A 72089-nucleotide genomic window follows, 5' to 3' on the forward strand; every position below is an offset into this window, starting at 1 on the left:
AATATGTATTAAAATTAATATACAAAATGCACGTACAATAAGGTAATTTGTATTGAAAAAATATGCAAAATGCACATAAAACAATGTATATTTGTTTCAAAATATATATACGAATACACATAAAATAACGTATATTTCTATAGAAATATATATACAAAATACACATGAAATGACGTAAATACGTATAAAAATATATATATATACACAATACACATTAAATAATGTAAATTCGCATCAAAATAAATAAACAAAATATCAATAAAAGAATGTGTATTTGTATGAAAATAGATATACAAAATACACATAAAATATTGTAAATTTGTATAAAACTCTATACAAAAATACACAAAAAATAATTTAAATTTGTATAAAATATATATACAAAATACACATGAAATTAGGTAAATTTCTATTGAAATACATATACAAAATACACATAAAATAATATAAATTTGAATAAAAATTTATAAACAAATACACTTTAAATAACGAAAATTTGTATGAAATATATATAGAAAATACACATTAAATAAAGTAAATATGTATAAAAAAATATATACAAAACACAAATAGAATAATGTAAAATAGTATCAAAATAAATACACAGAATATTAACAAAATAATGTAAATTAATAAAATAATGTAAATTTGTATGAAAATAAAGATGCAAAATACCCATAAAACAACGAATTTTTTATGAAAATATATATACCAAAATGCACATAAAATATTTAAATTTGTATTACAATAAATATACAAAATGCACATACAATAAGGTAAATTTGTATTGAAATAGATATGCAAAATACATATAAAACAATATAAATTTGTTTCAAAATATACATACGAATACACATAAAATAACGTAGATTTCTATAAAATACATATACAAAATACACATAAAATAAAGTAAATACGTATAGGAAAATGTATACAAAATACACATAAAATAATGTAAATTCGTATCAAAATAAATAAACTAAATGCCAATAAAAGAATGCTTACTTGTATAAATATAAATATACAAAATACACATAAAATAACGTAAAATTGTATAAAACTTAATACAAAAATAAACAAAAATAATTAAATTTGTATGAAAATAGATATACTAAAGAAACATAAAATAAGCTAAATTTGAATTGAAATAAATATAGAAAATACGTAAAATAATGTAAATTTGTATCAAAATATATATTCAAATACACATATAATAACGTAAATTTGTATAAAAATATATAAACAAAATACACATTAAATAATGTAAATACGTATAAAAGATATGTACGTAATGTAAAAATTTATAAAATTAAAGATGCAAAATACCCATAAAATATCTCATATTTAAAAAAAAATATATACAAAAATACACATAAAATAATTAAATTTGGATTAAAATAAATATACAAAATACACATACAATAAGGTAGATTTTTATTGAAATAGATATGCAAAACACACATAAAATAATAAAAAAAATTATGAAAATATATACGAATATAACAATAAAATATATATACAAAATACACATAAAATAATGTAAATACATAGAAAAATATATATACAAAATACACATAAAATAATGTAAATTCGTATCAAAATAAATCAAAAAAATTTCCTCTAAAAGAATGTATATGTGTAGGAAAATATATATACAAAATACAAATAAAATAAAAAAAATTTGTATAAAAATAATACAAAAATACACAAAAATAATTTAAATTTGTTTGAAAATAGATATGCAAAATACAAATGAAATTAGGCAAATTTTTATTGAAATACATATACAAAATACACATAAAATAATGTAAATTTGTATGAAAATATATAAACAAATACACATAAGATAACGTAAATTTCCATAAAATACAAAATATACATAAAATAGTGTAAATATGTCTAAAAATATATATACAAAATACACAGAATAACGTAAAGTCGTATCAAAATAAATAAACAGACAATCAATAAAATAATGTAAATTTGTATGAAAATAAAGATGCAAAATACCCATATAATAACGCATATTTGTTTAAAAATATATATACAAAAATACACATAAAATAATTAAATTTGCATCAAAATAAATATACAAAAGGCACATACAATAAAGAAAATTTGTATTGAAATAGATATGCGAAATACACATAAATAATGTAAATTTGTATCAAAATATATATACGAATATACATAAAATAGAATAAATTTCTATGAAAATATATATTCAAAATACATATAAAATTATGTAAATAAGTATAAAAATATATATATCAAATACACCTAAAATAATGAAAATTCGTATCAAAATAAATAAACAAAATTCCGATAAAAGAACGTATATTTGTAGGAAAATAAATATACAAAATTCACATAAAATTACGAAAATTTGAATAAAAATATATAATAAAATACACAAAATTAATTTCAATTTGTATGAAAATAGATATACATAATACACATATAATTAGTTAAATTTGTATTTAAATACATGTACAAAATACACATAAAATAATGTAAATTTGTATGAAATGAAAACAAATTCACATAAAATAACGTTCATTTGTATGAAATATATTTACAAAATATACATAGAATAATGTAAAATCGTATCAAAATAAATACACAGAATATCAATAAAATAAGGTAAATTTGCATGAAAATAAAGATGCAAAATACCCATAAAATAAAGCATTTTTTATGAAAATACATACAAAAATACACATAGAATAATTAAATTTGTATTAAAATTAATATACAAAATGCACGTACAATAAGGTAAATTTATATTGAAAAAATATACAAAATGCACATAAAACAATGTATATTTGTTTCAAAATACATATACGAATACACATAAAATAACATATATTTCTATAGAAATATATATACAAAATACACATGAAATGACGTAAATGCGTATAAAAATATATATAAACAATACACATTAAATAATGTGAATTCGCGTCTAAATAAATAAACAAAATATCAATAAAAAATGTGTATTTGTATGAAAATAGATATACAAAATACACATAAAATATTTTAAATTTATATAAAACTCTTTTTATTAAAATATATATACCAAAATAATAAAATATTTAAATTTGTATTACAATAAAAATACAAAATGCACATACAATAAGGTAAATTTATATTGAAATAGATATGCTAAATACATATAAAACAATGTAAATTTGCTTCAAAATATATATACCAATACACATAAAATAACGTAGATTACTATAAAAATATATATACAAAATACACATTAAATGAAGTAATAAACGTATAAGAAAATGTATACAAAGTACACATAAAATAATTAAATTTGTGTTAAAATAAATATACAAAATACACATACAATAAGGTAAATCTATATTGAAATAGATATGCAAAATTAACATAAAATAATGTACATTTGTATCAAAACATATACGAATACACACAATAAAATAACGTAAATTTTTATGAAAATATATATAAAAAATACACATAAAATAATTAAATTTGTATTAAAATAAATATACAAAATACACATAAAATAAATAAATTTATTTGAAAATAGATATGCAAAATACACATAAAATTAGGCAAATCTGTAGTGAAATACATATACAAATTACACATAAAATATTGTAAATTTGTATGAAAATATATAAACAAATACACATAAAATAGCGTAAATTTATATAAAATATATATTCAAAATATACATTAAATAATGTAAATGTGTATTAAAATATATATACAAAATACACATAGAATAATGTAAAATCGTATCAAAATAAATAAACAGAATATCAATAAAATAATGTAAATTTATATGAAAATAAAGATGCAAAATACCCAAATAATAACGCATATTTTTACAAAAATACACATAAAATAATTAAATTTGTATTAAAATGAATATACAAAATACACATACAATATGGTAAATTTGTATTGAAATAGATATGCAAAATAAACATAAATAATGTAAATTTGTATCAAAATATATATACGAATACCCATAAAATAGAGTAAATTTCTATGAAAATATATATTCAAAACACAAATAAAATGATATAAATAAGTATAAAAATATACATATCAAATACATCTAAAATAATGTAAATTCCTATAAAAAAAAACTACGATAAAAGAACGTATATATGTAGAAAAAAGAAATATACAAAATATATTTGTAAAAAAATATATACAAAAATACACAAAATTAATTTCAATTTGTATGAAAATAGATATACAAAATACTCATATAATTAAATAAATTTGTATTTACATACATGTAAAAAATATACATAAAATTAGGTAGATTTGTATTGAAATACATATACAAAATACACATAAAATAATATTTAAATTTGAATGAAAATATATAAAAAATACACCTAAAATTACGTAAATTTGTATAAAATATATATAAAAAATACACATTAAATTATGTAAATATGTATAAAAAATATATATATATACAAAACACAAATACAATAATGTAAAATAGTATCAAAATAAATACACAGAATCTTAATAAAATAATGTAAATTTGTATGTAAATTAAGATGCAAAATACCCATAAAGAAACGCATTTTTTTATAAAAATATATATACCAAAATACACATAAAATATTTGAATTTGAATTAAAATAAATATACAAAATGCACATACAATAAGGTAAATTTGTATTGAAATAGATATGCAAAATACATATAAAACAATGTAAATTTGTTTCAAAATATATATACGAATACACAAAAATAACGTAGATTTCTATAAAAATATATACAAAATACACATAAAAAGAAGTAAATACGTTTAAACAAATGTATACAAAATACACATAAAATAATGTAAATTCGTATCAAAATAAATAAACAAAATACCAATAAAAGAATGTGTATTTGTATAAATATAAATATACAAAATACACATAAAATAACGTAAATTTGTATTAAACTATATACAAAAATACACAGAAGTAATTAAATTTGTATGAAAATATATATACAAAATAAGGTAAATTCGTTTCAAATTCAATAAACAAAATTCAGATTTTATAAAAATAATATAAAATCAGATTATCAGATTTTGTATATCTATTTTCATACAAACTCAAATTATTTCTATGTATTTTTGTATATATTTTAATACAAATTTTAGTTATGTTATGTGTATTTTGCAAATTTATTTTCATTCAAATATATTATTTTATTGGTGTTTTGTTGATTTATATTGATACGAATTTATATTATTTTATACGTACTTTGTATATATATTTTTATACGCTTGTACATTATTTAATATTTATTTTGAATATATATTTTTATACAAATTCATGGTATTTTATGTGTATTTGTATATATATTTCATATAAATTTACATTATTTTATGTGTATTTTGTACATATATTTTATTACAAATCTACCTTATTTTATGTTTATTTTGTATATGTATTTTGTATATTTATATTTATCCAAATACACATTCTTTTATTGGTATTTTGTTTATTTATTTTAAATCGAATTTACATTATTTTATGTGTATTTTGTATACATTTTTTTATACGTATTTACTTAATTTTATGTGTATTTTGTATATATTTTTATAGAAATCTACGTTTTTTTATTTGTATTCGTATATATATTTTGAAACAAATTTACATTGTTTTATATGTATTTTTGCATATCTCTTTCAATACAAATTTACCTTACTGTATGTGCATTTTGTATATTTATTTCAATGCAAATTTAAATATTTTATGTGTTTTTTGGTATATATATTTTTATAAGAAATACGCTATTTTATGGGAATTTTGCATCTTTATTTTCATACAAATTTACATTATTTTATTAATATTCGGTGTATTTATTTTGATACGATGTTACATTAGTCTATTTGTTTTTTGTATATACTTTTTTATACATATTTACATTATTTAATGTGTATCTTGCATATATATTTTATACAAATTTATTATCTATTATCTATTTTCATACAAATACACATTCTTTTCATGATATTTTGTTTATTTATTTTGACACGAATTTACATTATTTGATATGTATTTTGTATATATATTTTTATACGTATTTACATAATTTCATATGTATTTTGTATATATATTTCTATAGAAATCTACTTTATTTTATGTGTATTCGTATATATATTTTGAAACAAATTTACATTGTTTTATATGTATTTTTGAATATCTCTTTCAATACAAATTTACCTTACTGTATATGCATTTGTATATTTATTTCAATACAAATTTAAATATTTTATGTGTATTTTGGTAAATATATTTTTATAAAAAATGCGATAATTTTTGGGAATTTTGTATCTTTATTTTCATACAAATTTACATTATTTTATTGATATTCTGTGTATTTATTTTGATTCGATTTTACTTTATTCTATTTGTTTTTTGTATATATATTTTTTATACACATTTACATTATTTAATGTGTATCTTGCATATATATTTTATACAAATTTACGTTATTTTAAGTGTATTTGTTTATATATTTTCATTCAAATTTACATTATTTGATGTGTATTTTGTATATGTATTTCAATACAAATTTACCTAATTTTATATGTATTTTGTATATTTCTTTTCAAACAAATTTAAATAATTTTTGTGTATTGTATATAGTTTTATACAAATTTAGGTTATTTTATGTACGCATTTACATTATTTAGTGTGTGTTTTGTATATATTTTTTTTTGCAAATTTACTTTATTTTATGTGCATTTTTGTACATATATATTTATAGAAATTTGCGTTATTTGTATATGTTTTCTCATACAAATGTACATTATTCTACTGCTATTTTGTTCATTTATTTTGATACGAATTACATGATTATATGTGTATTTTGTATATATTTTTTATACGTATTTACGTTACTTAATGTGTATTTTGTTTATATATTTTTAAACAAATCTACGTTATTATATGTATTTGTATAAATATTTTGATACAGATTTACATTATTTTATGTATTGTGTATGTACATTTCAATTCAAATTTAGCTTATTTTAGCTGTATTTTGTATATATATTTTCATACAAATTTAATTACTTCTGTGTATTTTTGTATACAGTTTTATACAAATTTACGATATTTTATGTGTTTTTTTGTATATTTATATTTTTACAAATACACATTTTTTTATACGTATTTACTTAATTTTATGTGTATTTTGTATATATATTTTTATAGAAATCTACGTTTTTTTTTTGTATTCGTATATATATTTTGAAACAAATTTACATTGTTTTATATGTATTTTTGCATATCTCTTTCAATACAAATTTACCTTATTGTATGTGCATTTTGTATATTTATTTCAATACAAATTTAAATATTTTATGTGTATTTTGGTATATATATTTTTATAAGAAATGCGCTATTTTATGGGAATTGTGCATCTTTATTTTCATACAAATTTACATTATTTTATTAATATTCGGTGTATTTATTTTGATACGAATTTACATTATTCTATTTGTTTTTTGTATATACTTTTTTATACATATTTACATTATTTAATGAGTATCTTGCATATATATTTTATAGAAATTTATTATCTATTATCTATTTTTATACAAATACACATTCTTTTCATGATATTTTTTTTATTTATTTTGACACGAATTTACATTATTTGATATGTATTTTGTATATATATTTTTATACGTATTTACATAACTTCATATGTATTTTGTATATATATTTCTATAGAAATCTACTTTACTTTATGTGTATTCGTATATATATTTTGAAACAAATTTACATTGTTTTATATGTATTTTTGAATATCTCTTTTAATACAAATTTACCTTACTGTATATGTATTTTGTATATTAATTTCAATACAAATTTAAATATTTGATGTGTATTTTGGTATATATATTTTTATAAAAAATGCGATAATTTTTGGGAATTTTACATCTTTATTTTCATACAAATTTACATTATTTTATTGATATTCTGTGTATTTACTTTGATACGATTTTACATTTTTCTATTTGTTTTTTGTATATATTTTTTTATACACATTTACATTATTTAATGTGTATCTTGCTTATATATTTTATACAAATTTACGTTATTTTAAGTGCATTTGTTTTTATATTTTCATTCAAATTTACATTTATTTTAATTCGAAAATACATTATTTTATGTGTATTTTGTATACATTTTTTTATACGTATTTACTTAATTTTATGTGTATTTTGTATATATATTTTTATAGAAATCTACGTTTTTTTATTTGTATTCGTATATATATTTTGAAACAAATTTACATTGTTTTATATGTATTTTTGCATATGTCTTTCAATACAAATTTACCTTATTGTATGTGCATTTTGTATATTTATTTCAATGCAAATTTAAATATTTTATATGTATTTTGGTATATATATTTTTATAAGAAATGCGCTATTTTATGGGAATTTTGCATCTTTATTTTCATACAAATTTACATTATTTTATTAATATTCGGTGTATTTATTTTGATACGATGTTACATTATTCTCTTTGTGTTTTGTATATACTTTTTTATACATATTTACATTATTTAATGTGTATCTTGCATATATATTTTATACAAATTTATTATCTATTATCTATTTTCATACAAATACACATTCTTTTCATGATATTTTGTTTATTTATTTTGACACGAATTTACATTATTTGATATGTATTTTGTATATATATTTTTATACGTATTTACATAATTTCATATGTATTTTGTATATATATTTCTAGAAATCTACTTTATTTTATGTGTATTCGTATATATATTTTGAAACAAATTTACATTGTTTTATATGTATTTTTGAATATCTCTTTCAATACAAATTTACCTTACTGTATATGCATTTTGTATATTTATTTCAATACAAACTTAAATATTTTATGTGTATTTTGGTAAATATATTTTTATAAAAAATGCGATAATTTTTGGGAATTTTGTATCTTTATTTTCATACAAATTTACATTATTTTATTGATATTCTGTGTATTTATTTTGATACGATTTTACATTATTCTATTTGTTTTTTGTATATATATTTTTTATACACATTTACATTATTTAATGTGTATCTTGCATATATATTTTATACAAATTTACGTTATTTTAAGTGTATTTGTTTATTTATTTTCATTCAAATTTACATTATTTGATGTGTATTTTGTATATGTATTTCAATACAAATTTACCTAATTTTATGCGTATTTTGTATATTTCTTTTCAAACAAATAAAAAAAAATTGTGTATTTTTGTATATAGGTTTATACAAATTTAGGTTATTTTATGTACGCATTTACATTATTTAGTGTGTGTTTTGTATATATATCTTTTTGCAAATTTTCTTTATTTTATGTGCATTTTTGTATATATGTTTTTATAGAAATTTGCGTTATTTGTATATGTTTTCTCATACAAATTTACATTATTTGATTGCTATTTTGTTTATTTATTTTGATACGAATTACATGATTATATGTGTATTTTGTACATATTTTTCATATGTATTTACATTACTTAATGTGTATTTTGTTTATATATTTTCAAACAAATCTACGTTATTATTTGTATTTGTATAAATATTTTGATACAGATTTACATTATTTTATGTATTTTGTATGTACATTTCAATTCAAATTTAGCTTAATTTAGCTGTATTTTGTATATATATTTTCATACAAATTTAATTACTTCTGTGTATTTTTGTATATAGTTTTATACAAATTTACGATATTTTATGTGTATTTTGTATATTTATGTTTTTACAAATACACATTCTTTTACTGGTATTTTGTTTATTTATTTTGATACGATTTTTATGTATTTTTTGTATTCATTTTTTTATACGTATTTAATTCATTTTATGTGTATTTTGTACATATTTTTATAGAAATCTACGTTATTTTATGTGTATTCGTATATATATTTTGAAACAAATTTACATTGTTTTATATGTATTTTGCATATCTATTTCAATACAAATTTGCAAATTTACTTTATTTTATCTGCATTTGTATATGTTTTCTCATACAAATTTACATTATTTTATTGCTATTTTGTTTATTTATTTTGATACAAATGAAAATAGATATACAAAATATACATAAAATAAACTAAATTTGTATTGAAATATATACAAAATACATAAAATGATGTAAATTTGTATCAAAATATTTTAACAGATGCGCACAAAATAACGTAAATTTGTTTTAAAATATACAAAATACACATTAAATAATGTAAATATGTATAAAAAAATATATACAAAACACAAATAGAATAATGTAAAATCGTATCAAAATAAATACACAGAATATTAATAAAACAATGTAAATTTGTATGAAAATAAAGATGCAAAATACCCATTAAATAACGCATTTTTTTTATAAATATATATACCAAAATACACATGTAAAAATTTATTTGTATTAAAATAAATATACAAAATACCCATACAATAAGGTAAATCTGTATTGAAATAGATATGCAAAATACATATAAAACAATGTAAATTTGTTTCAAAATATATATACGAATACACATAAAATAACGTAGATTTGTATAAAAATATATATACAAAACACACATAAAATGAAGTAAATACGTATAAGAAAATGTATACAAAATACACATTAAATAATGTAATTTCGTATCAAAAAAAAAAAAAAAATACGAATAAAAGAATGTGTTTTTGTATAAATATAAATATACAACATACACATAAAATAACGTAAATTTGTATAAAACTATATACAAAATACACAGAAGTAAATAAATTCGTATTAAAATAGATATACAAAATACAGATAAAATAAGCTAAATTTGAATTGAAATGTATATACAAAATACATAAAATAATGTAAATTTGTATCAAAATATTTATAAAAATACCCATAAAATAACGCATTTTTTTTATTTATAAAATATATATACCAAAATACATATCAAAAAATTAAATTTGTATTAAAATAAATATACAAAAAACACATTCAATAAGGTAAATTTGTATTGAAATAGATATGCAAAATACATATAAAACAATGTAAATTTGTTTCAAAATATATATACGAATAAACATAAAATAACGTAGATTTCTATAAAAATATATATATACAAAATACAATTAAAATGAAGTAAATACGTATAAAAAAATTTATACAAAATACACATAAAATAATGTAAATTCGTATCAAAATAAATATACAAAATACCAATAAAAGAATGTGTATTTGTATAAATATAAATATACAAAATACACATAAAATAACGTAAATTTATATAAAACTATATACAAAAATACACAGAAGTATTTTAATTTGTATGAAAATAGATATACAAAATAAGGTAAATTCGTTACAAATTCAATAAACAAAATTCAGATAAAAGAACGTATATTTGTAGAAAAAATAAATATACAAAATACACATTAAATAACGAAAATTTGTATGAAAATATATAAAAAAATAAACAAAAATAATTTCAATTTGTATGAAAATAAATATACAAAATACAAATGTATTTTGTATATCTATTTTCACACAAATTTAATTACTTTTGTGTATTTATGCATATAGTTTTATATAAATTTACGTTATTTTATTTGTATTTTGTAAATTTATATATATACAATACACTTTCTTTTATTAGTATTTTGTTTATTTATTTTGATACAAGTTTACATTATTTTATGTGTATTTTGTATACCTTTTTTATACGTATTTACTTCATTTTATGTGTATTTTGTATATTTATTTTCATAGAAATCTACGTTATTTTATGTGTATTCGTATATATATTTTTAAAAAAATTTACATGGTTTTATATGTATTTTGCATATCTATTTCAATACAAATTTACCTTATTGTATGTGCATTTTGTATATTTATTTTAATACAAATTCAAATATTTTATGTGTGTCTTGGTATAAATATTTTTAGAAAAAATGCGTTATTTTATGGGTATTTTGCATCTTAATTTTCATACAAATTTACATTATTTTATTAATATTCTGTGTATTTATTTTGATACGATTTTATATTATTCTATTTGTGTTTTGTATATATTCTTTTATACATATTTACATTATTTAATGTGTATTTTTTTATATATTTTATACAAATTTACGTTATTTTAAGTGTATTTGTTTATATATTTTCATTCAAATTTACATTATTTTATGTGTATTTTGTAAATGTATTTCAATACAAATTTACCTAATTTTATGTGTATTTTGTATATTTATTTTCATACAAATTAAAATTATTTTGTGTATTTTTGTATATAGTTATATACAAATTTAGGTGATTTTACGTGTATATATATATATATATATATATATATATATATATATATATATATATATATATATATATATATATATATATATATATATATATATATATATATTATATATATATATATATATATATATATATATATATATATATATATATATATATATATATATATATATATATATATATATATATATTTTTTTTTTTATTCGTGTTTACATCATTTGATGTGTATTTTGTATATATATTTCTATAGAAATCTACGTTGATTTATGAGTATTCGTATATAGATTTTGAAATAAATTTACACTGTTTTATGTGTATTTTGCATATTTTTTCAATACAAATTTACCTTATTGTATATGCATTTTGTATATTAATTTTAATACAAATTTAATTATGCTATGTGTATTTTTGTATATGTATTTTTATAAAAATATGCTTTATTTTATGGGTATTTTGCATTTTTATTTTCATACAAATTTACATTATTTTATTTATATTCTGTTTTTTTTTAAACAATTTTACATTATTCTATGTGTATTTTGTATATCTATTTTTATACGTATTTACTTAATTTTATGTGTATTTTGTATATATATTTTTATAGAAATCTACGTTATTTTATGTGTATTCGTATATATATTTTGAAACAAATTTACATTGTTTTATATGTATTTTTGCATATCTCTTTCAATACAAATTTACCTTATTGTATGTGCATTTTGTATATTTATTTCAATACAAATTTAAATATTTTATGTGTATTTTGGTATATATATTTTTATAAGAAATGCGCTATTTGATGGGAATTTTGCATCTTTATTTTCATACAAATTTACATTATTTTATTAATATTCGGTGTATTTATTTTGATACGATTTCACATTATTCTATTTTTTTTTGTATATATATTTTTTATAAATATTTACATTATTTAATGTGTATCTTGCATCTTTTATCGTAATTTTGTTTATTTATTTTTATACGAATTTACATTATTTTAGGTGTATTTGATATGTATATTTTTATACTTATTTATATCATTTTATTTGTGTTTTGAATATATATTTTCATAGAAATTTACTCTATTTTATGGGTATTCGTATATATATTTTGATACAAATTTACATTATTTATGTTTATTTTGCATATCTATTTCAATACAAATTTACCATATTGTATGTGTATTTTGTATATTTATTTTAATACAAATTTAATTATTTTATGTGTATTTTGTAAAAATATGCGTTATTATTTGGGTATTTTGCATCTTTATTTTCATACAAATTTACATTATTTTATTGATATTCTGTTTATTTATTTTGATACGATTTTACATTATTCTATGTGTATTTTGTATATATATTTTATACACATTTACATTATTTAATGTATATTTTGTATATATATTTTATATAAATTTACGCTATTTTATGTGTATTTGTTTATATATTTTCATACAAATTTACAATATTTTATGTGTAATTTGTATATGTATTTCAATACAGATTTGCCTAATTTTATGTGTATTTTGCATATCTATTTTCAAACAAATTTAAATTATTTTTATGTATTTTTTATATATTTTTATACAAATTTTAGTTATTTTATTTGTATTTTGTATTTATATTTTCCTACAAATATACATTCTTTTAGTGGAATTTTGTTCATTTATTTTCATAAGAATTTACATAATTTTATGTGTATTTTGTATATATATTTTTCTACGTATTTACATTATTTTATGTGTATTTTTTATATACATTTTCATAAAAATTTACGTTATTTTATTGTGTGTATTCGTATATGATTTGATACAAATTTACATTATTTTATGTTTATTTTGCATATCTATTTCAATATAGATTTACCTTATTGTATGTGTATTTTGTATATTTATTTTAATACAAATTTAATTATTTTATGTGTACTTTGTATACATTTTCTTATACGTATTTACTTCATTTAATGTGTATTTTGTATATATATTTTATAGTAATCTACGTTATTTTATGTGTATTGGTATATATATTTTGAAGCAAATTTACATTGTTTTATATGTATTTAGCATATCTATTTCAATATAAATCTACCTTATTATTGTATGTGCATTTTGTATATTTATTTTAATAAAATTTTTAAAATTTTATTATTTTGGTATATATATTTTTTATAAGAAGAGTTTTATATAAATTTAAAATATTTTATGTGTATTTTGTATATCTATTTTCATACAAATACACTTTTTTTTATTGATATTTTGTTTATTTATTTTGACGCGAATTCACATTATTTAATGTGTTGTGTATATATATTTTTATACGTATTTACGTCATTTCATGTGTATTTTGTATATATATTTCTATAGAAATATATGTTATTTTATGTGTATTCGTATATATATTTTGAAACAAATATACATTGTTTTATGTGCATTTTGCATATTTTTTCAATATAAATTTACCTTATTGTACGTGCATTTTGTATATTAATTTTAATACAAATTTAATTATTCTATGTGTATTTTTTATATGTATTTTCATAAAAAATGCTTTATTTTATGGGTATTTTGCATCTTTATTTTCATACAAATTTACATTATTTTATTGATATTCTGTGTATTTATTTTGATACGATTTTACATTATTCTATGTATATTTTGTATATATATTTCATACAAATGAACGTTATTTTATGTGAATTTGTTTTCATTTCATACAAATTTACATTATTTTATGTGTATTTTGTACATGTATTTAAATACAAATTTAACTAATTATATGTGTATTATGTATATCTATTTTCATACAAATTGAAATTAATTTTGTGTATTTTAGTATATATTTTATTCAAATTTTCGTAATTTTATGTGAATTTTGTATATTTATTTTCCTACAAATATACGTTCTTTTATCGGAATTTTGTTTATTTATTTTGATACGAGTTTTCATTATTTTAGGTGTATTTGATATATATATTTTTATACTTATTTACATAATTTTATATGTATTTTGAATATATATTTTCATAGAAATTTACTCTATTTTATGTGTATTCGTATATATATTTTGATACAAATTTACATTATTTATGTGTATTTCGCATATCTATTTCAATACAAATTTTCTTTATTGTATGTGCCTTTTGTATATTTATTTTGATGCAAATTTAATTATTTTATGTGTATTTTTGTATATATATTTTAAACAAATATGCGTTATTATATGGGTATTTTGCATCTTTATTTTCATACAAATTTACATTATTTTATTGATTGTCTGTTTATTTATTTTGATACGATTTTACGTTATTCTGTGTATTTTATATATATATTTTAGACATATTTACATTATTTAATGTATATTTTGTACATATATTTTATGGAAATTTACGTTATCTTATGTGTATTTGTTTATATATTTTCATACAAATTTACATTATTTTATGTGTATTTTGTATATGTATTTCAATAAAAATTTGCCTAATTTCATTTGTATTTTGCATATCTATTTTCAAACAAATTTAAATTATTTTTGTGTATTTTTGTATTATTTTTATACAATTTTTTTTTTTTTTTTGTATTTTGTATATATATTTTCCTACACATATACATTCTTTTAGAGGAAATTTTGTTTATTTATTTTGATACGAATTTATATTATTTTATGTGTATTTTGTATATATATTTTTCTATGTATTTACATTATTTTATGTGTATTTTGTATATATATTTTCATAAAAATTTACGTAATTTTATTGTGTGTATTCGTATATATTTTGATAAAAATTTTCATTATTTTATGTTTTTTGCATATCTATTTCAATAAAAATCTACCTTATTGTATGTGTATTTTGTATATTTATTTTAATACAAATTTAATTATTTTATGTGTATTTTTGTATATATATTTTTTTAAATATAAGATATTTTATGGGTAATTTGCATCTTTAATTATATAAATTTTTACATTACGTACATATCTTTTATACGTATTTACATTATTTAATGTGTATTTTGTTTATATTTTTTATACAAATTTACGTTATTATGTGTATTTGAATATATATTTTGATACAAATTTACATTATTTTATGTATTTTCTATATTTATTTCAATTCAAATTTAGCTTATTTTATGTGTCTTTTGTATATCTATTTTCATACAAATTTAATTATTTTGTTTATTTTTGTATATAGTTTTATACAATTTTACGTTATTTTATGTGTATTTTGTATATTTATATTTATACAAGTAAACATTCTTTTATTGGCATTTAGTTTATTTATTTTGATACGAATTTACATTATTTTATGTGTATTTTGTATACATTTTCTTATACGTATTTACTTCATTTTATGTGTATTTTGTATATGTTTTATAGAAATCTACGTTATTTTATGAGTATTCGTATGTATATTTTGAAACAAATTTACATTGTTTTATATGTATTTTGCATATCTATTTCAATACAAATTTACCTTATTGTATGTGCATTTTGTATATTTATTGTAATACAAATTTAAATATTTTATGTGCATTTTGGTATATATATTTTCAATAAAAATGCGTTGTTTTATGGGTATTTTGCATCTTTATTTTCATACAAATTTACATTATTTTATTAATATTCTGTGTATTTATTTTGATACTATTTTACATTATTCTATTTGTGTTTTGTATATATTTTTTATACATATTTACATTATTTAATGTGTATTTTCTATATATATTTCATACAAATTTTCGTTATTTTAAGTGTATTTGTTTATATATTTTTATTCAAATTTACATTATTTTATGTGTATTTTGTATATGTATTTCAATAGAAATTTCCCTAATTTCATGTGTATTTTGTATATATATTTTATACAAATTTAAATTATTTTTTGTGTATTTTGTGTTTTATTCAAATTTACAATATTTTATGTGTATTTTGTATATCTATTTTCATACAAATACACATTCTTTTATTGATATTTTGTTTATTTATTTTGATGCGAATTTACATTATTTAATGTGTATTGTGTATATATATTTTTATACGTATTTACGTCATTTCATGTGTATTTTGTATATATATTTCTATAGAAATATACGTTATTTTATGTGTATTCGTATATATATTTTGAAACAAATATACATTGTTTTATGTGCATTTTGCATATTTTTTCAATACAAATTTACTTTATTGTACGTGCATTTTGTATATTAATTTTAATACAAATTTAGCTATTCTATGTGTATTTTTGTATATGTATTTTTATAAAAATATGCTTTATTTTATGGGTATTTTGCATCTTTATTTTCATACAAAATTACATTATTTTATTGATATTCTGTGTATTTATTTTGATACGATTTTACATTATTCTATGTATATTTTGTATATCTATTTTATACCAATGTACGTTATTTTATGTGAATTTGTTTTCATTTCATACAAATTTACATTATTTTATGTGAATTTTGTACATGTATTTAAATACAAATTTAACTAATTATATGTGTATTTTGTATATCTATTTTCATACAAATTGAAATTAATTTTGTGTATTTTTGTATATATTTTTATTCAAATTTTCGTAATTTTATGTGTATTTTGTATATTTATTTTCCTACAAATATACGTTCTTTTATCGGAATTTTATTTATTTATTTTGATACGAATTTTCATTTTTTTTAGGTGTATTTGATATATATATTTTATACTTATTTACATAATTTTATATGTATTTTGAATATATATTTTCATAGAAATCTACTCTATATGTATATGTATAGAAAATACACATGAAATAATCTAAATTCGTATCGAAATAAATGAACAAAATACCGATAAAATAATGTAATTTTGAATGAAAATATATATAGAAAATACACATAAAATAACGTAAATACAAATAAATATATACACATAAAATGATTTGAATTTGAATGAAAATAGATATAAAAATAAACTTAAAATAAGGCAAATTTATAATGAAATATATATACAAAATACACATAAAATAATGTAGATTTGTTTCAAAATATATATACGAATACACATAAAATAACGTAGATTTCTATAGAAATATATATACAAAATATACATGAAATGTTGTAAATACGTATAAAAATATATATACTAAATACACATTAAATAATGTAAATTCGTGTCAAAATAAATAATTAAAATATCAATAAAAGAATGTGTATTTGTATGAAAATACATATACAAAATACACATAAAATAACGTAAATTTGTATAAAACTATATATAAAAATACACAAAAATAAGTTAAATTTGTATGAAAATAAATATACAAAATACACATAAAATAATGTAAATTTGAATGAAAATATATAAACAAATACACTTAAATTAACATAAATTTGTATAAAATATATATAAAAAATACTCATTAAATAATGTAAATATGTATAAAAAATATATATACAAAACACAAATAGAATAATGTAAAATCGTATTAAAATAAATACACAGAATGTAAATAAAATAATGTAAATTTGTATGAAAATAAAGATGCAAAATACCCATAAAATAACGCATTTTTTATAAATATACAAAATACACATGAAAGGATGTAAATACGTATAAAAATATATATACAAAATACACATTAAATAATGTAAATTCGCGTCAAAATAAATAAACAAAATGTCAATAAAAGAATGTGTATTTGTATGAAAATAAATATACAAAATACACATAAGATAACATAAATTTGTATAAAACTATATACAAAAATACACAAAAATAATTTAAATTTGTATGAAAATAAATATACAAAATACACATAAAATTAGGTAAATTTGTATTGAAATACATATACAAAATACACAAAATACTGTAAATTTGAATGAAAATACATAAACAAATACACTTAAAATAACGTAAATTTGTATAAAAAATATATACAAAACACAAATAGAATAATGTAAAATCGTATCAAAATAAATACACAGAATATTAATAAAATAATGTAAATTTGTATGAAAATAAAGAAGCAAAATACCCATAAAATAACGCTTTTTTTTAAATATATATACAAAAATACACATAAAAAATTTATTTGTATTAAAATAAATATACAAAATACACATACAATAAGGTAAATCTGTATTGAAATAGATATGCAAAATACATATAAAACAATGTAAATTTGTTTCAAAATATATATACGAATACACATAAAATAACGTAGATTTGTATAAAAATATATATACAAAATACACGTAAAATGAAGTAAATACGTATAAAAAAAATGTATACAAAATACACATAAAATAACGTAAATTCGTATCAAAATAAATAAACAAAATACCAATAAAAGAATGTGTATTTGTATAAATATAAATATACAAAATACACATAAAATAACGTAAATTTGTATAAAACTATATACAAAAATACACAGAAGTAATTAAATTCGTATGAAAATAGATATACAAAATACAGATAAAATAAGCTAAATTTGAATTGAAATGTATATACAAAATACATAAAATAATGTAAATTTGTATCAAAATATTTATAAAAATACATATAATAACGTAAATTTGTTTAAAATATATAAACAAAATACACATTAAGTAATGTAAATACGTATAAAAATATGTACAAAATACACATATAATCATGTAATTCGTATCAAACTAAATAAACAAAATAGCAATAAAATAATGTAAATTTGTATGAGAAAACATATACAAATACATATAAAATAACGCTAATTTCTATAAAAATATATGTCCAAAAATGAACGTAAAATAAATTAACTTTGGATAAAAATATATATACAAAACACACATTAAATAATGTAAATGCGTACATAAAATAACCTAAATTTGTATAAAACTATATACAAAAATACACAAAAATAATTTAAATTTGTATGAAAAGAAATATACAAAATACACATAAAATTAGGTTAATTTCTATTGAAATACATATACAAAATACACATAAAATAATGTAAATTTGAAAGAAAATATATAAACAAATACACATATAATAACGTAAATTTGTATGAAATATATATACAAAATAACCATTAAATAATGTAAATATGTATAAAAAATATATACAAAACACAAATAGAATAATGTAAAATCGTATCAAAATATATACACAGAATATTAATAAAATAATGTAAATTTGTATGAAAATTAAGATGCAAAATACCTATAAAATAACGCATTTTTTTATAAAATTATTGATACCAAAATACACATAAAATATTTGAATTTGTATCAAAATAAATATACAAAATGCACATACAATAAGGTAAATTTGTATTGAAATAGATATGCAAAATACATATAAAATAATGTAAATTTGTTTCAAAATATATATGCGAATACACATAAAATAACGTAGATTTCTATAAAAATACATATACAAAATACACATAAAATTAAGTAAATACGTATAAAAAATGTATACAAAATACACATAAAATAATGTAAATTAGTATAAATATAAATAAACAATATAGCAATAAAAGAATGTGTATTTGTATAAATATAAATATACAAAATGCACATAAAATAACGTAAATTTATATAAAACTATATACATAAAATAACGCAAATTTCTATAAAAATATGTACAAAATGAACATAAAATAAATTTGCATAAAAATATATATACAAAACACACATTAGATAATGTAAATGAGTACAAAAAATATGTATACAAAATACCTATGAAATAATCTAAATTCGTATCGAATTAAATTAAGAAAATACCAATATAATAATGTAATTTTGGATGAAAATATATATACAAAATACACATAAAATAACCTAAATACAAATACAAATATACACATAAAATAATTTAAAATTGAATGAAATAAATATACAAAATAAACATAAAATAAGGTAAATTTGTAATGAAATATATGAAAAAATACACATAAAATAATATAAATTTGTATGAAAATATATATACAAATACACATTAAATAACATGAATTTGTATAAAATTTGTATCAAAATATATACGAATACACACAATAAAATAACGTAATTTTTTTATGAAAATGTATATACAAAATACACATAAAATAATGTAAATTTGTATAAAAATATATAAACAAATACACATAAAATAATGTAAATTTGGATAAAATATATATACAAAATAAACCTTAAATAATGTAAATATGTATAAAAAATATATACAAAATACACATAGAATAATGTTAAATCGTATCAAAATAAATAAAGAGAATATCAATAAAATAATGTAAATTTGTATGAAAATAAAGCTGCAAAATATCCATATAATAACGCATATTTGCATAGAATATATATACAAAAATACATATAAAATAATTAAATTTGTATTAAAATAAATATACAAAATGCACGTACAATAAAGAAAATTTGTATTGAAATAGATATGCAAAATACACATCAATAATGTAAATTTGTATCAAAATATATATACGAATACTCATAAAATAGAGTAAATTTCTATGAAAATATACATACAAAATAGATATACAAAATACACATATAACTAGTTAAATTTGTATTTAAATACATGTACAAAAACACATAAAATAATGTAGATTTGTATGAAATGAAAACAAATACATTTTATATAAAATATATATACAAAATACACATAGAATAATGTAAAATCATACCAAATAAATACACAGAATATCAATAAAATAATGTAAATTTGTATGAAAATAAAGATGCAAAATACCTTTAAATAAAGCATATTTTATATAAAATACATTCAAAAAATACACATAGATTAATCAAATTTGTATTAAAATTAATATACAAAATGCACATACAATAATGTAAATTTGTATTGAAAAAATATGCAAAATACACATAAAACAATGTAAATTTGTTTCAAAATATATATACGAATACTCATAAAATAACGTAGATTTCTATAGAAATATATATACAAAATACACTTGAAATAATGTAAATACGTATAAAAATATATACAAAATGCACATTAAATAATGTTAATTCGTGTCAAAATAAATAAAAAAAATATCATGAAAAGAATGTGTATTTGTATGAAAATAGATATACAAAATACACATAAAATAACCTAAATTTGTATAAAACTATATACAAAAATAAACAAAAATAATTTAAACTTGTATGAAAATAAATATACAAAAAACATAAAATTAGGTAAATTTGTATTGAAATACATATACAAAATACACATAAAATAATGTAAATTTGAATGAAAATATATAAACATATAGACTTAAAATAACGTAAATTTGTATCAAATATATATACAAAAAACACATTAAATAATGTAAATATGTATAAAAAAATATATACAAAACACAAATAAAATAATGTAAAATCGTATCAAAATAAATACAGAGAATATTAATAAAATAATGTAAATTTGTATGAAAATTAAGATGCAAAATACCCATAAAATAACGCATTTTTTATAAAAATATATATACGAAAAAACATAAAATATTTGATTTTGTATTAAAATAAATAGATATACAAATAAAATAAGCTAAATTTGAATTGAAATATATATACAAAATACATAAAATAATGTAAATTTGTATCAAAATACCTATACAAATACACATATAATAACGTAAATTTGTATAAAAATATATAAACAAAATACACATTAAATAATGTAAATACGTATAAAAAAAATGTAAAAAATACACAAATAATCATGTAATACGTATCAAAATAAATAGACAAAATACCAATAAAATAATGTAAATTTCTATGAGAAAACATATACAAAATACACATAAATAACGCAAATATCAATAAAAATATATATAATATAATATATTTTATACATATTTAAAATATTTAATGTATATTTTGTATATATATATTTTATCCAAATTTACGTGATTTTATATGTATTTGTTTATATATTTTCATACAAATTTACATTATTTTATGTGAGTTTTGTATATGTATTTCAATACAAATTTGCCTAACTTTATGTGTATTTTGCATATCTATTTTCAAACAAATTTAAATTATTTTTGTGTATTTTTGTATATATTTTTTTTACAAATTTTAGTTATTTTATTTGTTTTTTGTATATATATTTTCCTACAAATATACATTCTTTTATTGGAATTTCGTGTATTTAATTTTTTACGAATTTACATTATTTTATGTGTATTTTGTATATATATTTTTCTACGTATTTAAACTATTTTATGTGTATTTTATATATACATTTTCATAAAAATTTACGTTATTTTATTGTGTGTATTCGTATATTTTTTGAAACATTTTATACAAATTCATGTTATTTTATGTGTATTTGTATATATATTTTCATACAAATTTATATTATTTTATGTGTATTCTTACATATATTTTATTACAAATTTACCTTATTTTATGTTTATTTTGTATATTTATTTCATTCAATTTTAAATTATTTAATGTGTATATTTGTATTTGTATTTAGGTTATTTTATGTGTTTTCTATATATATTTTCATCCAAAATTACATTATTTTATTGTTATTTTCTTAATTTAACTCGATACGAATTTAGATTATTTCATAGGTATTTTGTATACATATTTTTATACTCATTTACATTATCTAATGTGTGTTTTGTATATATTTTTATGCAAACTAATTTTATGTGCATTTTTGTACATATATTTTTATAGAAACTTAAAACGTTATTTTATGTGTATTTTGTATATGTTTTCTCATACAAATTTACATTATTTAATTAGTTTTTTGTTTATTTATTTTGATACGAATGACTTGATTATTGGTGTATTTTGTAAATATTTTTTATACGTATTTACATTACTTAATGTGTATTTTGTTTATAAATTTTTTTTAGAAATTTACGTTATTATATGTGTATTTGTTAAAAATATTTTGAAACGAATTTACTTTATTTTATGTATTTTGTATATATATTTCAATTCAAATTTAGCTTATTTTGTGTGTATTTTGTATATCTATTTTCATGCAAATTTAATTACTTCTGTGTATTTTTGTATATAGTTTTATACAAATTTACGTTATTTTATGTGCATTTTGTATATTTATATTTATACAAATACACATTCTCTTATTGGTATTTTGTTTATTTATATTTATACGAATTTACATTATTTTATGTGTATTTTGTATACATTTTTGATTCGTATTTACTTAATTTTATTTGTATTTTGTATATATATATTTATAGAAATCTACGTTATTTTATGTGTATTCGTATATATATTTTGAAACAAATTTACATTGTTTTATATGTTTTTGCATATCTATTTCAATACAAATTTACCTTATTGTATGTGCATTTTGTATATTTATTTTAATACAAATTCAAATATTTTATATGTATTTTGGTATATATAATTTTATAAAAACTGCGTTATTTTAGGTATTTTGCATCTTAGTTTTCAAACAAATGTACATTATTTTATTAATATTCTGTGTATATATTTTGATACGATTTTATATTATAATATTTGTCTTTTGTATATATTTTTTATACATATTTTCATTATTTAATGTGTATTTTTATATATATTTTATACAAATTAACGTCATTTTAAGTGTATTTGTTTATATAATTTCATTCAAATTTACATTATTTTAAGTGTATTTTGTATATGTATTTCAATACAAATTTACCTAATTTTATGTGTATTTTGTATATTTATTTTCATACAAATTTAAATTATTTTTGTGTTTTTTTTGTATATACATATAGAGTAAATTTCTATGAAAATATATATTTAAAATACATATAAAATTATGTAAATAAGTATAAGAATATATATATCAAATACACAAAAAAAATGAAAATTCGTATCAAAATAAATAAACAAAATTCCGATAAAAGAACGTATATTTGAAGGAAAATAAATATACAAAATACACATAAAATTACGAAAATTTGAATAAAAGTATATACAAAAAACAAAAAAATAAATTTAAATTTGTATGAAAATAGATATACAAAATACACATATAATTAGTTAAATTTGTATTTAAATACATGTACAAAATACACATAAAATAATGTAAATTTGTATGAAATGAAAACAAATTCACATAAAATAACGTACATTTGTATAAAATAGATATACAAAATATACATAGAATAATGTAAAATCGTATCAAAATAAATAAACAGAATATCAATAAAATAATGTAATTTTGTATGAAAATAAAGATGCAAAATACCCATAAAATAGAGCCTATTTTTTTTAAAATACATATACAAGAATACACATAGAATAATTAGATTTGTATTAAAATTAATATAGAAAATGCACGTACAATAAGGGAAATTTGTATAGAAAAATATACAAAATGCACATAAAACAATGTATATTTGTTTCAAAATATATATACGAATACACATAAAATAACGTATATTTCTATAGAAATATATATACAAAATACACATGAAATGACGTAAATACGTATAAAAATATATATACACAATACACATTAAATAATGTAAATTCGCATCAAAATAAATAAACAAAATATCAATAAAAGAATGTGTATTTGAATGAAAATAGATATACAAAATACACATAAAATATTGTAAATTTGTATAAAACTCTATTAAAAAAAACACAAAAAAAATTAAATTTGTATAAAAATATATATACAAAATACACATAAAACTAGTTAAATTTCTATTGAAATACATATACAAAATACACATAAAATAATGTAAATTTGAATGAAAATATATAAACAAATACACTTAAAATAACGTAAATTTGTATGAAATATATATAGAAAATACACATTAAATAATGTAAATATGTATAAAAAAATATATACAAAACACAAATAGAATAATGTAAAATAGTATCAAAATAAATACACAGAATATTAATAAAATAATGTAAATTTGTATGAAAATAAAGATGCAAAATACCCATAAAACAACGCATTTTTTTGAAAATATATATAAAAATACACATAAAATATTTAAATTTGTATTACAATAAATATACAAAATGCACATACAATAAGGTAAATTTGTATTGAAATAGATATGCAAAATACACATAAAACAATGTAAATTTGTTTCAAAATATATATACGAATACACATAAAATAACGTAGATTTCTATAAAAATATATATACAAAATACACATAAAATGAAGTAAATACGTATAAATTATTGTATACAAAATACACATAAAATAATGTAAATTCGTATCAAAATAAATAAACTAAATGCCAATAAAAGAATGTTTACTTGTATAAATATAAATATACAAAATACATATAAAATAACGTAAAATTGTATAAAACTATATACAAAAATAAACAAAAATAATCAAATTTGTATGAAAATAGATATACAAAAGACACAAAAAATAAGCTAAATTTGAATTGAAATAAATATAGAAAATACATAAAATAATGTAAATTTGTATCAAAATATATATTCAAATACACATATTAAAATTAATATACAAAATGCGTATATAATAAGGTAAATTTGTATTGAAAAAATATGCAACATACACGTTTACTCATACAAATTTATATTATTTTATTGGTATTTTGTTTATTTATGTTGATACGAATTACATGATTATATGTGTATTTTGTACATATTTTTTATACGTATTTACATTATTTAATGTGTATTTTGTTTATATATTTTCATACAAATTTACGTTATTATATGTGTATTTGTATAAATATTTTGATACAAATTTACTTTATTTCATGTATTTTGTATATATATTTCAATTCAAATTTAGCTTATTTTGTGTGTATTTTGTATATATTTTCATACAAATTTAATTACTTCTGTGTATTTTTGTATATAGTTTTATATAAATTTACGTTATTTTATGTGTATTTTGTATATTTATATTTATACAAATACACATTCTTTTATTGGTATTTTGTTTATTTATTTTGATACGAATTTACATTATTTTATGTGTTTTTCGTATACATTTTTTTATACGTATTTACTTCATTTTATGTGTATTTTGTATATATATTTTTATAGAAATCTACGTTATTTTATGTGTATTCGTATATATATTTTGAAACAAATTTACATTGTTTTATATGTATTTTGCATATCTATTTCAATACAAATTTACCTTATTGTATGTGTTTTTTGTATATTTATTTTAATACAAATTTAATTTTTTGATGTGTATTTTGGTATATATATTTTTATAAATAAAAAAATGCGTTATTTTATGGTTATTTTGCTTCTTTATTTTCATACAAATTTACATTATTTTATTAATATTCTGTGTATTTATTTTGATACGATTTTACATTATTCTATTTGTGATTTGTACATATTTTTTTATACAAATTTACGTTATTTTAAGTGTATTTGTTTATGTATTTTCATTCAAATCTACATTATTTTATGTTTATTTTGTGTTTGTATTTCAATACAAATTTACCTAATTTTATGTGTATTTTGTATATTTATTTTCATACAAATTTAAAATATTTTTGTGTATTTTTGTATATAGTTTGATACAAATTTAGGTTATTTTATGTGTATTTTGTATATCTATTTTCATACAAATACACATTCTTTTATTGATATTTTGTTTATTTATTTTGACGCGAATTTTATGTGAATTTTTCATTTCATACAAATTTACATTATTTTATGTGTATTTTGTGCATGTATTTAAATACAAATTTAACTAATTATATGTGTATTTTGTATATCTATTTTCATACAAAATTGAAATTTATTTTTTTGTTTTTTTGTATATATTTTTATTCAAATTTTCGTAATCTTATAAAAATATATATACCAAAATACACATAAAATATTTAAATTTGCATTGAAATAAATATACAAAATGCACATACAATAAGGTAAATTTGTATTGAAAGAGATATGCAAAAATACATATAAAACAATGTAAATTTGTTTCAAAATATATATACGAATACAAATAAAAAAAACGTAGATTTCTATGAAAATATAATACAAAATACACTTAAAATTAAGTAAATACGTATAAAAAAATGTAAACAAAATACACATAAAATAATGTAAATTCGAATTAAAATAAATAAACAAAATACCAATAAAAGAATGTGTATTTGGATAAATATAAATATACAAAATACACATACAAAAAAACATAAAATAAGGTAGATTTATAAAAAAAATATATGTACAAAATACACATAAAATAATGTAAATTTATATAAAAATATATATACAAATACACATAAATATATGAATTTGTATAAAATATATATTCAAAATAAATATTAAATAATGTAAAAGCGTATAAAAATATATATACAAAGTACATATAAAATAATGTAAATTCGTATCAATATAAATCAACAAAACACCAATAAAATAATATATATTTGAATGAAAATAAATTTACAAAATACACATAACATAACTAAAATTTGTATTAACATATATACAAAAATACATAGAAATAATTTGAGTTAGTATGAAAAAAGATATACAAAATACGCATAAAACTAGGTAAATTTCTTTTGAAATGTATATACAAAATACCCATAAAATATTGTAAATTTGTGTCAAAATATATAAACAAATACACATAAAATAACGTAAATTTGTATGAAAAATATATACAAAATACACATAGAATTATGTCAATTCGTATCAAAATGAATGAGCAGAATATCAATAAAATAATGTAAATTTGTATGAAAATAAAGATGCAAAATACCCCCAAAATAAGGCATATGTTTATAAGAATACAGATACAAAAATACACATCGCATAATTAAATTTGTATTAAAATTAATATACAAAATGCGTATATAATAAGGTAAATTTGTATTGAAAAAATATGCAATATACACGTTTACTCATACAAATTTATATTATTTTATTGGTATTTTGTTTATTTATTTTGATACGAATTACATGATCATATGTGTATTTTGTACATATTTTTAAACATTAAACAACGTAAATTTGTATGAAAAATATATACAAAATACACATAGAATAATGTCAATTCGTATCAAAATGAATGAGCAGAATATCAATAAAATAATGTAAATTTGTATGAAAATAAAGATGCAAAATACCCAAAAAATAAAGCATATATTCATAAAAATACAGATACAAAAATACACATCGAATAATTAGATTTGTATTAAAATTAATATACAAAATGCGTATATAATAAGAGAAATTTGTATTGAAAAAATATGCAACATACACGTTTACTCATACAAATTTATATTATTTTATTGGTATTTTGTTTATTTATTTTGATACGAATTACATGATTATATGTGTATTTTGTACATATTTTTTTATACGTATTTACATTATTTAATGTGTATTTTGTTTATATATTTTCATACAAATTTACGTTATTATATGTGTATTTGTATAAATATTTTAATACAAATTTACATTATTTTATGTATTTTGTATATATATTTCAATTCAAATTTAGCTTATTTTATGAGTATTTTGTATATCTATTTATTTTAATAGAAAAAATCAAATATTTTATGTTTTTTCGTATATATATTTTTATAAAAAATGCGTTATTTTATGGGTATTTTGCATCTTAATTTTCATACAAATTTACATTATTTTATTAATATTTTCTGTATTTATTTTGATACGATTTTACATTATTTTATTTGTGTTTTGTATATATTTTTTTATACATATTTACATTATTTAATGTTTTTTTGTATATATATTTGATACAAATTTACGTTATTTTAAGTCTATATGTTTATATATTTTCATTCAAATTTACATTATTTTATGTGTATTTTGTATATGTATTTCAATACAAATTTACCTATTTTTATATGTTTTTGTATATTTATTTTCATACAAGTTTAAATTATTTTTGTGTATTTTTGTATATAGTTTTATACAAATTTAGGTTATTTTATGTGTATTTTGTATATCTATTTTCATACAAATACACATTCTTTTCATGATATTTTGTTTATTTATTTTGACACGAATTAACATTATTTAATGTGTATTTTGTATATATATTTTTATACGTATTTACATTATTTCAAGTGTATTTTGTATATATATTTCTATAGAAATCTGCGTTATTTTATGTGTATTCATAAATATATTTTGAAACAAATTTACATTGTTTTATGTGTATTTTGCATATTTTTTCAATACAAATTTACCTTATTGTATGTGCATTTTGTATATTAATTTTAATACAAATTTGATTAATCTATGTGTATTTTTGTATATGTATTTTTATAAAAATATGCTTTATTTTATGGGTATTTTGCATTTTTATTTTCATACAAATTTACATTATTTTATTGATATTCTGTGTACTTATTTTGAAATGTTTTTACATTATTCTATGTGTATTTTGTATATATATTTTATATAAAATGTATTTGTTTTCATTTCATACAAATCTACATTATTTTATGTGTTTTTTGTACATGTATTTAAATACAAATTTAACTATTTATATGTGTATTTTGTATATCTATTTTGTATGTATATTTTCATAGAAATTTACTCTATTTTATGAGTATTCGTATATATATTTTGATAGAAATTTACATTATTAATGTGTATTTTGCATATCTATTTCAATACAAATTTACTTTATTGTACGTGCATTTTGTATATTTATTTTTATACAAATTTAATTATTTTATATGTATTTTTGTATATATATTTTTATGCAAATGTGCGTTATTATATGGATATTTTGCATCTTTATTTTCATACAAATTTACATTATTTTATTGATATTCTCTTTATTTATTTTGATACGATTTAACATTATTCTATGTGTTTTTTGTATATATTTTTTTTATATATATTTACATTATTTAATGCTCATTTTGTATATATATTTTATCCAAATTTACATTATTTTATGTGTATTTGTTTATATATTTTCATACAAATTTACATTATTTTATGTGTTTTTTGTATATATATATTTCTACGTATTTAAACTATTTTATGTGTATTTTGTATATACATTTTCATAAAAAAATTACGTTATTTTATTGTGTGTATAAGTATATATTATGATACAAATTTTATACAAATTCATGTTATTTAACGTGTATTTGTATATATATTTTCATACAAATTTATATTATTTTATGTGTATTTTTTCATATATTTCATTACAAATTTACCTTATTTTATGTTTATTTTGTATATTTATTTCATTCAATTTTAAATTATTTTATGTGTATACTTGTATTTGTATTTAGGTTATTTTATGTGTATTTTGTATATATATTTTCATCCAAAATTACATTATTTTATTTGTATTTCTTAATTTAATTCGATACGAATTTAGATTATTTCATAGGTATTTTGTATACATATTTTTATACTCATTTACATTATCTAAAGTGTGTTTTGTATATATATTTTTATGCAAATTTATTTTATGTTCATTTTTGTACATATATTTTTATAGAAATTTGCGTTATTTTATGTATATAGTTTTATATAAATCTACGTTATTTTATGTGCATTTTGTATATTTATATTTATACAAATACACATTCTTATATTGGTATATTGTTTATTTACATTTAGACGAATTTACATTATTTTATGTGTATTTTGTATACATTTTTTTATACGTATTTACTTAATATTATGTGTATTTTGTATATGTATTTTTATAGAAATCTACGTTATTTTATGTGTATTCGAATATATATTTTGAAACAAATTTACATTATTTTATATGTATTTTGCATATCTATTTCAATACAAATTTACCTTATTGTATGTGCATTTTATATATTTATTTTAATACAAGTTCAAATATTTTATGTGTTTTGGTATGAATAATTAAAAAAAAAATGCGTTATTTTATAGGTATTTTGCATCTTAATTTTCATTTTATATGTACTTTGTATATATATTTTTATACGCTCTTACATTATTTAATATTTATTTTGAATATATGTTTTTATACAAATTCATGGTATTTTATGTGTATTTGTATATATATTTTCATATAAATTTACATTATTGTATGTGTATTTTGTACATATATTTTATTACAAATCTACCTTATTTTATGTTTATTTTGTATGTGTATTTTGTATATTTATATTTATCCAAATACACATTCTTTTATTGGTATTTTGTTTATCTATTTTAATTCGAATTTACATTATTTTATGTGTATTTTGAATACATTTTTTTATACGTATTTACTTAATTTTATGTGTATTTTGTATATATGTTTTTATAGAAATCTACGTTTTTTTATTTGTATTCGTATATATATTTTGAAACAAATTTACATTGTTTTTTTTATGTATTTTTGCATATCTCTTTCAATACAAATTTATCTTATTGTATATGCATTTTGTATATTTATTTCAATACAAATTTAAAAATTTTATGTGTATTTTGGTATATATATTTTTATAAGAAATGCTCTATTTTATGGGAATTTTGCATCTTTATTTTCATACAAATTTACATTATTTTATTAATATTCGGTGTATTTATTTTGATACGATGTTACATTATTCTATTTGTTTTTTGTATATACTTTTTTATACATATTTACATTATTTAATGTGTATCTTGCATATATATTTTATACAAATTTATTATCTATTATCTATTTTCATACAAATACACATTCTTTTCATGATATTTTGTTTATTTATTTTGACACGAATTTACATTATTTGATATGTATTTTGTATATATATTTTTATACGTATTTACATAATTTCATATGTATTTTGTATATATATTTCTATAGAAATCTACATTATTTTATGTGTATTCGTATATATATTTTGAAACAGATTTACATTGTTTTATATGTATTTTTGAATATCTCTTTCAATACATAAAATATCTCTTTCAATACATACAATACATAAAATGTATTTTGTATATATATTTTTATAGAAATCTACGTTATTTTATGTGTATTCGTATATATATTTTGAAACAAATTTACATCGTTTTATATGAATTTTGCATATCTATTTCAATACAAATTTACCTTATTGTATGTGTTTTTTGTATATTTATTTTAATACAAATTTAATTTTTTGATGTGTATTTTGGTATATATATTTTTATAAATGCGTTATTTTATGGGTATTTTGCTTCTTTATTTTCATACAAATCTACATTATTTTATTAATATTCTGTGTATTTATTTTGATACGATTTTACATTATTCTATTTGTGTTTTGTACATATTTTTTTATACAAATTTACGTTATTTTAAGTGTATTTGTTTATGTATTTTCATTCAAATTTACATTATTTTATGTGAATTTTGTGTATGTATTTCAATACAAATTTACCTAATTTTATGTTAATTTTTATATTTATTTTCATACAAATTTAAAATATTTTTGTTTATTTTTGTACATAGTTTGATACAAATTTAGGTTATTTTATGTGTATTTTGTATATCTATTTTCATACAAATACACATTCTTTTATTGATATTTTGTTTATTTATTTTGACGCGAATTTTATGTGAATTTGTTTTCATTTCATATAAATTTACATTATTTTATGTGTATTTTGTACATGTATTTAAATACAGATTTAACTAATTATATGTGTATTTTGTATAACTATTTTCATACAAATTGAAATTTATTTTTCTGTTTTTTTGTATATATTTTTATTCAAATTTTCGTAATCTTATAAAAATATATATATAAAAAAAAACATAAAATATTTAAATTTGCATTGAAATAAATATACAAAATGCACATACAATAAGGTAAATTTGTATTGAAAGAGATATGCAAAAATACATATAAAACAATGTAAATTTGTTTCAAAATATATATACGAATACAAATAAAAAAACGTAGATTTCTATAAATATATATATACAAAATACACATAAAATTAAGTAAATACGTATAAAAATGTATACAAAATACATAAAATAATGTAAATTCGAATTAAAATAAATAAACAAAATACCAATAAAAGAATGTGTATTTGGATAAATATAAATATACAAAATACACATACAAAATAAACATAAAATAAGGTAGATTTGTAAAAAAATATATGTACAAAATACACATAAAATAATGTAAATTTATATAAAAATATATATACAAATATACATAAAATACCATGAATTTGTATAAAAATATATACTCAAAATAAATATTAAATAATGTAAAAGCGTATAAAAATATATATACAAAGTACATATAAAATAATGTAAAATCGTATCAATATAAATCAACAAAACACCAATAAAATAATATATATTTGAATGAAAATAAATTTACAAAATACACATAACATAACTAAAATTTGTATTAAAATATATACAAAAATACATAGAAATAATTTGAGTTTGTATGAAAATAGATATACAAAATACACATCAAACTAGGTAAATTTCTTTTGAAATGTATATACAAAATACCCATAAAATATTGTAAATTTGTGTCAAAATATATAAACAAATACACATAAAATAACGTAAATTTGTATGAAAAATATATACAAAATAGACATAGAATAATGTCAATTCGTATCAAAATGAATGAGCAGAATATCAATAAAATAATGTAAATTTGTATGAAAATAAAGATGCAAAATACCCAAAAAATAAAGCATTTGTTTATAAAAATACAGATACAAAAATACACGTCGAATAATTAAGTTTGTATTAAAATTAATATACAAAATGCGTATATAATAAGGTAAATTTGTATTGAAAAAATATGCAACATACACGTTTACTCATACAAATTTATATTATTTTATTGGTATTTTGTTTATTTATTTTGATACGAATTACATGATTATATGTGTATTTTGTACACATTTTTTTATACGTATTTACATTATTTAATGTGTATTTTGTTTATATATTTTCATACAAATTTACGTTATTATATGTGTATTTGAATAAATATTTTGATACCAATTTACTTTATTTCATGTATTTTGTATATATATTTCAATTCAAATTTAGCTTATTTTGTGTGTGTTTTGTATATATTTTCATACAAATTTAATTACTTCTGTGTATTTTTGTATATAGTTTTATATAAATTTACGTTATTTTATGTGTATGTTGTATATTTATATTTATACAAATACACATTCTTTTATTGGTATTTTGTTTATTTATATTGATACGAATTTACATTATTTTATGTGTATTTTGTATACATTTTTTATACGTATTTACTTCATTTTATGTGTATTTTGTATATATATTTTTATAGAAATCTACGTTATTTTATGTGTATTCGTATACATATTTTGAAACAAATTTACATTGCTTTATATGTATTTTGCATATCTATTTCAATACAAATTTACCTTATTGTACATATAAAACAATGTAAATTTGTTTCAAAATATATGTACGAATACACATAAAATAACGTAGATTTCTATAAAAATATATATACAAAATACATATAAAATTAAGTAAATACGTATAAAAAAATGTAAACAAAATACACATAAAATAATGTAAATTCGAAACAAAATAAATAAACAAAATACCAATAAAAGAATGTGTATTTGTATAAATATAAATGTACAAAATACACATACAAAATAAACATAAAATAAGGTAAATTTGTAATGAAATATATGTACAAAATACACATAAAATAATGTAAATTTATTTGAAAATATATATACAAATACACATAAAATACCATGAATTTGTATAAAATTATATACTCAAAATAAATATTAAATAATGTAAATGCGTATAAAAATATATATACAAAGTACATATAAAATAATGTAAATTCGTATCAATATAAATCAACAAAATACCAATAAAATAATATATATTTGAATGAAAATAGATTTACAAAATATACATAACCTAACTAAAATTTGTATTGAAATATATTCAAAAATACATAAAAATGATTTGACTTTGAATGTAAATAGATATTCAAAATACACATAAAACTAGGTAAATTTCTTATGAAATATATATACAAAATACCCATAAAATATTGTAAATTTGTGTCAAAATATATAAACAAATACACATAAAATAACGTAAATTTGTATGAAAAATATATACAAAATACACATAGAATAATGTCAAATCGTATCAAAATGAATGAGCAGAATATCAATAAAATAACGTAAATTTGTATGAAAATAAAGATGCAAAATACCCATAAAATAAAGCATATTTTTATAAAAATACATATAGAAAAATACACATAGAATAATTAAATTTGTATTAAAATTAATATACAAAATGCATATACAATAAATTTAAATTTGATTATATTAAATGAAATAAATATACAAAATAAACATAGAATAAGGTAAATTTGTAATAAAATATATGTAAGAATACACATAAAATGATATAAATTTGTATGAAAATATATATACAAATACACATAAAATAACATGAATTTGTATAAAATTTGTTTCAAAATATATACGAATACACACAATAAAATAACGTAAATTTTTATGAAAATGTATATATAAAATACACATAAATAATTTAAATACGTAAAAATATATATATAAATACACATAAAATAATGTAAATTGTAAAATTAAATACACAAAATTCAATAAAAGAATGTATATTTAGAAATATATATAAAAAACAAATAAATAACTAAAATTTGTATAAAATATATATACAAAATACACAAAATAATTTAAATTTGTTTGAAAATAGATATGCAAAATACACATAAAGTTAGGCAAATTTGTACTGAAACACATATACAAAACTCACATAAAATAATGTAAATTTGTATGAAAATATATAAACAAATACATATAAAATAACGTAAATTTGGATAAAATATATACAAAATATACATTAAATATTTTAAATATGTATAAAAATATATTATATTATATATATTTTTATTGATATTTGCGTTATTTATGTGTATTTTGTATATGTTTTCTCATAGAAATTTACATTATTTTATTGGTATTTTGTCTATTTATTTTGATACGAATTACATGATTATTTGTGTATTTTGTACATTTTTTTATACGTATTTACATTATTTAATGTGTATTTTGTTTATATATTTTATACAAATTTACGTTATTATATGTGTATTTGTATAAGTATTTTGATACAAATTTACATTATTTTATGTATTTTGTATATATATTTCAATTCAAATTTAGCTTATTTTATGTGTATTTTGTATATCTATTTATTTAAATACAAAATCAAATATTTTATGTTTTTTCGTATAATTATATACTTTTATAAAAAATGCATTATTATATGGGTATTTTGCATCTTAATTTTCATACAAATTTACATTATTTTATTAATATTTTCTGTATTTATTTTGATACGATTTTACATTATTTTATTTGTGTTTTGTATATATTTTTTTATACATATTTACGTTATTTAATGTGTTTTTTGTATATATATTTGATACAAATTTACGTTATTTTAAGTCTATATGTTTATATATTTTCATAAAAATTTACATTATTTTATGTGTATTTTGTATATGTATTTCAATACAAATTTACCTAATTTTATATGTTTTTTGTATATTTATTTTCATAGAAGTTTAAATTATTTTTGTGTATTTTTGTATATAGTTTTATACAAATTTTGGTTATTTTATGTGTATTTTGTATATCTATTTTCATACAAATACACATTCTTTTCATGATATTTTGTTTATTTATTTTGACACGAATTAACATTATTTAATGTGTATTTTGTATATATATTTTTATACGTATTTACATTATTTCAAGTGTATTTTGTATATATATTTCTATAGAGGTCTGCGTTATTTTATGTGTATTCGTATATATATTTTGAAACAAATTTACGTTGTTTTATATGTATTTTGCATATTTTTTAAATACAAATTTACCTTATTGTATGTGCATTTTGTATATTAATTTTAATACAAATTTGATTAATCTATGTGTATTTTTGTATATGTATTTTTATAAAAATATGCTTTATTTTATGGGTATTTTGCATCTTTATTTTCATACAAATTTACATTATTTTATTGATATTCTGTGTATTTATTTTGATATGATTTTACATTATTCTATGTGTATTTTGTATATATATTTTATATAAAATGTATTTGTTTTCATTTCATACAAATCTACATTATTTTATGTGTTTTTTGTACATGTATTTAAATACAAATTTAACTAGTTATATGTGTATTTTGTATATCTATTTTGTATGTATATTTTCATAGAAATTTACTCTATTTTATGAGTATTCGTATATATATTTTGATACAAATTTACATTATTAATGTGTATTTTGCATATCTATTTCAATACGAATTTACTTTATTGTACGTGCATTTTGTATATTTATTTTAATACAAATTTAATTATTTTATATGTATTTTTGTATATATATTTTTATGCAAATATGCGTTATTATATGGATATTTTGCATCTTTATTTTCATACAAATTTACATTTTTTTAATGGTATTCTCTTTATTTATTTTGACACGATTTAACATTATTCTATGTGCTTTTTTGTATATATTTTTTTATATATAAATTTACATTATTTAATGTTAATTTTGTATATATTTTTTATTTAAATTTACATTATTTTATGTGTATTTGTTTATATATTTTCATACATATTTACACTATTTTATGTGTTTTTTGTATATATATTTTTCTACGTATTTAAATTATTTTATGTGTATTTTGTATATACATTTTCATAAAAAAATTACGTTATTTTATTGTGTGGATAAGTATATATTTTGATACAAATTTTATACAAATTCATGTTATTTAATGTGTATTTGTATATATATTTTCATACAAATTTATATTATTTTATGTGTATTTTTTCATATATTTCATAACAAATTTACCTTATTTTATGTTTATTTTGTATATTTATTTCATTCAATTTTAAATTATTTTATGTGTATATTTGTATTTGTATTTAGGTTATTTTATTTGTATTTTGTATATATATTTTCATCCAAAATTACATTATTTTGTTGGAATTTCTTAATTTAATTCGATACGAATTTAGATTATTTCATAGGTATTTTGTATACATATTTTTATACTCATTTACATTATCTAATGTGTGTTTTGTATATATATTTTTATGGAAATTTATTTATTATTCATTTTTGTACATATATTTTTATAGAAATTTGCGTTATTTTATGTATATAGTTTTATATGAATTTACGTTATTTTATGTGCATTTTGTATATTTATATTTATACAAATACACATTCTTTTATTGGTATATTGTTTATTTACATTTATACGAATTTACATTATTTTATGTGTATTTTGTATACATTTTTTTATACGTATTTACTTAATTTTATGTGTATTTTGTATATGTATTTTTATAGAAATCTACGTTATTTTATGTGTATTCGTATATATATTTTGAAACAAATTTACATTATTTTATATGTATTTTGCATATCTATTTCAATACAAATTTACCTTATTGTATGTGCATTTTGTATATTTATTTTAATACAAGTTCAAATATTTTATGTGTATTTTGGTATCAATAATTTTATGATAAAAATGCGTTATTTTATAGGTATTTTGCATTTTAATTTTCATTTTATATGTACTTTGTATATATATTTTTTATACGCTTTTACATTATTTAATATTTATTTTGAATATATATTTTTATACAGATTCATGGTATTTTATGTGTATTTGTATATATATTTTCATATAAATTTACATTATTTAATGTGTATTTTGTACATCTATTTTATTACAAATCTACCATATTTTATGTTTATTTTGTATGTGTATTTAGTATATTTATATTTATCCAAATACACATTCTTTTATTGGTATTTTGTTTATTTATTTTAATTCGAATTTACATTATTTTATGTGTATTTTGTATACATTTTTTTATACGTATTTACTTAATTTTATGTGTATTTTGTATATATATTTTTATTGAAATCTACGTTTTTTTATTTGTATTCGAATATATATTTTGAAACAAATTTACATTGTTTTATATGTATTTTTGCATATCTCTTTCAATACAAATTTACCTTATTGTATGTGCATTTTGTATATTTATTTCAAATCAAATTTAAATATTTTATGTGTATTTTGGTATATATATTTTTATAAGAAATGCGCTATTTGATGGGAATTTTGCATCTTTATTTTCATACAAATTTACATTATTTTATTAATATTCGGTGTATTTATTTTGATACGATTTTACATTATTCTATTTGTTTTTTGTATATACTTTTTTATACATATTTACATTATTTAATGTGTATCTTGCATATATATTTTATACAAATTTGTTATCTATTACCTATTTTCATACAAATACACATTCTTTTCATGATATTTTGTTTATTTATTTTGACACGAATTTACATTATTTGATGTATTTTGTATATATATTTTTATACGTATTTACATAATTTCATATGTATTTTGTATATATATTTCTATAGAAATCTATTTTATTTTATGTGTATTCGTATATATATTTTGAAACAAATTTACATTGTTTTATATGTATTTTTGAATATCTCTTTCAATACAAATTTACCTTACTGTATATGCATTTTGTATATTTATTTCAATACAAATTTAAATATTTTATGTGTATTTTGGTATATATATTTTAATAAAAATTACGAAAATTTTTGGGAATTTTGCATCTTTATTTTCATACAAATTTACATTATTTTATTGATATTCTGTGTATTTATTTTGATACGATTTTACTTTATTCTATTTGTTTTTTGTATATATTTTTTTATACACATTTACATTATTTGATGTGTATCTTGCATATATGTTTTATACAAATTTACGTTATTTTAAGTGTATTTGTTTATATATTTTCATTCAAATTTACATTATTTGATGTGTATTTTGTATATGTATTTCCATACAAATTTATCTAATTTTATGTGTATTTTGTATATTTCTTTTCAAACAAATTTAAATTATTTTTGTGTATTTTTGTATATAGTTTTATACAAATTTAGGTTATTTTATGTACGCATTTACATTATTTAGTGTGTGTTTTGTATATATATTTTTATGCTAATTTACTTTATTTTATGTGCATTTTTGCACATATATTTTTATAGAAATTTGCGTTATTTGTATATGTTTTCTCATACAAATTTACATTATTTTATTGCTATTTTGTTTATTTATTTTGATACGAATTACATGATTATATGTGTATTTTGTACATATTTTTTTATACGTATTTACATTATTTAATGTGTATTTTGTTTATATATTTTCATACAAATTTACGCTATTATATGTGTATTTGTATAAATATTTTGATACAAATTTACTTTATTTCATGTATTTTGTATATATATTTCAATTCAAATTTAGCTTATTTCGTGTGTATTTTGTATATATTTTCATACAAATTTAATTACTTCTATGTATTTTTGTATATAGTTTTATATAAATTAACGTTATTTTATGTGTATTTTTTATATTTATATTCATACAAATACACATTCTTTTATTGGTATTTTGTTTATTTATTTTGATACGAATTTACATTATTTTATGATATATATTTTATCCAAATTTATATTATTTTATGTGTATTTGTTTATATATTTTCATACATATTTACATTATTTTATGTGTTTTTTGTATATATATTTTTTTACGTATTTAAATTATTTTATTTATATTTTGTATATACATTTTCATAAAAAAATTACATTATTTTATTGTGTGTATAAGTATATATTTTGATACAAATTTTATACAAATTCATGTTATTTAATGTGTATTTGTATATATATTTTCATACAAATTTATATTATTTTATGTGTATTTTTTCATATATTTCATTACAAATTTACCTTATTTTATGTTTATTTTGTATATTTATTTCATTCAATTTTAAATTATTTTATGTGTATATTTGTATTTGTATTTAGGTTATTTTATGTGTATTTTGTATATATATTTTCATCCAAAATTACATTATTTTATTGATATTTCTTAATTTAATTCGATACGTATTTAGATTATTTCATAGGTATTTTGTATACATATTTTTATACTCATTTACATTATCTAATGTGTGTTTTGTATATATATCTTTATGCAAATTTATTTAATGTTCATTTTTGTACATATATTTTTATAGAAATTTGCGTTATTTTATGTATATAGTTTTATATAAATTTACGTTATTTTATGTGCATTTTGTATATTTATATTTATACAAATACACATTCTCTTATTGGTATATTGTTTATTTACATTTATACGAATTTACTTTATTTTATGTGTATTTTGTATACATTTTTTTATACGTATTTACTTAATTTTATGTATATTTTGTATATGTATTTTTATAGAAATCTACGTTATTTTATGTGTATTCGTATATATATTTTGAAACAAATTTACATTATTTTATATGTATTTTGCATATCTATTTCAATACAAATTTACCTTATTGTATGTGCATTTTGAATATTTATTTTCATACAAGTTCAAATATTTTGTGTATTTTGGTATCAATAATTTTATAAAAAATGCGTTATTTTATAGGTATTTTGCATCTTAATTTTCATTTTATATGTACTTTGTATATATATTTTTATACGCTTTTACATTATTTAATAATTATTTTGAATATATATTTTTATACAGATTCATGGTATTTTATGTGTATTTGTATATATATTTTCATATAAATTTACATTATTTTATGTGTATTTTGTACATCTATTTTATTACAAATCTACCTTATTTTATGTTTATTTTGTATGTGTATTTAGTATATTTATATTTATCCAAATCCACATTCTTTTATTGGTATTTTGTTTATTTATTTTAATTCGAATTTACATTATTTTATGTGTATTTTGTATACATTTTTTTATACGTATTTACTTAATTTTATGTGTATTTTGTATATATATTTTTATAGAAATCTACGTTTTTTTATTTGTATACGTATATATATTTTGAAACAAATTTACATTGTTTTATATGTATTTTTGCATATCTCTTTCAATACAAATTTATCTTATTGTATGTGCATTTTGTATATTTATTTCAATACAAATTTAAATATTTTATGTGTATTTTGGTATATATATTTTTATAAGAAATGCGCTATTTTATGGGAATTTTGCATCTTTATTTTCATACAAATTTACATTATTTTATTAATATTCGGTGTATTTATTTTGACACGATTTTACATTATTCTATTTGTTTTTTGTATATACTTTTTTATACATATTTACATTATTTAATGTGTATCTTGCATATATATTTTATACAAATTTATTATCTATTATCTATTTTCATACAAATACACATTCTTTTCATGATATTTTGTTTATTTATTTTGACACGAATTTACATTATTTGATATGTATTTTGTATATATATTTTTATACGTATTTACATAATTTCATATGCATTTTGTATATATATTTCTATAGAAATCTACTTTATTTTATGTGTATTCGTATATATATTTTGAAACAAATTTACATTGTTTTATATGTATTTTTGAATATCTCTTTCAATACAAATTTACCTTACTGTATATGCATTTTGTATATTTATTTCAATACAAATTTAAATATTTTATGTGTATTTTGGTATATATATTTTTATAAAAAATACGAAAATTTTTGGGAATTTTGCATCTTTATTTTCATACAAATTTACATTATTTTATTGATATTCTGTGTATTTATTTTGATACGATTTTACATTATTCCATTTGTTTTTTGTATATATTTTTTTATACACATTTACATTATTTAATGTGTATCTTGCATATATATTTTATACAAATTTACGTTATTTTAAGTGTATTTGTTTATATATTTTCATTCAAATTTACATTATTTGATGTGTATTTTGTATATGTATTTTCATACAAATTTACCCAATTTTATGTGTATTTTGTATACTTCTTTTCAAGCAATTTTAAATTATTTTTGTGTATTTTTGTATATAGTTTTATACAAATTTAGGTTATTTTATGTACGAATTTACATTATTTAGTGTGTGTTTTGTATATATATTTTTATGCTAATTTACTTTATTTTATGTGCATTTTTGTACATATATTTTTATAGAAATTTGCGTTATTTGTATATGTTTTCTCATACAAATTTACATTATTTTATTGCTATTTTGTTTATTTATTTTGATACGAATTACATGATTATATGTGTATTTTGTACATATTTTTTATACGTATTTACATTATTTAATGTGTATTTTGTTTATATATTTTCATACAAATTTACGTTATTATATGTGTATTTGTATAAATATTTTGATACAAATTTACTTTATTTCATGTATTTTGTATATATATTTCAATTCAAATTTAGCTTATTTCGTGTGTATTTTGTATATATTTTCATACAAATTTAATTACTTCTGTGTATTTTTGTATATAGTTTTATATAAATTTACGTTATTTTATGTGTATTTTGTATATTTATATTCATACAAATACACATTCTTTTATTGGTATTTTGTTTATTTATTTTGATACGAATTTACATTATTTTATGATATATATTTTATCCAAATTTACATTATTTTATGTGTATTTGTTTATATATTTTCATACATATTTACATTATTTTATGTGTTTTTTGTATATATATTTTTTTACGTATTTAAATTATTTTATGTATATTTTGTATATACATTTTCATAAAAAAATTACATTATTTTATTGTGTGTATACGTATATATTTTGATACAAATTTTATACAAATTCATGTTATTTAATGTGTATTTGTATATATATTTTCATACAAATTTATATTATTTTATGTGTATTTTTTCATATATTTCATTACAAATTTACCTTATTTTATGTTTATTTTGTATATTTATTTCATTCAATTTTAAATTATTTTATGTGTATATTTGTATTTGTATTTAGGTTATTTTATGTGTATTTTGTATATATATTTTCATCCAAAATTACATTATTTTATTGGTATTTCTTAATTTAATTCGATACGTATTTAGATTATTTCATAGGTATTTTGTATACATATTTTTATACTCATTTACATTATCTAATGTGTGTTTTGTATATATATCTTTATGCAAATTTATTTAATGATCCTTTTTGTACATATATTTTTATAGAAATTTGCGTTATTTTATTTATATAGTTTTATATAAATTTACGTTATTTTATGTGCATTTTGTATATTTATATTTATACAAATACACATTCTTTTATTGGTATATTGTTTATTTACATTTATACGAATTTACATTATTTTATGTGTATTTTGTATACATTTTTTTTATACGTATTTACTTAATTTTATGTATATTTTGTATATGTATTTTTATAGAAATCTACGTTATTTTATGTGTATTCGTATATATATTTTGAAACAAATTTACATTATTTTATATGTATTTTGCATATCTATTTCAATACAAATTTACCTTATTGTATGTGCATTTTGTATATTTATTTTAATACAAGTTCAAATATTTTGTGTATTTTGGTATCAATAATTTTATAAAAAATGCGTTATTTTATAGGTATTTTGCATCTTAATTTTCATTTTATATGTACTTTGTATATATATTTTTATAGGCTTTTACATTATTTAATATTTATTTTGAATATATATTTTTATACAGATTCATGGTATTTTATGTGTATTTGTATATATATTTTCATATAAATTTACATTATTTTATGTGTATTTTGTACATCTATTTTATTACAAATCTACCTTATTTTATGTTTATTTTGTATGTGTATTTAGTGTATTTATATTTATCCAAATCCACATTCTTTTATTGGTATTTTGTTTATTTATTTTAATTCGAATTTACATTATTTTATGTGTATTTGTATATATATTTTCATATAAATTTACATTATTTTATGTGTATTTTGTACATCTATTTTATTACAAATCTACCTTATTTTATGTTTATTTTGTATGTGTATTTAGTATATTTATATTTATCCAAATCCACATTCTTTTATTGGTATTTTGTTTATTTATTTTAATTCGAATTTACATTATTTTATGTGTATTTTGTATACATTTTTTTATACGTATTTACTTAATTTTATGTGTAGTTTCTATATATATTTTTATAGAAATCTACGTTTTTTTATTTGTATTCGTATATATATTTTGAAACAAATTTACATTGTTTTATATGTATTTTTCCATATCTCTTTCAATACAAATTTACTTTATTGTATGTGCATTTTGTATATTTATTTCAATACAAATTCAAATATTTTATGTGTATTTTGGTATATATATTTTTATAAGAAATGCGCTATTTTATGGGAATTTTGCATCTTTATTTTCATACAAATTTACATTATTTTATTAATATTCGGTGTATTTATTTTGATACGATTTTACATTATTCTATTTGTTTTTTGTATATACTTTTTTATACATATTTACATTATTTAATGTGTATCTTGCATATATATTTTATACAAATTTATGATCTATTATCTATTTTCATACAAATACACATTCTTTTCATGATATTTTGTTTATTTATTTTGACACGAATTTACATTATTTGATATGTATTTTGTATATATATTTTTATACGTATTTACATAATTTCATATGTATTTTGTATATATATTTCTATAGAAATCTACTTTATTTTATGTGTATTCGTATATATATTTTGAAACAAATTTACATTGTTTTATATGTATTTTTGAATATCTCTTTCAATACAAATTTACCTTACTGTATATGCATTTTGTATATTTATATCAATACAAATTTAAATATTTTATGTGTATTTTGGTATATATATTTTTATAAAAAATACGAAAATTTTTGGGAATTTTGCATCTTTATTTTCATACAAATTTACATTATTTTATTGATATTCTGTGTATTTATTTTGATACGATTTTACATTATTCTATTTGTTTTTTGTATATATTTTTTATACACATTTACATTATTTAATGTGTATCTTGCATATATATTTTATACAAATTTACGTTATTTTAAGTGTATTTGTTTATATATTTTCATTCAAATTTACATTATTTGATGTGTATTTTGTATATGTATTTCATACAAATTTACCTAATTTTATGTGTATTTTGTATATTTCTTTTCAAACAAATTTAAATTATTTTTGTGTATTTTTGTATATAGTTTTATACAAATTTAGGTTATTTTATGTACGCATTTACATTATTTAGTGTGTGTTTTGTATATATATTTTTATGCTAATTTACTTTATTTTATGTGCATTTTTGTACATATATTTTTATAGAAATTTGCGTTATTTGTATATGTTTTCTCATACAAATTTACATTATTTTATTGCTATTTTGTTTATTTATTTTGATACGAATTACATGATTATATGTGTATTTTGTACATATTTTTTATACGTATTTACATTACTTAATGTGTATTTTGTTTATATATTTTTAAACAAATCTACGTTATTATATGTATTTGTATAAATATTTTGATACAGATTTACATTATTTTATATATTTTGTATGTACATTTCAATTCAAGTTTAGCTTATTTTAGCTGTATTTTGTATATATATTTTCATACAAATTTAATAACTTCTGTGTATTTTTGTATATAGTATTATACAAATTTACGATATTTTATGTGTATTTTGTATATTTATATTTATACAAATACACTTTCTTTTACTGGTATTTTGTTTATTTATTTTGATACGATTTTTATGTGCATTTTGTATTCATTTTTTTTACGTATTTACTTCATTTTATGTGTATTTTGTATATATTTTTATAGAAATCAACGTTATTTTATGTGTATTCGTATATATATTTTGAAACAAATTTACATTGTTTTATATGTATTTTGCATATCTATTTCAATACAAATTTACCTTACAGTATGTGCATTTTTTATATTTATTTTAATACAAATTTTAATATTTTATGTGTATTTTGGTATATATATTTTTTAAAAAAATGCGTTATTTTATGGCTATTTTGCATCTTTATTTTCATACAAATTTACATTATTTTATTAATATTCTGTGTATTTATTTTGATACGATTTTACATTATTCTATTTGTGTTTTGTATGTATTTTTTTATACATATTTACGATATTTAATTAGTATTTTGTATATATATTTGATACAAATTTACGTTATTTTAAGTGTATATGTTTATATATTTTCATTCAAACTTCCATTATTTTATATGTATTTTGTATATGTATTTCAATACAAATTTACCTAATTTTATGTGTATTTTGTATATTTATTTTCATACAAATTTAAATTATTTTTGTGTATTTTTGAATTTAGTTTTATACAAATTTAGGTTATTTTATGAGTATTTTGTATATCTATTTTCATACAAATACACATTCTTTTATTGATATTTTGTTTATTTATTTTGACGAGAATTTAAATTATTTAATGTGTATTTTGTATATATATTTTTATACGTATTTACATCATTTCATGTGTATTTTGTATATATATTTCTATAGAAATCTACGTTATATTATGTGTATTCGTATGTAGATTTTTAAACAAATTTACACTTTTATGTGTATTTTGCATATTTTTTCAATACAAATTTACCTTATTGTATATGCATTTTGTATATTAATTTTAATACAAATTTAATTATTCTATGTGTATTTTTTATATGTATTTTTATAAACATATGATTTATTTTATGGGTATTTTGCATCTTTATTATCATACAAATTTACGTTATTTTATTGATATTCTGCTCATTCATTTTGATACGATTTGACATTATTCTATGTGCATTTTGTAAATATTTTTCATACAAATTTACGTTATTTTATGTGTATTTGTTTATATATTTTGACACAAATTTACAATATTTTATGGGTATTTTGTATATATATTTCAAAAGAAATTTACCTAGTTTTATGTGTATTTTGAATATCTATTTTCATACAAACTCAAATTATTTTTATGTATTTTTGTATATATTTCAATACAAATTTTAGTTATGTTATGTGTATTTTGTAAATCTATTTTCATTCAAATATATATTATTTTATTGGTATTTTGTTGATTTATATTGATACGAATTTACATTATTTTATATGTATTTTTTATATATATTTTTATACGCATTTACATTATTTAATATTTATTTTGAATATATAATTTTATACAAATTCATGGTATTTTATGTGTATTTGTATATATATTTTCATATAAATTTACATTATTTTATGTGTATTTTGTACATATATTTCATTACAAATTTATCTTATTTTATGTTTATTTTGTATGTGTATTTTGTACATTTATATTTATACACGTTTACTCATACAAATTTATATTATTTTATTGGTATTTTGTTTATTTATTTTGATACGAATTACATGATTATATGTGTATTTTGTACACATTTTTTTATACGTATTTACATTTTTTAATGTGTATTTTGTTTATATATTTTCATATAAATTTACGTTATTATATGTGTATTTGTATAAATATTTTGATACCAATTTACTTTATTTCATGTATTTTGTATATATATTTCAATTCAAATTTAGCTTATTTTGTGTGTGTTTTGTATATATTTTCATACAAATTTAATTACTTCTGTGTATTTTTGTATATAGTTTTATATAAATTTACATTATTTTATGTGTATTTTTTATATTTATATTTATACAAATACACATTCTTTTATTGGTATTTTGTTTATTTATTTTGATACGAATTTACATTATTTTATGTGTATTTTGTATACATTTTTTATACGTATTTACTTCATTTTATGTGTATTTTGTATATATATTTTTATAGAAATCTACGTTATTTTATGTGTATTCGTATACATATTTTGAAACAAATTTACATTGCTTTATATGTATTTTGCATATCTCTTTCAATACAAATTTACCTTATTGTACATATAAAACCATGTAAATTTGTTTCAAAATATATGTACGAATAAACATAAAATAACGTAGATTTCTATAAAAATATATATACAAAATACACATAAAATTAAGTAAATACGTATAAAAAAATGTATACAAAAAACACATAAAATAATGTAATCTCGAAACAAAATAAATAAACAAAATACCAATAAAAGAATATGTATTTGTATAAATATAAATGTACAAAATACACATACAAAATAAACATAAAATAAGGTAAATTTGTAATGAAATATATATACAAAATACACATAAAATAATGTAAATTTATATGAAAATATATATACAAATACACATAAAATACCATGAATTTGTATAAAATTATATACTCAAAATAAATAGTAAATAATGTAAATGCGTATAAAAATATATATACAAAGTACATATAAAATAATGAAAATTCGTATCAATATAAATCAACAAAATACCAATAAAATAATATATATTTGAATGAAAATAGATTTACAAAATACACATAACCTAACTAAAATTTGTATTGAAATATATACAAAAATACACATAAATAATTTGAGTTTGAATGAAAATAGATATTCAAAATACACATAAAACTAAGTAAATTTCTTTTGTAATATATATACAAAATACCCATAAAATATTGTAAATTTGTGTCAAAATATATAAACAAATACACATAAAATAACGTAAATTTGTATGAAAAATATATACAAAATACACATATAATAATGTCAAATCGTATCAAAATGAATGAGGAGAATATCAATAAAATAACGTAAATTTGTATGAAAATAAAGATGCAAAATACCCAAAAATAAAGCATATTTTTATAAAAATACATATAGAAAAATACACATAGAATAATTAAATTTGTATTAAAATTAATATACAAAATGCATATACAATAAATTTAAATTTGATTATATTAAATGAAATAAATATACAAAATAAACATAAAATAAGGTAAATTTGTAATAAAATATATGTAAGAATACACATAAAATAATATAAATTTGTATGAAAATATATATACAAATACACATAAAATAACATGAATTTGTATAAAATTTGTTTCAAAATATATACGAATACACACAATAAAATAACGTAGATTTTTATGAAAATGTATATATAAAATACACATAAAATAATTTAAATACGTAGAAAAATATATATACAAAATACACATAAAATAATGTAAATTCGTAAAAAATTAAATACACAAAATTCCAATAAAAGAATGTATATTTGTAGGAAAAAATATATACAAAAAACAAATAAAATAACTAAAATTTGTATAAAAATATATACAAAAATACAGAAAAATAATTTAAATTTGTTTTAAAATAGATATGCAAAATACACATAAAGTTAGGCAAATTTGTATTGAAATACATATACAAAACTCACATAAAATAATGTAAATTTGTATGAAAATATATAAACAAATACATATAAAATAACGTAAATTTGGATTAAATATATATACAAAATATACATTAAATATTTTAAATATGTATAAAAATATATTATATTATATATATTTTTATTGATATTTGCGTTATTTATGTGTATTTTGTATATGTTTTCTCATACAAGCTTACATTATTTTATTGGTATTTTGTCTATTTATTTTGATACGAATTACATGATTATTTGTGTATTTTGTACATTTTTTTATACGTATTTACATTATTTAATGTGTATTTTGTTTATATATTTTTATACAAATTTACGTTATTATATGTGTATTTGTATAAGTATTTTGATACAAATTTACATTATTTTATGTATTTTGTATATATATTTCAATTCAAATTTAGCTTATTTTATGTGTATTTTGTATATCTATTTATTTTAATACAAAATCAAATATTTTATGTTTTTTCGTATATATATTTTTTTAAAAAATGCGTTATTTTATGGGTATTTTGCATCTTAATTTTCATACAAATTTACATTATTTTATTAATATTTTCTGTATTTACTTTTAAACGATTTTACATTATTTTATTTTTGTTTTGTATATATTTTTTTATACATATTTACATTATTTAATGTGTTTTTTGTATATATATTTGATACAAATTTACGTTATTTTAAGTCTATATGTTTATATATTTTCATTCAAATTTACATTATTTTATGTGTATTTTGTATATGTATTTCAATACAAATTTACCTAATTTTATATGTTTTTTGTATATTTATTTTCATACAAGTTTAAATTATTTTTGTGTATTTTTGTATATAGTTTTATACAAATTTAGGTTATTTTATGTGTATTTTGTATATCTATTTTCATACAAATACACATTCTTTTCATGATATTTTGTTTATTTATTTTGACACGAATTAACATTATTTAATGTGTATTTTGTATATATATTTTTATACGTATTTACATTATTTCAAGTGTATTTTGTATATATATTTCTATAGAAATCTGCGTTATTTTATGTGTATTCGTATATATATTTTGAAACAAATTTACATTGTTTTATGTGTATTTTGCATATTTTTTTAATACAAATTTACCTTATTGTATGTGCATTTTGTATATTAATTTTAATACAAATTTGATTAATCTATGTGTATTTTTGAATATGTATTTTTTTAAAAATATTCTTTATTTTATGGGTATTTTGCATCCTTATTTTCATACAAATTTACATTATTTTATTGATATTCTGTGTATTTATTTTGATATGATTTTACATTATTCTATGTGTATTTTGTATATATATTTTATATAAAATGTATTTGTTTTCATTTCATACAAATCTACATTATTTTATGTGTTTTTTGTACATGTATTTAAATACAAATTTAACTAGTTATATGTGTATTTTGTATATCTATTTTGTATGTATATTTTCATAGAAATTTACTCTATTTTATGAGTATTCGTATATATATTTTGATACAAATTTACATTATTAATGTGTATTTTGCATATCTATTTCAATACAAATTTACTTTATTGTACGTGCATTTTGTATATTTATTTTAATACAAATTTAATTATTTTATATGTATTTTTGTATATATATTTTTATGCAAATATGCGTTATTATATGGATATTTTGCATCTTTATTTTCATTCAAATTTACATTATTTTATTGATATTCTCTTTATTTATTTTGATACGATTTAACATTATTCTATGTGTTTTTTGTATATATTTTTTTATATATATATTTACATTATTTAATGTTAATTTTGTATATATTTTTATCCAAATTTACATTATTTTATGTGTATTTGTTTATATATTTTCATACATATTTACACTATTTCATGTGTTTTTGAATATATATTTTCTACGTATTTAAATTGTTTTATGTGTATTTTGTATATACATTTTCATAAAAATTACGTTATTTTACTGTGTATAAGAATATATTTTGATAAAAATTTTATACAAATTAAAGTTATTTAATGTGTATTTGTATATATATTTTCATACAAAATTATATTATTTTATTTTTATTTTTTCATATATTTCATTACAAATTTACCTTATTTTATGTTTATTTTGTATATTTATTTCATTCAATTTTAAATTATTTTATGTGTATATTTGTATTTGTATTTAGGTTATTTTATGAGTATTTTGTATATATATTTTCATCCAAAATTACATTATTTTATTGGTATTTCTTAATTTAATTCGATACGAATTTAGATTATTTCATAGGTATTTTGTATACATATTTTTATACTCATTTACATTATCTAATGTGTGTTTTGTATATATATTTTTATGCAAATTTATCTAATGTTCATTTTTGTACATATATTTTTATAGAAATTTGCGTTATTTTATGTATATAGTTTTATATAAATTTACGTTATTTTATGTGCATTTTGTATATTTATATTTATACAAATACACATTCTTTTATTGGAATATTGTTTATTTACATTTATACGAATTTACATTATTTTATGTGTATTTTGTTTACATTTTTTTATACGTATTTACTTAATTTTATGTGTATTTTGTATATGTATTTTTATAGAAATCTACGTTATTTTATGTGTATTCGTATATATATTTTGAAACAAATTTAAATTATTTTATATGTATTTTCCGTATCTATTTCAATACAAATTTACCTTATTGTATGTGCATTTTGTATATTTATTTTAATACAAGTTCAAATATTTTATGTGTATTTTGGTATCAATAATTTTATAAAAAAATGCGTTATTTTATAGGTATTTTGCATCTTAATTTTCATTTTATATGTACTTTGTATATATATTTTTATACGCTCTTACATTATTTAATATTTATTTTGAATATATATTTTTATACAAATTCATGGTATTTTATGTGTATTTGTATATATATTTTCATATAAATTTACATTATTGTATGTGTATTTTGTACATATATTTTATTACAAATCTACCTTATTTTATGTTTATTTTGTATGTGTATTTTGTATATTTATATTTATCCAAATACACATTCTTTTATTGGTATTTTGTTTATTTATTTTAATTCGAATTTACATTATTTTATGTGTATTTTGAATACATTTTTTTATACGTATTTACTTAATTTTATGTGTATTTTGTATATATATTTTTATAGAAATCTACGTTTTTTTATTTGTATTCGTATATATATTTTGAAACAAATTTAAATTGTTTTATATGTATTTTTGCATATCTCTTTCAATACAAATTTACCTTATTGTATATGCATTTTGTATATTTATTTCAATACAAATTTAAAAATTTTATGTGTATTTTGGTATATATATTTTTATAAGAAATGCGCTATTTTATGGGAATTTTGCATCTTTATTTTCATACAAATTTACATTATTTTATTAATATTCGGTGTATTTATTTTGATACGAATTTACATTATTCTATTTGTTTTTTGTATATACTTTTTTATACATATTTACATTATTTAATGTGTATCTTGCATATATATTTTATACAAATTTATTATCTATTATCTATTTTCATACAAATACACATTCTTTTCATGATATATTGTTTATTTATTTTGACACGAATTTACATTATTTGATATGTATTTTGTATGTATATTTTTATACGTATTTACATAATTTCATATGTATTTTGTATATATATTTAATAGATATTCAAAATACACATAAAATAACCTAAATTTGTATAAAACTATATACAAAAATACACAAAAATATTTTAAATTTGTATGAAAATAAATATACAAAATACACATAAAATTAGGTAAATTTGTATGGAAATACATATACAAAATACATAAAATAATGTAAATTTGAATAATACATAAACAAATACACTTAAAATAACGTAAATTTGTATAGAAATATATATACAACACAAATAGAATAATGTAAAATCGTATCAAAATAAATACAGAATACACATAAAATAATGTACATTTGTTTATAAATATATATATACAAAATACACATAAAATGAAGTAAATACGTATAAAAAATATACATAATATACATAAATAATGTAAATTTGTATGAAAATATATACAAAATACACACAAAATAAGCTAAATTTGAATTGAAATATATATACAAAATACATGAAATAAAATAAATTTGTATCAAAATATTTATACAAACACATATAACGTAAATTTGTATGAAAATATAAACAAAATACACATTAAATAATGTAAATACGTATAAAAAAATGTGTACAAAATACACATATAATCATGTAATTCGTATCAAAATAAATAAACAAAATTCCAATAAAATAATATAAATTTGTATGAGTAAACGTGTATGTTGCATATATTTTCAATACAAATTTACCTTATTATATACGCATTTTGTATATTAATTTTAATACAAATTTAATTATTCGATGTGTATTTTTGTATCTGTATTTTTATAAACATATGCTTTATTTTTTTGGGTATTTTGCATCTTTATTTTCATAAAAAATTACATTATTTTATTGATATTCTGCTCATTCATTCTGATACGAATTGACATTATTCTATGTGTATTTTGTATATATTTTTCATACAAATTTACGTTATTTTATGTGTATTTGTTTATATATTTTAACACAAATTTACAACATTTTATGGCTATTTTGTATATACATTTCAAAAGAAATTTACCTAGTTTTATGTGTATTTTGTATATCTATTTTCATACAAATTCAAATTATTTCTATGTATTTTTGTATATATTTTAATACAAATTTTAGTTATGTTTTGTGTATTTTGTAAATTTATTTTCATTCATATATATATTATTTTATTGGTGTTTTGTTGATTTATATTGATACGAATTTACATTATTTTATATGTACTTAGTATATATATTTTTATACGCTTTTACATTATTTAATATTTATTTTGAATATATATTTTTATACAAATTCATGGTATTTTATATGTATTTGTATATATATTTTCGTATAAATTTACATTATTTTATGTGTATTTTGTACATATATTTTATTACAAATCTACCTTATTTTATGTTTATTTTGTATATGTATTTTGTATATTTATATTTATCCAAATACACATTCTTTTATTGGTATTTTGTTTATTTATTTTAAATCTAATTTACATTATTTTATGTGTATTTTGTATACATTTTTTATACGTATTTACTTAATTTTATGTGTATTTTGTATATATATTTTTATAGAAATCTACGTTTTTTTATTTGTATTCGTATATATATTTTGAAACAAATTTACATTGTTTTATATGTATTTTTGCATATCTCTTTCAATACAAATTTACCTTATTGTATGTGCATTTTGTATATTTATTTCAATACAAATTTAAAAATTTTATGTGTATTTTGGTATATATATTTTTATAAGAAATGCGCTATTTTATGGGAATTTTGCATCTTTATTTTCATACAAATTTACATTATTTTATTAATATTCGGTGTATTTATTTTGATACGATGTTACATTATTCTATTTGTTTTTTGTATATACTTTTTTATACATATTTACATTATTTAATGTGCATCTTGTATATATATTTTATACAAATTCATTATCTATTATCTATTTTCATACAAATACACATTCTTTTCATGATATTTTGTTTATTTATTTTGACACGAATTTACATTATTTGATATGTATTTTGTATATATATTTTTATACGTATTTACATAATTTCATATGTATTTTATATATATATTTCTATAGAAATCTACTTTATTTTATGTGTATTCGTATATATATTTTAAAACAAATTTACATTGTTTTATATGTATTTTTGAATATCTCTTTCAATACAAATTTACCTTACTGTATATGCATTTTGTATATTTATTTCAATACAAATTTAAAAATTTTATGTGTATTTTGGTATATATATTTTTATAAGAAATGCGCTATTTTATGGGAATTTTGCATCTTTATTTTCATACAAATTTACATTATTTTATTAATATTCGGTGTATTTATTTTGATACGATTTTACATTATTCTATTTGTTTTTTGTACATACTTTTTTATACATATTTACATTATTTAATGTGTATCTTGCATATATATTTTATACAAATTTATTATCTATTATCTATTTTCATACAAATACACATTCTTTTCATGATATATTGTTTATTTATTTTGACACGAATTTACATTATTTGATATGTATTTTGTATGTATATTTTTATACGTAATTACATAATTTCATATGTATTTTGTATATATATTTAATAGATATTCAAAATACACATAAAATAACCTAAATTTGTATAAAACTATATACAAAAATACACAAAAATATTTTAAATTTGTATGAAAATAAATATACAAAATACACATAAAATTAGGTAAATTTGTATGGAAATACATATACAAAATACACATAAAATAATGTAAATTTGAATGAAAATACATAAACAAATACACTTAAAATAACGTAAATTTGTATAGAAAAATATATACAAAACACAAATAGAATAATGTAAAATCGTATCAAAATAAATACAGAATATTAATAAAATAATGTACATTTGTATGAAAATAAAGAGGCAAAATACCCATAAAATAACGCATTTATTTTTATTTATAAAAATATATATACCAAAATACACATAAAAAAATTAGATTTGTATTAAAATAAATATATAAAAAACACATACAATAAGGTAAATTTCTTTTGAAATAGATACGCAAAATACATATAAAGCAATGTAAATTTGTTTCAAAATATGTATACGAATACACATAAAATAACGTTGATTTCTATAAATATATATATACAAAATACACATAAAATGAAGTAAATACGTATAAAAAAAATGTATACAAAATACACATAAAATAATGTAAATTCGTATCAAAATAAATAAACAAAATACCAATAAAAGAATGTGAATTTGTATAAATATAAATATACAAAATACACATAAAATAACGTAAATTTATATAAAACTATATACATAAATACACAGAAGTAATTAAATTTGTATGAAAATATATACAAAATACACACAAAATAAGCTAAATTTGAATTGAAATATATATACAAAATACATGAAATAAAGTAAATTTGTATCAAAATATTTATACAAATTCACATATAATAACGTAAATTTGTATGAAAATATATAAACAAAATACACATTAAATAATGTAAATACGTATAAAAAAATGTGTGCAAAATACACATATAATCATGTAATTCGTATCAAAATAAATAAACAAAATTCCAATAAAATAATATAAATTTGTATGAGTAAACGTGTATGTTGCATATATTTTCAATACAAATTTACCTTATTATATACGCATTTTGTATATTAATTTTAATACAAATTTAATTATTCGATGTGTATTTTTGTATCTGTATTTTTATAAACATATGCTTTATTTTTTGGGTATTTTGCATCTTTATTTTCATAAAAAATTACATTATTTTATTGATATTCTGCTCATTCATTCTGATACGAATTGACATTATTCTATGTGTATTTTGTATATATTTTTCATACAAATTTACGTTATTTTATGTGTATTTGTTTATATATTTTGACACAAATTTACAACATTTTATGGCTATTTTGTATATACATTTCAAAAGAAATTTACCTAGTTTTATGTGTATTTTGTATATCTATTTTCATACAAACTCAAATTATTTCTATGTATTTTTGTATATATTTTAATACAAATTTTAGTTATGTTTTGTGTATTTTGTAAATTTATTTTCATTCATATATATATTATTTTATTGGTGTTTTGTAGATTTATATTGATACGAATTTACATTATTTTATATGTACTTTGTATATATATTTTTATACGCTTTTACATTATTTAATATTTATTTTGAATATATATTTTTATACAAATTCATGGTATTTTATATGTATTTGTATATATATTTTCATATAAATTTACATTATTTTATGTGTATTTTGTACATATATTTTATTACAAATCTACCTTATTTTATGTTTATTTTGTATATGTATTTTGTATATTTATATTTATCCAAATACACATTTTTTTATTGGTATTTTGTTTATTTATTTTAAATCGAATTTACATTATTTTATGTGTATTTTGTATACATTTTTTTATACGTATTTACTTAATTTTATGTGTATTATGTATATATATTTTTTATAGAAATCTACGTTTTTTTATTTGTATTCGTATATATATTTTGAAACAAATTTACATTGTTTTATATGTATTTTTGCATATCTCTTTCAATACAAATTTACCTTATTGTATGTGCATTTTGTATATTTATTTCAATACAAATTTAAAAATTTTATGTGTATTTTGGTATATATATTTTTATAAGAAATGCGCTATTTTATGGGAATTTTGCATCTTTATTTTCATACAAATTTACATTATTTTATTAATATTCGGTGTATTTATTTTGATACGAATTTACATTATTCTATTTGTTTTTTGTATATACTTTTTTATACATATTTACATTATTTAATGAGTACCTTGCATATATATTTTATACAAATTTATCATCTATTATCTATTTTTATACAAATACACATTCTTTACATGATATTTTGTTTATTTATTTTGACACGAATTTACATTATTTGATATGTATTTTGTATATATATTTTATACGTATTTACATAATTTCATATGTATTTTGTATATATATTTCTATAGAAATCTACTTTATTTTATGTGTATTCGTATATATATTTTGAAACAAATTTACATTGTTTTATATGTATTTTTGAATATCTCTTTTAATACAAATTTACCTTATTGTATATGCATTTTGTATATTTATTTCAATACAAATTTAAATATTTTATGTGTATTTTGGTATATATATTTATAAAAAAAAACGATAATTTTTGGGAATTTTGCATCTTTATTTTCATACAAATTTACATTATTTTATTGATATTCTGTGTATTTATTTTGATACGATTTTACATTATTCTATTTGTTTTTTGTATATATTTTTTTATACACATTTACATTATTTAATGTGTATCTTGCATATATATTTTATACAAATTTACGTTATTTTAAGTGTATTTGTTTTTATATTTTCATTCAAATTTACATTTATTTTAATTCGAAATTACATTATTTTATGTGTATTTTGTATACATTTTTTATACGTATTTACTTAATTTTATGTGTATTTTGTATATATATTTTTATAGAAATCTACGTTTTTTTATTTGTATTCGTATATATATTTTGAAACAAATTTACATTGTTTTATATGTATTTTTGCATATCTCTTTCAATACAAATTTATCTTATTGTATGTGCATTTTGTATATTTATTTCAATGCAAATTTAAATATCTTATGTGTATTTTGGTATATATATTTTTATAAGAAATGCGCTATTTTATGGGAATTTTGCATCTTTATTTTCATACAAATTTACATTATTTTATTAATATTCGGTGTATTTATTTTGATACGATGTTACATTATTCTATTTGTTTTTCGTATATACTTTATATACATATTTACATTATTTAATGTGTATCCTGCATATATATTTTATACAAATTTATTATCTATTATCTATTTTCATACAAATACACATTCTTTTCATGATATTTTGTTTATTTATTTTGACACGAATTTACATTATTTGATATGTATTTTGTATATATATTTTATACGTATTTACATAATTTCATATGTATTTTGTATATATATTTCTATAGAAATCTACTTTATTTTATGTGTATTCGTATATATATTTTGAAACAAATTTACATTGTTTTATATGTATTTTTGAATATCTCTTTCAATACAAATTTACCTTACTGTATATGCATTTTGTATATTTATTTCAATACAAATTTAAATATTTCATGTGTATTTTGGTAAATATATTTTTATAAAAAATGCGATAATTTTTGGGAATTTTGCATCTTTATTTTCATACAAATTTACATTATTTTATTGATATTCTGTGTATTTATTTTGATACGATTTTACATTATTCTATTTGTTTTTTGTATATATATTTTTATACACATTTACATTATTTAATGTGTATCTTGCATATATATTTTATACAAATTTACGTTATTTTAAGTGTATTTGTTTATATATTTTCATTCAAATTTACATTATTTGATGTGTATTTTGTATATGTATTTCAATACAAATTTAGATATTTTTATGTGTATTTTGTATATTTCTTTTCAAACAAATTTAAAATATTTTTGTGTATTTTTGTATATAGTTTTATACAAATTTAGGTTATTTTATGTACGCATTTACATTATTTAGTGTGTGTTTTGTATATATACTTTTTTGCAAATTTACTTTATTTTATGTGCATTTTTGTACATATATTTTTATAGAAATTTGCGTTATTTGTATATGTTTTCTCATACAAATTTACATTATTTTATTGCTATTTTGTTTATTTATTTTGATACGAATTACATGATTATATGTGTATTTTGTACATATTTTTTATGCGTATTTACATTACTTAATGTGTATTTTGTTTATATATTTTTAAACAAATCTACGTTATTATATGTATTTGTATAAATATTTTGATACAGATTTACATTATTTTATGTATTTTGTATGTACTTTCAAATCAAATTTAGTTTATTTTAGCTGTATTTTGTATATATTTTCATACAAATTTAATTACTTCTGTGTATTTTTGTATATAGTTTTTTACAAATTTACGATATTTTATGTGTATTTTGTATATTTATACTTATACAAATACATATTCTTTTACTGGTATTTTGTTTATTTATTTTGATACGACTTTTATGTATTTTTTGTATTCATTTTTTTATACGTATTTACTTCATTTTATGTGTATATATTTTTTTAGAAATCTACGTTATTTTATGTGTATTCGTATATATATTTTGAAACAAATTTACATTGTTTTATATGTATTTTGCATATCTATCTCAATACAAATTTACCTTATAGTATGTGCATTTTTTATATTTATTTTAATACAAATTTTAATATTTTATGTGTATTTTGGTATATATATTTTTATAGAAAATGCGTTATTTTATGGCTATTTTGCATCTTTATTTTCATACAAATTTACATTATTTTATTAATATTCTGTGTATTTATTGTTGATACGATTTTACATTATTCTATTTTTTTTTTTTTTTTTTTTTTTTTTTTTACATTGCAGCCTATTGCGCCGGTAGGCTTCTTCCGGTGGATCCTGATGGTCGGTCCAAGGCTTCTTTCCGGTAGGTCCTGATGGTCGGCCCAGCCCGTTCTGGCGCAGGCGAGTGTTTATAGTGGCGCCATCTTGCATTGGCTCATGCTGCCCTCCCAGAGCTCATCTTTGATCCTAGAATCTAGAGTCCGGGTTGATAGGTGGTCTTCTGGACAGCATGTGGGTAGTTTTAAGCCACTCGGCGGATTTGTGTTTTGTATATATTTTTTTATACATTTACATTTTTATATATACATTTTTATATATATTTTTATATATTTACATTATTTAATGTGTATTTTGTATATATATTTGATACAAATTTACGTTATTTTAAGTGTACATGTTTATATATTTTCATTCAAATTTCCATTATTTTATGTGTATTTTGTATATGTATTTCAATACAAATTAACCTAATTTTATGTGTATTTTGTATATTTATTTTCATACAAATTTAAATCATTTTTGTGTATTTTTGTATATAGTTTTATACAAACTTAGGTTATTTTATGAGTATTTTGTATATCTATTTTCATACAAATACACATTCTTTTATTGATATTTTGTTTATTTATTTTGACGAGAATTTAAATTATTTAATGTGTATTTTGTATATATATATTTTTATACGTATTTACATCATTTCATGTGTATTTTGTATATATATTTCTATAGAAATCTACATTATTTTATGTGTATTCGTATATATATTTTGAAACAAATTTACACTTTTATGTGCATTTTGTATATTTTTTCAATACAAATTTACCTTATTGTACGTGCATTTTGTATATTAATTTTAATACACATTTAATTATTCTATGTGTATTTTTGTATATGTATTTTTTAAAAAATATGCTTTATTTTATGGGTATTTTGCATCTTTATTTTTATACAAAATTACATTATTTTATTGATATTCTGTGTATTTATTTTGATACGATTTTACATTATTCTATGTATATTTTGTATATCTATTTTATACAAATGTAGGTTATTTTATGTGAATTTGTTTTCATTTCATACAAATTTACATTATTTTATGTGTATTTTGTACATGTATTTAAATACAAATTTAACTAATTATATGTGTATTTTGTATATCTATTTTCATACAAATTGAAATTTATTTTTTTGTTTTTTTGTATATATTTTTATTCAAATTTTCGTAGTTTTATGTGTATTTTGTATATTTATTTTCCTACAAATATACGTTCTTTTCTCGGAATTTTGTTTATTTATTTTGATACGAATTTTTTTTTTTAGGTGTATTTGATATATATATTTTTATACTTATTTACATAATTTTATATGTATTTTGAATATATATTATCATAGAAATTTACTCTATATGTTTATACAAAAAAACACAAAAATAATTTAAATTTGTATGAAAAAAAAAAATACACATAAAATTAGGTAAGTTTGTATTTAAATACATATACAAAATACACTTAAAATAATGTAAATTTGAATGAAATTATATAAACAAATACACTTAAAATAACGTTTATTTGTATAAAATATATATATAAAATACACATTAAATAATGAAAATATGTATAAAAAAATATATACCAAACACAAATAGTATAATATAAAATCGTATCAAAATATATACACAGAATATTAATAAAATAATGTACATTTGTATGAAAACTAAGATGCAAAATACCTATAAAATAACGCATTTTTTATAAAATTATATATACCAAAATACACATAAAATATTTGAATTTGTATTAAAATAAATATACAAAATGCAAATACAATAAGGTAAATTTAAATTTAAAATATTTTTGTGTATTTTTGTATATAGTTTCATACAAATTTAGGTGTATTTTGTATATTTATTTTCCTACAAATATACGTTCTTTTATCGGAATTTTGTTTATTTATTTTGATACGAATTTTCATTATTTTAGATGTATGTGATATATATATTTTTATACTTATTTACATAATTTTATATGTATTTTGAATATATATTTTCATAGAAATTTACTCTATTTTATGTGTATTCGTATATATATTTTGATACAAATTTACATTATTTATGTGTATTTCGCATATCTATTTCAATACAAATTTTCTTTATTGTATGTGCCTTTTGTATATTTATTTTGATACAAATTTAATTATTTTATGTGTATTTTTGTATATATATTTTTAAACAAATATGCGTTATTATATGGGTATTTTGCATCTTTATTTTCATACAAATTTACATTATTTTATTGATAGTCTGTTTATTTATTTTGATACGATTTTACGTTATTCTGTGTATTTTGTATATATATTTTTAGACATATTTACATTATTTAATGTATATTTTGTACATATATTTTATGGAAATTTACGTTATCTTATGTGTATTTGTTTATATATTTTCATACAAATTTACATTATTTTATGTGTATTTTGTATATGTATTTCAATAAAAATTTGCCTAATTTCATGTGTATTTTGCATATCTATTTTCAAACAAATTTAAATTATTTTTGTGTATTTTTGTATTTTTGGCTGGAGTAGGTAGGAAGACACCTACCGAACGGGCGCAAGCCACTCCCGGTGAGGTATATATGGGAGGTGAGAAGGGAGCTGAAGCCCTCCAAAGACCCTTCCCATGTCCTCACTAACCGTTTCCCTATTGTCTCACCAACACCGGAGAGTAGTTCAGCATGCTCTCTAAAGACAGATCCTCTCTTTATCCACACCACACTACATTCACACAACATATACACCTTTTCCCAAAATTAAAATTTCAAAATGGCGCACATACACCAAGCCTCGGAGTCCCCGCCTGGGGGGGGGACCACAAATTCCCCCAGAGGGGACTCCCCTTCTGGCTGCCGACCCGAGAGGTGTCTTGATAACTCCTCGAACCTCTTTCTTCTCAATTTCTGCAACATTCGCGGTCTTCGCTCTAATTTTCATTCTGTGGAACATCATCTCTCCTCCTCTAAACCTCACCTTCTCTTCCTTACCGAAACACAGGTTTCTGAGGCTACTGACAGCAATCTCTACTCTGTTCCCTCCTACTATCTCTATCCTAAATTTCAATCCAAAGCTGGATGTTGCGCCTACGTGCGCAACGACATCACTTGCTCTCGTGCCCACGACCTTGACTCTTCTGAATTTTCCACCATCTGGTTAAGACTTCACTGTCATTCTATTACGAAATACATCTGTGCTGTTTATCTCTCACCTAACTCTACCAACTATGTAAAATTCTTTGACTATTTGAATTCTAAAGTGGAGCACATCTTGACCCACTCTCCCTTCGCTGAAATCTCCATCTTAGGAGATTTCAATGTTCACCACCAGCTTTGGCTTTCATCCTCTTTCACTGACCATCCTGGTGAACAAGCCTACAACTTTGCTATCCTCAACGACCTAGAGCAGTTGGTCCAGCACCCGACACGTATTCCCGACCGTCTTGGAGATCGGCCCAACATTCTAGACCTCTTCCTTACCTCAAACCCTTCTGCTTATTCTGTCAAACTGTTCTCTCCGTTGGGCTCCTCCGATCACAATCTTATTTCTGCATCCTGTCCTATCGCTCTTGCACACCCTCTGGACCCACCGAAGAGGCGATGCTTCTGGCATTTTGCTTCAGCTCAATGGGACGACCTGAGGATGTACTTTTCCGATTTCCCGTGGAATGATTATTGCTTCCAGGATAGAGACCCCACTGTGTGTGCTCAGCGCATCACAGAGGTGATTGTCTCTGGAATGGAGGCATACATTCCTCGTTCTTTCTCTACTCCTCACGCAAAAAAGCCTTGGTTTAATCACGCTTGTTCTCGTGCTGTCAATGATAGAGAGGTAGCTCACAAAAGGTACCAGAGCCTTCAAACTAATGCTAATTATGAACTTTACATTTCTGCCCGAAATCGTGCCAAATCTATTCTCCGACTAACCAAAAATTCTTTCATTAATAGAAAATGTCAAAACCTTGCTTTCTCTAACTCTTCCCGTGACTTCTGGCATCTAGCCAAAAACATCTCCTCCAACTTCACCTCTTCATCTTTCCCTCCACTCCTCAGTCCTGACGGTAACACTGCCGTCTCATCTATCTCTAAGGCTGAACTCTTCTCTCAAACTTTTTCTAAAAACTCCACTCTGGACGATTCTGGGCATATTCCTCCTACTCATCCCCCCTCTGACTCCTTTATGCCTGTTATAAAGATTCTTCAAAATGATGTTTTCTATGCCCTCTCTGGCCTCAATCCTCAGAAGGCTTATGGACCTGATGGAGTGCCTCCTATTGTCCTTAAAAACTGTGCCTCCGTGCTGTCACCCTGCCTGGTCAAACTCTTTCGCCTCTGCCTGTCAACATCTACCTTTCCTTCTTGCTGGAAGTATGCCTTCATACAGCCTGTACCTAAGAAGGGTGACCGCTCCAATCCCTCAAACTACCGTCCTATTGCTTTACTTTCTTGTCTATCTAAAGCTTTTGAATCAATCCTTAACCGGAAGATTCAAAAGCAGCTTTCCACTTCTGACCTTCTATCTGATCGCCAGTATGGGTTCCGCAAGGGGCGTTCTACTGGTGATCTCCTAGCCTTCTTAACTGACTCTTGGTCATCCTCTCTTAGCCGTTTCGGTGAAACTTTTGCTATTGCGCTGGACATATCAAAAGCTTTTGATAGGGTCTGGCACAAATCTTTGCTTTCTAAACTACCCTCCTACGGTTTCTATCCTTCTCTCTGTACCTTTATCTCCAGTTTCCTCTCTGACCGTTCTATTTCTGCCGTGGTAGACGGTCACTGTTCTTCCCCTAAATCTATTAACAGTGGTGTCCCACAGGGTTCTGTCCTATCTCCCACTCTTTTTCTGTTGTTCATTGATGATCTTCTTTCCAAAACGAACTGTCCTATCCATTCCTACGCCGATGATTCCACTCTGCATTATTCAACTTCTTTTAATAGAAGACCCACCCTTCAGGAACTTAACGACTCAAGGCTGGAGACTGCAGAACGCTTAGCCTCAGACCTTACTATTATTTCCGATTGGGGCAAGAAGAACCTGGTGTCCTTCAACGCCTCAAAAACACAGTTTCTCCACCTATCCACTCGACACAATCTTCCAAACAACTATCCCCTATTCTTTGACAACACCCTGCTATCACCTTCCTCAACACTAAACATTCTCGGTCTATCCTTAACTCAAAATCTCAACTGGAAACTTCATATCTCATCTCTTACTAAATCAGCTTCCTCGAGGCTGGGCGTTCTGTACCGTCTCCGCCAGTTCTTCTCAACTGCACAGTTGCTGTACATATACAGGGGCCTTGTCCGACCTCGTATGGAGTATGCATCTCATGTGTGGGGGGGCTCCACTCACACAGCTCTTCTGGACAGAGTGGAGGCTAAGGCTCTTCGTCTCATCAGCTCTCCTCATACTGATAGTCGGCTACCTCTTAAATTCCGCCGCCATGTTGCCTCTTTCTATCTTCTATCGATATTTCCACGCTGACTGCTCTTCTGAACTTGCTAACTGCATGCCTCCCCCCCTCCCGCGGCCCCGCTGCACTCGACTTTCTACTCATGCTCATCCCTATACTGTCCAAACCCCTTATGCAAGAGTTAACCAGCATCTTCACTCTTTCATCCCTCACGCTGGTAAACTCTGGAACACTCTTCCTTCATCTGTATTTCCTCCTGCCTACGACTTAAACTCTTTCAAGAGGAGGGTATCAGGACACCTCTCCTCCCGAAATTGACCTATCTTTCGGCCACCTCTTTGGATTCTTTTTAGGAGCAGTGAGTAGCGGGCTTTTTTTTTTTATTAATGTTTGATTTTTGTGTGCCCTTGAACTGTCTCCTTTGCTGTAAAAAAAAAAAAAAAAAAAAAAAAAAAAATTTTAAAAAAAATTTACGTTATTTTATTGTGTGTATTCGTATATATTTTGATACAAATTTTATACAAATTAATGTTATTTTATGTTTATTTGTATATATATTTTCATACAAATTTATCTTATTTTACGTGTATTTTTACATTTATTTCATTATTAATTTACCTTTTTTTATGTTTATTTTGTATATTTATTTCATTAAATTTTAAATTATTTTATGTGTATATTTGTAATTGTATTTAGGTTATTTTATATTTATTTTCTATATATATTTTCATTCAAAATTACAATATTTTATTGGTATTTTCTTAATTTAATTCGATACGAATTTAGATTATTTCAGAGGTATTTTGTATAAATATTTTTATACTCATTTACATTATCTAATGTGTGTTTTGTATATATATATATATATATATATATATATATATATATATATATATATATATATATATATATATATATAAATATATATATATATATATTTATATATATAAATATATATATTTTTTTTATGCAAATTTATTTTATGTGCATTTCTGTACATATATTTTTATAGAAATTTACGTTATTTTATGTGTATTTTGTATATGTTTTCTCATACAAATTTACATTATTTTATTGTTTTTTTGTTTATTTATTTTCATACGAATTACATGATTATATGTGTATTTTGTATATATTTTTTTATACGTATTTACATTATTTAATGTGTATTTTGTTTATATGTTTTTATACAAATTTACGTTATTATATGTGCATTTGTATAAATATTTTGATACAAATTTTCTTTATTTTGTGTATTTTGTATATATATTTCAATTCAAATTTAGCTTATTTTGTGTGTATTTTATATATCTATTTCCATACAAATTTAATTATTTATGTGTATTTTTGTATATAGTATTATATAAATTTACGTTATTTTATGCGTATTTTTTATATTTATATTTATACAAATAAACATTCTTTTATTGGTATTTTGTTTATTTATTTTGATACGAATTTACATTATTTTATGTGTATTTTGTATACATTTTTTTATACGTATTTACTTCATCTTATGTGTATTTTGTATATATATTTTTATAAAAATCTACGTTATTTTAGGTGTATTCGTATATATATTTTGAAACAAATTTACATTGTTTTATATGTATTTTGCATATCTATTTCAAAACAAATTTAAATTTGTGTATGTGTATTTTGTATAATTATTTTAATACAAATTTAAATTTTTTATGTGTATTTTGGTTTATATATATATATATATATATATATATATATATATATATATATATATATATATATATATATATATATATATATATATATATATATATATATATATATATATATATATATATATATATATATATATATATATATATATATATATATATATTTATAAAAAAAATGCGTTATTTTATGGGTATTTTTCTTCTTTATTTTCATACAAATTTACATTATTTTATTAATATTCTGTGTATTTATTTTGATACGATTTTAAAATATTCTATTTGTGTTTTCTATATATTTTTTTATACATATTTACATTATTTAGTTTGTATTTTGTATATATATTTTATACAAATTTACGTTATTTTAAATGTATTTGTTTATGTATTTTCATTCAAATTTACATTATTTTATGTGTATTTTGTATACGTATTTCAACACAAATTTATCTAATTTTATGTGTATTTTGTATATTTATTTTCATACAAGTTTAAATAATTTCTGTGTATTTTTATATATATTTTTATACAAATTTAGGTTATTTTGACGCGAATTTACATTATTTATTGTGTATTTTGTATATATATTTTTATACGTATTTACATCATTTCATGTGTATTTTGTAAATATATTTCTATAGAAATCTACGTTATTTTATGTGTGTTCGTATATATATTTTGAAACAAATTTACACTGTTTTATGTGTATTTTGCATATTTTTTCAATACAAATTTACCTTATTGTATGTGCATTTTGTATGTTAATTTTAATACAAATTTAATTATTCTATGTGTATTTTTGTATATGTAATTTTATAAAAATATGCTTTATTTTATGGGTATTTTGCATCTTTATTTTCATATAAATTTTCATTATTTTATTGATACTCTGTGTATTTGTTTTGATACGATTTTATATTATTCTATGTGTATTTTGTATATATATTTTATACAAATGAACGTTATTTTATGTGTATTTGTTTTCATTTCATACAAATTTACATAGTTTTGTGTGTATTTTGTACATGTATTTAAATACAAATTTAACTAATAATATGTGTATTTTGTATATCTATTTTCATACAAATTGAAATTATTTTTGTTTGTTTTTTGTATATATTTTTATACAAATTTTCGCTATTTTATGTGTATTTTGTATATTTATTTTCCAACAAATATACGTTCTTTTATCGGAATTTTGTTTATTTATTTTGATACGAATTTACATTATTTTAGGGGTATTTGGTATATATATTTTTATACTTATTTACATCATTATATATGTATTTTGTAGGCATATTTTCATAGAAATTTACTCTATTTTATGTGTATTCGTATATATCTTTTGATACAAATTTACATTATTTATGTGTATTCTGCATATCTATTTTAATATAAATTTACTTTATTGTATGTGCATTTTCTATATTTATTTTCATACAAATTAAATTATTTTATGTGTATTTTTGTATATTTATTTTTATTACATTTACATTATTTTATTGATATTCTTTTTATTTATTTTTATACGATTTAACGTTATTCTATGTGTATTTTGTATATATATTTTTTTGTACATATTTACATTATTTAATGTTTATTTTGTATATATATTTTATCCAAATCTACGTTATTTTATGTGTATTTCTTTATATATTTTCATACAAATTTACATTGTTTTATGTGTATTTTGTATATGTATTTTAATACAAATTTGCCTAATTTTATGTGTATTTTGCATATCTATTTTCAAACTAATTTAACCTATTTTTGTATATTTTTGTATATATTTTTATACAAATTTTAGTTATTTTATTTGTATTTTGTTTATATATTTTCCTACAAATATACATTCTTTTATTGGCATTTGGTCTATTTATTTTGATACGAGTCTACATTATTTTATGTGTGTTTTGTATATATACTTTTCTACGTATTTAAATTATTTTATGAGTATTTTGTATATACATTTTCATA

This window comes from Eriocheir sinensis, chromosome 23 (assembly GCF_024679095.1).
Source record: "Eriocheir sinensis breed Jianghai 21 chromosome 23, ASM2467909v1, whole genome shotgun sequence".
NCBI lineage: Eukaryota > Metazoa > Arthropoda > Malacostraca > Decapoda > Varunidae > Eriocheir > Eriocheir sinensis.